Source organism: Helianthus annuus, chromosome 15 (assembly GCF_002127325.2).
Source record: "Helianthus annuus cultivar XRQ/B chromosome 15, HanXRQr2.0-SUNRISE, whole genome shotgun sequence".
NCBI lineage: Eukaryota > Viridiplantae > Streptophyta > Magnoliopsida > Asterales > Asteraceae > Helianthus > Helianthus annuus.
Genome location: NC_035447.2, coordinates 53,560,679 through 53,632,767, shown reverse-complemented (window position 1 = coordinate 53,632,767; position 72,089 = coordinate 53,560,679). Strand labels below are relative to the sequence as shown.

Here is a 72,089-nt window from a genome sequence, read left to right as displayed (position 1 = left end):
ATAAACTTTGAATATTCAAGGACAAAACTTGAAGATATGAAGGAGAACTTGAAGAACTGCTATAAAAGTTTGAAGATTTGAAGAACTAGATGAAGATGATTAGAGAGAAAAAGGTGGAAAGAGTATAAGATGAGTAAGCCCTCCTTACCTCGTCGAATATATATACCCATCGCATTTAATGCGATGGGTAAACGTGCCGCATTTGCCGTTCACGTGGCCAACAAGAGGGTGCAACGTAATGCGTAAAACCCGGGGTGACGGTTACCACGCGCGCGTGGCCCTCACTCTCCTGACGGAAAGTGGAACCGTCAGAGCCAGCATGATGACATCCGTGCCAGGAGTCAACTCAAACGTCAAAATCAGAGACGATCTCACCAAACCGTCATAATTCAAATTTCGAGGAATTTCCCGCCCAAATTCCCTAACACTTAACAAGGAAGTTACCGAGGGGCACGCAGTATACCTGGTACCCCAAGGAATTCGCGCGCTATCAGCTCTAAAAGGCAAAACGCGCGCACCTACAAATAAAAAAGCGAGCGACCTATGCAACTTTTTTTTTCTAAGTCCAGAACTCCAACCACTTGCCTTGCGCATGGTGCAGCACTGGACTGGGGGGACTTGAAGGGGTATGGCCCCAAAAAAGCCGCGCAAACCTTCATCAAGGCTGCGCGCAGGGCCATACTCCTTATTCAACAACTCTCTTAGTAGCAACCTCGCGCGAGCTACAGCGCATTTCACTAACAAGGCGCGAGGTCCAGCCAGAAGAGAACTACAATTTCGACACTTAGCAATCTGATAAGAATCTTCACTACCAGTAAAGCCGCGCAACCTGGTTTCATGCCCAGCAAGAATCACATGAAGGTTGCAGCGCAAGACCAGAGTAGGAAGGTAAAAAAGGTACATGTGGCAGGAAAAAGGAGCCAATGGACATCCTGCAGCTCTGTTCAATCGTGCGCCACGATCGTTTGACGTGCAGAAGACGAAAAGTACATAAGGACGCCTACGTGGCACCAATCAGAGGACAGAGACATCTGTCCCACGATCTCCACTTGTCTGCTGATGGCAGAAAGACAACAAGGCTGACAACGGCGACACGTGACTCCAATCAGGGCGCGCCAGCGCCGGAGAACTTCTAGAAGCCACTAACGGTCGACACCAGTGAGACAAGGAGCATATCCGCTATGTTGTCGCTTTCCGGCCCAAGGCCCATCAGTCCACATCCTCTTACACCACTCCGGCTATAAATAGAGACCTCACTTCACAGGTTAAACATTCCATTCTCTCGATTCTCACCCTTTACTTAATTATCTTCCCCAAAGCGGTCACTTATTCTCACGCCGGAGCCCGGTTAAGAGGGAAACCCTCATATTCCCCTCTTAACGAGTAACGGTGTTCTGTTTTGTAGGATTAGAACGTTCAAGACGAAGCTTAGATAATCATTAAAAGATTAACCATCATGATAGAAACATAAACCCAACTGATTAGCCTCATAATTAGTTCTGTGTTTCTTCAAACTTATTTAGCTCTCATTCTCTGGTCTTTGTAAGAATTTTGTGCATTTTAGAAATCATATAGTAAAATAGTTTAGACATTCCTATGTGGCTATGTATTAAAATCATAAGAAAGAGAAGAAATTTCAAAAAAGGATCCCGGTTTAGAATTCGTTTGACCAAAAAAGTTGAGGTGACTATTTAATTTTATTATCCACATATTTTAAAAAATGTACATTTGAAATTATTTATCATGCGTACTTGTTCACTATATCAACTGCTTCATTTGGAGGCTGCTACAAAACAGTGTTCTGGTTGCTTCAAATCTACTTACACGAGGGATTGTGGTGAATTCCAGGTGTTGTGTAGACTGTTAGGGAGTTGTTGAATCAATGGAGCATGCTTTTCTTGACTGTCCATCTACCAAAGACATATGGAGAAAGGTTTCTATGTAGGCCGGGTGGGATTTCACAGGTTTTACGAGCCTAGCCCAAATGTTACATCAGATTTTAGAAGAGGATGGCGTCATCAGAATAATGATTTTGATGTCTATTATGTATACAACAAGTTGGATGTTGTGGAAAGAGAGGAATTACAAAATTTTTCGAAGACGCAAAAACTCGGCTGATAAGGTGCCTGATGAGATAGTCTCGCTGTTTTGTTAGATCAAACACAGATCTAAACATTCAGATTGGTGCTGGTCTCGTTGGAGGGCGAACCCACTTAGTTGCAGCTAATCTTCTTTGTGTTATGTTCCCGTTGTTTTTTCTTTTTTATGTTTTTTTTTTTGAAATGTAACTTTTATTAAAACACAGGGACCGAACCAACAGGCCGACCCACTACAACAAAACTACAACATGTACAAAGGGAAATTACACCATTCAACCCAATTTAATCCTTTATGAATCGATCTATTCCTCAACCATAAAAAACCGAATGACTTTAAATCTCCCACTATGTCTTCGAACCTGCCTCTACCGTTAGAAAAACTTTTTTCGCTTCTCGCCTTCCAAATGCACCAACACCCAACCATAACCAAACCTTTAATCACCTTCCTCTTCTCCTTATCGAGATTGCGAGACAAATGGAATTCAGTGACGTCTTTGAACTCAAACGCAAATAAAGGTGGAAGCCGCACCCATTCGCTTAAGGTCTGCCAAACTCTAATCGCCACCGAGCAGCCCGTGAAAATATGATCCGTAGTCTCCTCGTAATCGCCACAAAAACAGCAGCTCGAGATAGCAACAGGAATGTTACGGTGAATCAAAGCCATCCTAGTCGGGATTTTATTTTGAAGAGCTCTCCAAAAAAATATACCACACTTCGCCGGTACCCAAGACACCCACTCCGAAATGTTGCCGAACCTGGGATCATTATCTTCAACTAAAATCTTTCTAACTGCAGCCGCTGAGAAGAGAGCCTCCTGATTCCCTGTCCACTTCCATTTGTCGGGGCGGTCCGTAATGCAAACATCCCTAATCAGATGTTCCAACTCGACGAGATCCGAACGGTCCCTATCGGTGGACAACTGAACTGACCAGCCCCACACACACTCTAGACGCTGCTCCACCATCTTCAGCCGATCCGCAATGAGACAGAATTTATCGCTTTCCTTATCATATAAATTTGGCCACACATTCATTAACGGTCTATCTCCAATCCAGCAATCCGACCAAAAACGAGTGTGCTTCCCATTTCCCGGACTGCTATTAATAAAGGATGATAATCTGCTCCCTTTGAATACAGTTACCTCTTCCAGTTTCACAATGTTCCTCCAAACACTAAAAATGGCGGCGTTCAACGGCAATGAAGCCCACTTCTTGCCCGGTCCGTGAATAGCCTTAACCACTAATTTCCACAGGCTGTCTTCTTCGGTTTTGAACCTCCAAATCCATTTCACCAAAAGAGAAAAATTAATATGCTTAAGTTTACATAACCCTAACACCCCAAGCTTTTTCGGTAACGCCACCCGGTCCCAAGACACCCAATGCATTTTCTTGACATTGTCATTGCCAGCCCAAAGGAATCTTCTCATAAGCGATTCAAGTTTCTCCATCACTTTAACCGGGATCTTAAACAAGGACATGTAGTATATAGGCAAACTCTCCAGCACCGCTTTAATCAAAGTGACTCTACCTCCAATAGAAAGAGAAGTAGCCTTCCAAGAAGAAAGTCTCTTTTGAAAAGTCTCCACAACCGGGTACCAATTGTTTATCCGATTCATATTAGCTCCAACCGAAATACCAAGATATTTGAAAGGGAACGAACCTGTCATACATCCCAAGATAGAAGCCATCTCTTCCGTATCTGCTTCATTGACCCCGAGCCCAAACAAATTAGACTTATGGAAATTAATTTTCAATCCAGAACAGATATGAAAAATCCTTAAAATTCTAGCAACTGTTTGAATATTCTCCTTGCTCCACTCCCCCAGAATGAGAGCATCATCCGCATAAAGAAAGTGCGAGACCACCGGGCCTCCATTGGGGGTGTTAACCCCTTTGAAAAACCCGAGGTTGCTAGCGTTGGTAATAAGGCGTGAAAGAATTTCCATGAGAATCAGGAAGAGAAAAGGGGAAATAGGATCTCCTTGTCTCAAAACTTTTTGGCATTTAAATTCAAAAGTGGGAGAGCCGTTGACCAACACCGCTGATCTAGCAGACCAAAGAATCCCCTCCATCCACAACCTCCATCTAGCCGGGAACCCCATCTGACCCAAGATATCAATAAGGAACTTCCAATTTACGTTATCATAGGCCTTCTCGAAGTCGATTTTAAAAAGAAAAGCTTTCTTCTTTCGTTGATTAAGCCAAGCCATAACCTCGTTGAGCATAAACGGACTATCAAGAATGTACCTGTCTCTAACAAACGCCGACTGAGAGGTAGAAATAACTTTGCCGATAACCTTTTTAAGTCTGTTGGCAGTGACTTTGGAGATTGTTTTGCTGATAACTCCTATTAGATTAATAGGCCTGTAATTTTTGAGATTCGTAGGGTCCTTAACTTTAAGGATCAGAGAGATGAAAGACGACCCACTCCCTTGATTTATCTTCCCAAATTCGAAAAAGCTACTCATAATCTCCCTAAAATCTTGCTCAAAAAGACACCAAAATTTCTTAATGAATCTAAAATTCACACCATCCGGACCCGGAGCCCTGTCCGACCCACATTCAAAAACAGCCTCTTTAATTTCGTCCACCGAAAACTGCCGAGTTAATTCCCGAGCGTCATCCACCGAAATGCAATTTAAACCTAAACCTAAACCACTGACGAGAGGCCTATTAACCCTTTCCTCATTGAACAGCTTCCTGAAAAAAGAGAGGATTTCTTTTTTAATCTTTTTTGGATCTTGAATCCAAATACCTTCCACGGACAAGCCGTGAATTCGGTTCGAGGCCTTCCTTCTATTAATTGTACCGTGAAAAAAAGCTGTATTTTCATCTCCATCTATCGCCCAATGAATTCTAGATCTCTGTTTTAAATCTTTTGCTTTGTTATCACTTATCACCCCCAAACCTTTTTTGCATTCGGTCTTGATCCATTCTTCTTCATCGTTAAGATTCCTAGACTCCAAAATTTGATCCATTTTTTCCAACTCCTCCCTTAGAGTCGCCTCCTCTTTTGATTCCTTTGCTATCATTTCATCCCTCCATTCCTTTATTCTATTTCTCATAAATTTCAACTTTTTCATCAACCTAACATCAGGCAGGCTATCAGACATCTCAAAGTCTGCATTTGCTTTCAACACCACTTCTTCGAACCCATCTTTATCCAGCCATGAGTTGAATATTCTAAATGGTTTCCTCCCAAAGTTAGTATTGACAGTAGAAAGGAGAAGAGGATTATGGTCCGACAGTTCTCGCGGAAGAGCTCTAAGGCAAGCTTCAGGCCAGTCGTTGAAAAAGTTGTTGCAAACTAAGAACCTGTCAATTTTGCTGAGTTTCGATCCGTTTTCCCCCAAATAGGTGAACTTGCTACCTTTCATGCTATATTCCGATAAGCCTATCTCTTCAATAAAATCATTAAAATCTCTAGAGCTAACCGCATTGAACTTAGAGTTTTTTCTTTCTTCTGGGCCCCTAACAGCATTGAAATCCCCCATCATTATCCATTGACCCGAAGAACTAGAAACAGTTTCCCCTATATCTCTCCAGAGAGCCCTTTTATCAACAGTTTTATGTAATGTTCGAGTGTTTCGCTGGCTCCTTTTCTTAATTATAAAAGTGCCGTTCTAAAAAAAATGTAGGAGTCACATAGGCGGGAATGGTTTCCCTCTCGTTAAAGTGTAGGTCATGTAAATGTGAGCTTGTCTTTTCTAATGTATTTTACTAGGTTATCGCCCGTGAATACTCACGGGTTGGATATTTAAATTTTATTAATCACAAATTTTTATATAACATCTCAAGTGACCTCCATGCTACCATTTTTTTTTAATTTTGCATCTTCCATCACATGTGAAAAGTTTGACCCTTTATAAATAAATGAGTCGATATATAACATGTCAAATTGGTAAAACTAAATATTACCTATTACCAATGAAGTCTGGTCTCTCAATTAGCATACTACCTATTACCATGTAACTTCAACTCTCCCACTTAAAAACACATTGAAAATCTATAAACCACATATTTATATAAAGATATCAATGAAAATCTATAAACCACCATGTTAGTTTTATGCTTAAACATATAATTATTTCAAGACTATTATATTGTTTTAAATTTTCACTAAAGTTTGGTGCAACTATTTTCAATGTCATGTCACCACACAACTTCCACATCGACAAAAAACTAACTGGGTTAGGGTTTAGTTAGTTCGGAAGTGCTTTCGGCCAATATATTGAAAGTTGATAGTGGCGTGATACAAATCGAAAGTTGGGAGTACTATCAGTCAGTTGGTGAAAGTTAGGTTTATTTAAATCTAATATCCTTTTTTAATAATGTACAATGCATGATGATCAAGATATATTAATTAAAGTAACATATATTAATTATTATCATATTACATTTTGTTTATTTTAACAATAAAATTTAAGAAAATAGTGTTTTAAAGGATTAAGTTAGGTACTTTTAAGGTGTTTATACTATATCTTTTATCAATGATAACACAACATTATTCCATATAAAGTAAATATATATGACAGTATAACTAAAATAAATAAAAGAGCGACATTACAATTACACAAATATACGATATGTCACAAAGTAAATATATGATTAGCTATGTTTACAAAATGCGGCACCTGTTTACCTGATTTTTTCTATAACTTATTTTATAGAGTTTGGAATTTTGGTTTCTTTGATTGGTCTAGATTTTGATTCGTGAACAAAATACAAAAGATTAGTTCATAAAAAAGGCAACACCATAATGGACATTGAGTAAGTAAAACCATTGTATTGTCATAAAAAGGCAACATCATAATGGGCATTGAGTAACGAACTATTAAATAATGGTATGTCTACTATGAAAAGGAACTGTTGAATTTAGGATATACTATATAGTTAGTAGTCATAGGCATAGTTAAAGCCAACTTAGAGTATTAGAATCAAATAGGCCGAACAAACAACGTCGTATTTATTTTTCTTTATAATAGATAAGTTATCACCAATGAATACTCACGGATTCAGATATTTAAAATTTGTTAAACACAACTGTATATATAATTTAAAAGACGAATAACGTTTGAAAAAAATCAAAAAAATGTGTGAATTTTATTTACCTCAAAAAAGATGAATCGTCAATCAACGTTGACCGCCTTCCAAACCGCAATCCATTATGTCAATATCGTTATCCGTCATCTTAGCAATGACCGCCAATCAACATTATCAACCCTCCAAACCACCATCCATTACGTCGGTACCATGATCCGTAATCTCAGCATCTCTGTTGAGGCTCAGAAAAGGTCAAAGGCAAAATTTGTTCAAATTGAGTGAAGTCAACGTATAGTGGTGTTTCAATGCACATTAGTACTAACCTTAGCCAATTAGACTGAACCGTTCTTCATAGTGGTTGTATGGCCACACCTTAGTGGTGATAATGTTCATGAAACCGCAAAGTCAATTAACTCCAAGAACACTGTCTATATGCATAAATATTATCTTAATGTCTTCATATAAATATACAAATCATATTAGTAATAGTAACTAAATACAAAAAGATAAGATTTTAAAGGCAAAATCTTTGTTTATTAACCATTTAGGTATTATTAATAGTATTATGTAACTAAATACACATGTTTTTCTTTATTGAAACAATCAACACAAAAGCCAAACCATAAAAAAACAAATCACAGGTAACTTATATTCCACACCAGATGTGGAGGGACACAACATCACTTCCTGTTTTATTGGCATCAAACCACACTCAAAACAGAAGATCAAAGCATTTACAACTGAAGCTTCAAGCTTAACGTGGTTGCACACCTGCTCCAGCCAGGACTCCAAGTGTGGGCGCCAGTAGGTACACCCATATCGTTGTGTAATTCCCTGTTGCAACTGCTGGACCAGTGTGTGCACTATGTTCATGGAACCAGCGCTTGACGACCTGCCATATAGATTAACCAATCATCATTACCATTTTAGCTACTAATCCAACTTAAGGGTGTTCATGACTACTTACCCTTCAACAACCATGTTGTGCATAATAGTAGCTCCATCTTCAGTACCAGCCCATTATCCCACCTAAATATAGACATATATATACCAATGAGCATAACATTTTATAAAAATTAAAAAAATAATAATAAAAAACTAAAATATGTTATGTTTATTACAATGCGAGTATTAGTACCAACTACTATGACGCCAAAGAGGAGATCAAGTTAGAAACTTGAGTTACACGGGTTGAATCCATTCATGACTATTCACAAAAACGAAGAAGATAAAAAAACACATTCATGATTAGTCATTCAGCTATTAACGAATAAAAAGTAAACGAATGAAAAATGTATTGCATATAATTAGAAAATCGTGGTATGATGCATATTTTCCTTTTATAATTTCAAATCTACCCAATTTGACCAACTAAAAAAACATGTTATGTTTAATCACTAACGGGTCAAATGGGTGGAGTTATAATATTTAACCAAAAAAAGAAAACTGGTTAAAGGCATGCATAAATTGTGTTAAAACCGTTTATTAAAAATGTTGGATAATAATAATAACAGTGATACTAATGCGAATTAGTTAATGCAAGTCAAGAAAATGGATAAAATGGCGTCTGAAGAATGGCTTTATCCAACGCGTTTGGACCAGCACTAAAATTACCCATTTTGACACAAACCACTTTCCAAAACAATAATTTGCGACCTCAAACGCATATTATTAGGTACAGCAAAAAAAAAAAAAAAATTTACAACACAACTTAATTAAAACAACTTTTACTATATAACTTTCAGATTTAGCGTTAAGATGTGTGTTAAGTCAGCTCAGCCTAGGTATGAGCTCGGTATCGGTATGAGTGTTAAAGCATATACAAATCTTTTCTTTTAATTATAACAATTTTCTTTAAATATGTTACCATCAAAGAGCCCATCTTCGAGTTCATCACCAACACTGGCGGAATATAGAGGCTTAAAATACTCCTTCTCAACCCTAGAATTAAAATAAGATATTCTGGCTGCCATTCCCTTTTCCCGTTTTCTCTTGTTTCTTCACAAACAGAGAAGTAAGCAATTATTAGCTAAAAAAACATTATGGTGGTCAAAATAAAAACCAAAGTCAAAGAGACCTACCGAATTGATTTCCAGTAGCATTAATTTTTTTTAAATAAAATCACATGCTTACTTTATGATATCGGATCCAATGATCTCGTACAAATGTGCATACGCCAGTTAAAAAGGAAGTTGGAGGCATATAATACTCAATGTAATAATCGCATCGTTTCTGAATCGTAGCATGTGACTGAACCATTCCTCTCGTTGGAACTTCTCTTTCTCGGTTTTATCAGCCCCAAACTTTATTGATCAAAAGAACCTACCCAAAAAACGAACAACGAACATAAACTGGTATTTTTATTTAGAAAAGTTGATAAATTTTTGAACCCAGCTGAATGTTGGAAGATTCAGTCCTCAAGCTCACCGGCATTCACACCAACTTGCAACTGAAATAGAAAGTCAAAGTCAAAGACCTATTATCAAACGACAATACTCATAATTACAAAAAATGGCCAGTAGTTAAAAATCACCAACAGTCGGGTGATGAAACATCGTTGAATTTCTTGCCGGGTTGAACTTGATCCGTCGCTCATGTTCAACTGACTCCAATAACTCTTGAATGCAAATGTTATGTGGAACAGTTGGCTGATGAATCACATGGTATGTGATCTATAGTCGAAAGCGTGGAGATGCATATAACCACCTACCTTAACGTTATCACCTACATTAACTATTAACTATATGTTAACATAGTATTAACAATATATTAGTATAGTTAATCAGAGAGAATTAAAAAGAATATGAAGTTTGGTTCTGACCTTGTAAATCAAACTATTGGCCCTATATTCAGAGCTCTCATTTTTTTCACGCTTTATTAACTTCACCGACACCTTCCCCCCAATTTGTGTGAAATATTGAATGGCAAATAGGTAAATTGCCGTTAACCCAAACCTGAAATAAAATCTTAAATCTTAACCAAATAGATTTCCAGTAGCATTAAATTTTTTTTACATAAAATCACATGCTTACCTTATGATATCGGATCCAATGATCTCGTACAAATGTGCATACGCCAGTTCAAAAGGAAGCTGGAGGCATATAATACTGAATATAATAATCGCATCGTTTCTGAATCGTAGCATGTGACCGAACCATTCCTCTCGCTGGAACTTCTCTTTCTCGGTTTATCAGCCCCGAACTTTATTGATCAAAAGAACCTACCCAAAAAACGAACAACGAACATAAGCTGGTATTTATATTTAGAAAGTTGATAGACTTTTGAACCCAACTGAATGTTCGAAGATTCAGTCCTCAAGCTCACCGGCATTGACACCAGCTTGCAACTGAAACGGAAAGTAAAGTCAAAGACATATTATCAAACGACAATACTCATAATTACAAAAATGGCGAGTAGTTAAAATCACCAACAATCGGGAGATGAAACATCGTTGAATTTCTTGTCGGGTTGAACTTGACCCGTCTCTCATGTTCAACTAACTCCAATAACTCTTGAATGCAAATATTATGTGGAACAATTGGCTGATGAATCACATGGTATGTGATCTATCGTCGAAAGAGTGGAGATGCATACAACCACCTACATTAACGTTATCACCTACATTAACTATTAACTATGTATTAATATTGTATTAACTATATATTAATATAGTTAATCAGAGAGAATTAAAAAGAATACAAAGTTTGGTTCTGACCTTGTAAATCAAAGTGTTAGCCCTATATTCAGAGCTCTCGTTTTTTTCACGCTTTATTAACTTCACTAACACCTTCCCCTCAATTTGTGTGAAGTATTGAATGGCAAATAGGTAAATTGCCATTAACCCAAACCTTAAATAAAATCTTAAATCTTAACCAAATTGATTTCCAGTAGCATTAAAGTTTTTTTTACATAAAATCACATGCTTACTTTATCATATCGGATCCAATGATCTCATACCAATGTGCATACGCCAATTCAAAAGGAAGCTGGAGGCATATAATACTCAATATAATAATCGCATCGTTTCTGAATCGTAGCATGTGACCGAACCATTCCTCTCGTTGGAACTTCTCTTTCTCGGTTTTATCAGCCCCGAACTTTATTGATCAAAAGAACCTACTCAAAAACGAAAAACGAACATAAGCTGGTATTTTTATTTAGAAAAGTTGATAGACTTTGAACCCAGCTGAATGTTGGAAGATTCGGTCCTCAAGCTCACTTGCATTCACACCAACTTGCAACTGAAACGGAAAGTCAAAGTCAAAGACCTATTATCAAACGACAATACTCATAATTACAAAAAATCGCCAGTAGTTAAAAATCACCAACAGTCGGTTTATGAAATATCGTTGAATTTCTTGTCGGGTTGAACTTGAGCCGTCTCTCATGTTCATCTGACTCCAATAACTCTTGAATGCAAATGTTATATGGTACAGTTGTCTGATGAATCACATGGTATGTGATCTATAGTCGAAAGCGTGGACAGGCATACCACCACCTAAGCAATTGGTTACTCATTGCTTTCACGACACCTACACTAAGTATCGTTAGCATCACTTGATTCTAAGTGCCCAATATCTTCATACTGTCAAGCTGCAAAAAAAATCACTCTTAACAACTCGTTGTATCTTTTTCCGAATATAATGAGTTTGATTTGATTTTTACGTCCAATTCAGTTCTTAATGTTTCTTTATGCAACTTGGTACTTCAATTCTAGTCTCTATGGGTCCTATTTACATGAAGAGTTTCTCAGAACAAATTATATGTTTAAAAAAAGAGCCATAATATGTGGAATGTAAAAATTAAAAGAAACCAATACATATCAATATTTAGTTTAAAAAATATAATATCATATCATATTGAGATAATTTTATGCATACCACCACAAATAAACTAAGATTAACCAAGTTGTACAGATAAAAATGATAAAAAAAAATGCAAAATGCATGATTAACGAAGCTGTACAGATAAAAATGATTAAAAAATATGCAAAATGCATGATATTTACGGCAGTCGCAGAGTTGGTTGATGTATAAAAAATTACCTAAGTGTTTCCCATATCTTTGAATGAGCTTCTGGTGTCTGCAAAATGAAAAGAAAACAGTTAGAGAAGCCATTAAGTAAATACTTGAATTAACTTGGATCAAATGCAGGTCTAATAACAGGATCTTCAGCCACTTGCAAAACTCTTTTATACGTGATCACATCCTCCGCTCTCTCCACGTTAACATCCAACGCATATCTGTCACCTACAACCACACATACTCTTCAAAAATCACTCACATCACATAAACAATAAATTAAACACATTCCGTACGCCACATCATTTAACAGTACCAATTCGCAAAACCTAATATCGCTTACATATTGCATTGAAACAGATTGATTGATAACCAGAAGCTCTCAAAAATCAGTCAACTCAGAGAAACATAAAACTAATAACATTCCGTATGCCACATCATTAAACAACACCAATTCGCAAAACCTAAAAGCAAAGAACAAAAGGGGAATTATAAATTCCATTGTTCACATCTTTAGATCTGATTATTTTATAATTAAATCAACAACAAAATGTGAAAAAGAAAACCTAAAACCCTAAAAACGAATTGTTCTATAATGAAATCAATAATAAATGAAGATTTTTTTAGATTCCAGATGGTCTTTGAGATTTGAAATCATGATTGAGAAATTAGTTAAAACCCTAAATTGATTCTTTGAAACATTGATGTTGTTCACATACCTGCTTGTTGTAAATGATGTAGAAACAAAGATGATCAGAAGAATGAAGAAGGCGATCATAGATCCAAGTTTGAATTTGAAGACGATGTAGAGTGATACCAGAGAGAGAGAAACTGAAAGAATGAATTAGGGTTTCCAAGGTTTAAGAGAAGAAGCGTGTTTAATATGCGACCCAAATCCAGTTTCAGACCCGATTCAGAAACGGATCCCGCGTCCAAATTAACTTTTTGGTTTGTGTATTGTCAAATGTCGTTTGTGTATAGAGAATTAGACAATTTCCCTCCCAAAATCAAGGTTCACTAAACCAATGGATGCCACATCAGCAAAATGGCTCCACCATTGACACATAGCCCAAATCATCTCATTTATTAATATATATAGATATAGATTAATTATTTTTAAACAATTATTTATCCTTGATTCAAATACGTGTCAAAACTGCTTACGACACTAAAAAATACCTTTTTATCAAAAAACACTTTGTACTCATAACAATATGTAATAAAATGTTTGTAAAAAGAGAAAAATTGTATAATTCGTTTTTTAACTGACGAATATATATATCAACTCTCAGTAACTATTAGGTGAAATATTATAGTAAAAATTTTAAAAGAATAAATTAACGTGTGTGTAAGCATGTGATTGACACACCCCATTTCATTTTCTTAACTAAGTGGATTTCTCTCACCCTTTCTAGCGGAGCACTGACGCTAGAGGTGCAAACGAGCCGAGCTACTCGCGAGCTACTCGAGCTCGGCTCGAAAAAAAGCTCAAACGAGCCGAGCTTAAACGAGCTCAAGCCCGAGCCTAAAAACAAGCTCGTTTACTAAACGAGCCCGAGCCCGAGCTTTATTTATCGAGCTCGAGCCGGCTCGCGAGCCTAATAGAGCTTTCTGTTTATATATTTTTTATTAATATATTAAACATATATTTATATAATAACAATTACCATTTATATAAATATAAAAAAATAACTAAATTATATGTATAATAATGGTTATAATTAATATAAATTTTAATTAATAAATACTAAACGAGTCGAGCCCGAGCCAAGCTCGAGCTTGAAAAATTACTTTCGCGCCGAGCTCGACCTTCAGAAATAATGCTTGAATCGAGCCGAGCTCGAACTCGAGCTTTCATATGTTAAACGAGCTCTGGTCGAGCTCGGGCTCGACTCGGCTCGTTTGCACCCCTAACTGGCGCGTTACCGCTGTGTTCCTAAGTTTCATTTAACGAAAGAAAAAAAAAGGATTTTAATGTATGTTAAAAAAAAGTTGTGTTTCAGAGTTTTTTTAAGAAAGAAATAGAGAGAAAGTAAGAGAAATGAAAGGAAAACTTATGTTTATTTCCTTTATTTTATATCCTTCCAAATTAAAGAAATTTGAAAGAAAAAAAAATTTAACAAGATAAAATCTTTACTTTTCGTTTCATTTCCTTCGAACTCGATAGTTAACTAGTTTAATACCCGTCCGTTGGACGGGTTACGCTAACAACGTAACAAACAAATATAATGTATATTGAGAGTGTTTGAGATTGCTTCTCCTTTTCTTCTTTTCCATCTCTTTTTTGAAAAAGTTATAACTATCTAACTTTTCTTTTTCTTCTTTTCAAACAAAAAAAAAAAAAAACTCATTCTCAACACATTACCCAAACACTATAAAAAATGACTTATTAACTTTTAAGAAGTCAAAAACTTAAAAGAAGCTCAAAATAAGCAATCCCAAACACCCACATTAAATGGACACAAATCTAAACAATATTATAAACGAAAGCACGACACGACAATAACCACATTTATAAAACTATTGTAAAAAAAATACATATTGCATAGCATACACGTAGTACTCGTGTACCACAATTAAGTGTTAATGTTTCATTTTGGCCGTATTCATGCGAAAATTGTGCTTTAAAGATTTTAAAATAGTACTGAACAAATATCACCTAGAAACAAAAAAAAAAAAAACAAATTTAAATTATGTATAAGCCTGATTAATAGCAATTTTCTTTTAAAAATAAAAGTATTTCCAATATTTACTTTTAAAATGTTTATGTAGAGTAAAATATGAGTTAAGGTGTTGTAAACCGAACTTTTGTATTTTACTCACAAATAATTTCCCTTAATAATTATTTACAGTTTCTGAAGTAACATTACCTTTCTATTGAATCCAGCTTTTTTATTTAAAAGTTGTTATTAAATATAAAATGTTAGGATGGTTACGTTTATATGGGTGCAACTTTTTTGAGTTAAAAACTGTTATTGTCATTAAATATGAAATGTTAGGATGGTATAATAAGAAGGGCTATTTATGAGTAACTTGAAAAGTTAGTGGTAGCATAGGAAAACAAATGTTATATTGGTGTGTACTCCAACACATCACTTCTTCATTATTTACATTGCACCCTCTCACTCGCTCTTGTTTCATTCCCAAAAAACTTAGGGTTTTTTCTTTTTTACCGATTTTTATACAATATCCTCCATCGACCTTCATTCTGTATAGTTTCGTAGATCTGCTGTCGTTCTAGCTGAAAATCTTACTAGAGTTGCATTATTACATCTCATCCAACCCCCTCTCTCTTGCTCGTAGCTTTATACCCGAAAAAGTATGTTTTTGCCTATTTTGTGTACGATATTCCTCGATTAGCTTTAAATCCATATAGCTTTTTCTGCCTTCGTCAAAGTTGCCGCTTCTGAACTCGATTGAGGGGTGGTGGCAAGGTACGTGTTCTATTGTTCCATATAATAGGTTATTGATGTACGATTTGGTATGTTATGTTCATTTGCAGATTTCAGCCAGTCTAATTGTTTCGCATTCTTTTAGGGTTTTCGTTGAATCATTTTGGGAATATCGCTAACTTGATAACGACACACGAATTCAAAAAAGTATTTCATCGCAGTTTGAAAAGGAAAGCGCTTTCAGAATGTTGAAAAGGGGAAAAAGAAAATTAGGTCAGTTCCCTTAATAATTATTCTTTCTAGTTTTTACTTAATAATAATTGTTCATTTATTGTATCCCTTTGTTGTATTTTCAGTTAAGGTGTTAACATATCAAAGGTTTTTGTAAATATTCCAATAAGAGAATTCAAAATGGCTATGATGGTTTACTAATCTATAATGGAGGTGTTAACATATGAGAGGTTTTTGTAGAAGAATTCAAAACGGTTATGATTGTGTTCTTTAAAGACAAGATTAACATATGAGAGGTTTTTGTAAACACTTTGCTCAGTTTTAAAATGTTTTAAAGAGATATAGGAAGGTATACTAAATTACTAATAGGTATTTTGTCATAATAATCATATTAATAGTTAACTTTTTATACATATAATTGTTTTATTTTTTATTAACAAATAGATAGGTATATGTTTTTATAATTATAATAACAATAATACATTCATATAATAATAGCAACAACAACAAAAATAATAATACATTTACTACATAAAAACATTTTAGAATAATGATTTATATAATATAATTACTGAATCAAACATTGAGGTACTTATTCTAATGTATTGTATAGGAATTATTTTATGTTTAGTTTTCTATTGTATAAACTAAGCTTCTAGTGGGCTAAACAGATGGAATTGCGCACTTGATAGCGGAGTGGGCTAGTGGCCTGTATAATATGATGACTGTAGTTGGCCTTGTAAGGAGATTGAGCTAGTGCAAGTTCACGCCAAACAATGAGTTAAGTCACAACAGGGTTAGTTACTTAGTCTTAAATTTGTGTTATTTTACATTATTTCTTTTGTTTTTATTTTTATTTTTATTGTTTTACAGGTGTATCAACTTGTGTTGTTGATAAGGGATTGGGCTAGTGGACTGGATAATATTTGATGGACTGAAGTTGGGCTAGTGCAACTTCAGTATACTTCTATATTAGTGTAAGTCTTTTAATTCTTGCTATATTTTAATTATTCTACATATGTGTTTATGTTGACATGTGCTATTATATATCTTAAAAAAGCTAATAATCTCTAGTAAATACCATTATTTTTTTTTCAGGTTTTTTAAAATTTCGTTATGTTATATGGTATAAAGTTATTTCTTATACATATAAGTATTTAATTTTTTATTAGATTAAGAAAACATGTATATAAAATTTGTGTGTGTTTTTTTTTTTTAAAATAAGATTTTTACAAAAGGTGGTACCTTTTCTTATTACCAGTTTACTATATTATATTATATAGTTATATATATAAATGTTTCAATGATTAGGTAACGTGTTAAGTATCTAAGTTTTTCTGAGTTGTTGTGTTGGTGTGTTTACGCATGCGTGTTAAGATTAATAATATCACTGTGTAACAGCCCTCGTACAACAAATAAAACGCAAAAGCTTAAATACTTGCCGATGAAGAATGACTAAGATTAATAATATCACTGTGTTGTAGCCCTCGTACAACTTAATTAATATTTGTATCTAAATTAAACAAAATAAAGTGTTAATTAGATTATTGATTAACTATTTACTTATTGTTTTTTTTAACTATATGTTTATACCTTGTAAACTATTTAAATATAAAAAACCTTTTTCATTATCATATCTATATCGATTAACAGTTAATAACCACCACTCCTTTGTGTACTAACCCACACCCCACGTTCAATAAAATAAAAATAGGTTCAACTGTTTATAAAAACTGCCATATATATATGTTTATATAGAATACTTGTTCAATATAAAAAATTGATACATGAATGAAAGCTACTTGAATTTAAGTTTATAAATCTGTTAACAAAGGTGTGCATTTTTATTAGTATTGTTGGAAACTGAGAATATTTGACTGCTTATTGTAGTAGCATAAAGATTAGTATAACATAATATTTATTTGTAACTTTTGAAAAATGTTAAGCTTGCGGTGAGCATTCTAATGAAAAAACTTGAGCTTTTTTAACAAAAAATAAAACTTTTTTTAACATACAAATGCTATAAATGGAACATTAACCTTTAAGACACACATTAACTTTTAAGACACACATATTTAAGTGTTTAGACTTTTTGTTTTATTTTTTATTGTTTTGGGTGTTAAGTTTAAAAGAGTAGGGCTGCTAGTACATTCTTTAGAATTATGTTTATATGAAGTAACCATTGAGTTTTCCAGATGTGTATTATAAAGAGGTTCTTTAAACACTTTCAAAATAAGCATTAAGATTATAAAAACATAAAAGAACCTAAGCAAGAACTAAAATATCTATGTATCTAAAAACATAATAATAATATCTATGTATCTAAAACACATTATGATAAAAAGAGAAGTGTTACCTGTAGTTAAAGAAAATCTAGAAATCTTTATATACCTGTAATGATTACGGTCAACATTAGAAATGACAATGTTTGTAAAACACATAAACAATAAAAAGAGAAGCCTTGCTAACCGTGTAGAATATACATTTTAATGGATCTAGGTGAACCCTAGGTTAACAGCGGAATAAATACAAACATGCTTAGCTCTTTTTCTCATAGGCGTAATATCCTTTTCCAGATCTTCGGTTTCACTATTAATGTGTATCACCTCATCCCACTTCCAATTCTTTAATGCATTTGTCCTTTTGTTGATTCTTTCAAACTTGCAAACCTAAAAAAACATTTCAGTCATGAGAACATCAGTATGATAATAGGATGTGTTTATGTAACACCTCGAATTTTTGTGTCCAATGATGTGTTAACACGTGTCATTTGTTTACACGTGGCATCTATAATTAATAAAGGACTAATTTTGACAAACCTTGAAAGTATATATAAATTCGAGGGTTATAAATGTCAACAAGGGTAAATATACTGTATAGTATCCCTAAATAATGCTTAAACCTTCAAACGAATAAATTATAGATCGTACAAAAATAAAACGCGGAAGAAAGTGAGAGATTACAAACTACAGGGGTTAACTGTGTCAACATGTTTAATAATACCTCTGAGTGACCCTTTAACGTTCCCAAGACTTTGTAACGGTATTATACCCTCACTAAAATAATATATATAAATTTCGCGAAGTTTCGATATGAAACAAGAAAGATACGATCGAATTCGTAGAAAAAGGGTTAAAAGCGTCAACAGTGAAAGTTAAGGCTTTCCAAAATAATTAATAAATAAACCGGGGACTTAATAGCGCGGGTAATTAACACGAGGCCCCTATCGGTAAATAACCGAGGGCCAAACCGCAAAGTTACCCCTTCAAATCCGAAAGGTCAGGCAAATCATTACGAAAGATTTCGTTATTAATGGCCCGATTCTGATAATCATGACAAAAGATTTAAAAATCCTGAAATATTAACCTTAGGCGACCCGCGTGAAGTTTCAACATAAGTTGAGGCGGGCCGCGAGCCTCCTCTAATTCGCGTCTGCTATTTGAACTTTAGGCGACCCGCGTTAAAAAGCATGGAAAGTCCCATGCGGGCCGCGTAAAGTGCCCAGATGCAGAAAAATGGTAACTACTTGGCTTTTGGAACTTGTGAACGATTATGCATGTAATTATGGGGCATGGGCACCCTACAAATGACCCATACATTTAGGGGACAACTACCCATCAGCTCTTGACTGATAGTAGGACTTGCAATGATCATAAGTGGCCTTCTTTGGCTATAAATAGCCACTTCTTGTGCATTACCAATCACATAACTCAAAAACACTTATAACTGATCATTCAAGAGCTCTCTAGCTTTCCCTTCTGTTCTCTCATCAAGAGTTAACTTCTGTAAGTCGTTCATAACCATTTTGGTTTCACATTTCCATAGTTATAGCCTAAAAACGCAACCGTCGTAACTAACGGTTGTCATTGCAATATCTTGCAAACGATTCAGTCTTATGACGAATCAAAAATGGTTATGAGTTGGTATTTATGTGGGTATTAAACCTCTAAAATGGTTCCCCCTGATCACCACTCTAACTATGTCAATTATCGAGTCAAACGTGCGGTTAAAAAGTCAACAGAAAACTATTTTAGCGATTTATGCATAATCTGTAATGTATATGTTATGGAACCTGTTTTGACAATCATAAAACATGATAATAAGTATATAAACCTGTTTGCGCTCGTTTGAATCGATCATTTACTATATAGAACCGGTTCGGAGCCGAAAGTCGCAAAAGTTTGACTTTTGCTTTGACTTCAGTTCTGACCCGTTTTAGTGAGGTATAAATATACCTTAGGACTCTCTTAGGACCAGGTCACATGTTGGTATAAGCCTCTGTGGTCGGTTCATGAGTTATCCGAGTCTTTAGCGCATTTCCGTCATTCGCCTAAAAGTTGACCGTAACGGCCTTTTAAAATTTAAACGAGTATTTCGGACACGTGAACGGACCAAAACCTTACTTATTAAATTATAAGCATGTCCCTAAAGTTTCACGTCAATCCGAGGTCTAGAATGAGAGTTATGCTAAAAGGCGCACTTTTAAGAAAGTTTTGTAATTAACGGCGCAATTAGCATAACGCCCATCTAACCCAAGTTTTCGTCACCAAAACTTTTACCCACTGTGGTAAAATAATATTTTGGGAATTTTAAAGATTTTTAATAATTTTTACCTTGCTCATAACCTGCGGTTATGGCTACGGTTCGGTAAATACCGAATATGCCCTTTTTGGCCAAAACGGGAGTTCTACAAGGTCTTTTGACCCGATTCCAGTTGCTACTAATTTTAAATAATAAATAAAGTATTTTAAGCTTTATAAGCTGTTCGGGAAACTCAGATTTCCTGTAGAACTCGAAAATCTTTTCTTTAAAGTCTTTAAAATGACCGAAAAGCCCCTACGGGGCATAATATAAACTTAAACTCGTTACGGGCATTACGGAAGGTATCCTACTGATACCAAAATACTTTTAAGGCATATTGACTTAGGAAATAAGCGTACGACTCTTATGGTTAACCGTTTCGCCTATTTGCGCACACGGTACGGCCCACGGAACTAGTTTTCGTGCAATAGCCGATATGGGTCAAAGTATACTATTTGAACCCCAAAATCCAGAGTATGAACTATAAACCCATATAAAACAAGTCTCTGAACTTGTGAGGTCCAAATCATACTCCATTCTCGGTTTTCGCCTTTTCGTGCGAATTAACCATATCTATATATCGGAATCAACCGGTTTAAGCTACGGCTAATACAAGGACCGTTAGGATTCTAAGAGGTTAATTAAAACCTTCGTTCCAGATTAGGAGCCCCAGTAAAAGCTATCGGTGACTTGATCTTAATTAAGGATTTATACTTGCAAAGGTAAATACTTTTGACTTATTTCCCCTATATGGGCTTGGGTTACGGTATATTAATACCGCTTGATTGAGCACTATATTCGTCCACCGCTTAGGTGGATAACTAAATAATATGATTGGCTCATTTAAACAGTTTTGTTGCTTATAAGCCTTTGGGGGGTTTAATGACCGTTGTCCCGGATATCCTCGGCATCATTTTACGAAATGGCCACGACCATCGACATCCCGGTGTAGGCGTACACCCGGTATAAAGTGTCGACATTAAAACTAAAAGACGTAGCCGTTGGTTTCTGTACTACGGTTTTACGCAAACGTGGTGTGTCTATAAATCTTTAACCCGGCACGACCCGGGCTACTGAACGCATAAAAGAACATGTAAAACGTTCACAAGATCATTATGAATTTTCCCAAGTTATAAAAGAGTTTGTGCCTTGTGCATTCAAATCAATTTTAATAAACATTTTCAAATGTGTCAGTTGAATGTATTTACCAGTGTAAACTGACGTATTTTCCCCAAAAAGATTAAGTGCAGGTACCTAAACGTAATTGGCTGGTATTAGCTCCCTAGCGTCGGGATAAGCCTCGCAAGCTTGATTGCAGTATCTAATGGAACAATATTTTATCTTTATTTTCGATCCGCTGTGGATATTCAACTCTGTAATACATTATGATATTACATTCAGGGGTTGAAATTTATATATTTATCTTATGCTTCCGCTGTGCATTATATAATTGTGTGGTTTGACTATATTGTTGCCAACATCGTCACGGTAATCCCCCACCGGGCCCACCGGTGAGACACGTGGAAATCGGGGTGTGACAGGTTGGTATCAGAGCCAACATTGAGTGAATTAAACACTATCCTATTGTGTTTAATCTCAGTGACACAATTGCACATACTTGAGTCTAGACAAGAACTTAGGACAAATTCGGATTAATACTCCTTTTTGTCTTTATTTTCGATTTGATTTTTAATAAGTTTTGGAGCAGGAAAATGCCACCTGTTATATTCCGAGGAAGAGGAAGGGGACGAAGAGGCCGAGGAGAAATCGTGACCCATCACGATCAAGAAGCTGGACCATCTGGTACAAGACATCCTTCGATGACAAGGAGCGAAGAGCCACAACGACGAAGAGATCTTTACGAACCAGCGAGGCATTCCACTTCGCACAGCTCGACGCCATCCTACCGGCACTCCTTTGGGCCAGATTCGGAAAATAATCCCAACAATCCACAACCTTCCTTCATACCTCTACAACGTTCGGTTTCACACCGGAATTATGACGACCCTAGTCCATACTATGTAGCTCAGTTTAATCCGGCTGACTACATACAGGAACCTTCAGGATTTGTTCCGCTTGGTCCACAAGACCACTTTTCTGAAGATCCCATGGAGGAAGATGAGGATCCAACTGAACCAGCTCGTGGTACGCCCACGCATCCGATAGAAGTATCTGATGGATCTTCATATCATGGTCCGCAGTATCAAGGCCCAGACAGCTTTATGGCCTTGTTTGACCGACATGAGTGGTACAACACACCATCTCATCAGACATCGCAACCAAGACATCCACAGGATCCATCTGAGGATTCACGCTTTGAGGCAGTTACGCCACCACCTCCGCCACCGGCACAACCAGTTATACCTGATCCGCCGAGGCGTAGGAGGACCAATGCTCGTATGTCTACACGAGGAGGAGGGGGTAACCACTTCAGCACTCCTCGACATTCTAGTAGTAGCCACTATCCGCCACTACATGAAGAAGGACCTTCAAGTCCTATACAGGAAGCGAACTCCGCACCTACTGCACGAAATTCGCCACCATTTGGGTATGACCAATCCATACCAGCTTACACAGGTCCAACGGCCTACAACCCGTTTGAACCGTCACAAGCACAATACAACTACGGCTATGAGCGCGACCCATATGTGGTGTCGGCAAGATATAATGCGCGCTACCCTGACGGAGCACATGGAAACATGGGACCACCGGACTACTCAGCTCATGGGTATCCAATACCTCCCAGACCTCCAGTTCCGCATCAAGCGCCGCAACCACGTTTTTCTCCTCCTGAACAGGAAGAAATACTCCATCGACTAGATCGTGTGGAGAGAGAGTTCGAGGAAGAAAAGAAAAGCCACCGAGGATTTCTCAAGGGCTTGGCGAACCTACTAAAGGGCAAAAAGAAGAAACGTGACCATTAGCCTTAATAGTAGTACTACTGTAATTTCTACTTTGAAATAAGTCCCTGCGTGGACAACTTATCGTATTTCAGTCCCTACGTGGACTTATATTTAGTCCTTGCATGGACACCTACCTTGTTTTAGTCCCTGCGCGGACTTGTCACTTATTTTAAAACCTCTATGGAGGTATGTATTATTTGAAAGACCCGTTTAGGGCAATATGTAATTGTATTTGAGATTTTGGAATGTATGTTATGAGTTTTGTTTTAATAGATATAAAAATAAATCAAAACCATTCCTTTTATATTGATCTGCCTAAATAAAGAATCTTAAGGGGGTGAAACCTAGCTTGGGGTCTTTTAAGATCAGTCAAGATGGTACGACCTAGCTGAAAAGATTCTGAATCCTTGTTAACCTCTGTACTCATGTTAACATCCATGGCTGATGTGATTCGTTATAATCACGCACGTCATTCTTATACGATAATCCTTTGAGGATTTCAAAACCCAACTAAATGATATATAGATCGTGGGTTAAATCACCAATGAAGGTGATCAATATTACAAAGACATCCATTTAGCGATGCAATGCCTACGGGCCAATATTATAAAGACATCCATTTAGCGATGCAATGCCTACGGGCCAATATTACAAAGACATCCATTTAGCGATGCAATGCCTACGGGCCAATATTATAAAGACATCCATTTAGCGATGCAATGCCTACGGGCCAATATTATAAAGACATCCATTAGTGGTGCAGTGCCTACGGGCCAGTATTATTAAAACATCCATTAGTGGTGCAGTGCCTACGGGCCAGTATTATTAAAACATCCATTAGTGATGTAGTGCCTACGGGCCAATATTATTAAAACATCCATTAGTGATGTAGTGCCTACGGGCCAACCATATTAAGACATCCATTAGAGGTGTAGTGCCTATGGGCCATAATAATTGTCTTATAAAGACAAAAGGCAGTAGCAGTCTATGACTCTCTGTCAGAAAGAGATAAAAGAACTACGGTTCAACTCTCTATGCCTTTGATTCTCTGAAATCTCGGCTAATATTATAAAACATCATCATGATTAGGCTTTATGCCGCCAATACTATCTATATAGTTGAAATAGGAGATATTCAGATCCTAATATATAATGAAATAATAAGTTAACCAGATATGGTCTCTATACCATGGTTGACAAATTGTCATAAAAGACAATTTTATAATAATCTCCTAAATTAAAATTTTGTTATTTTCTGTAACAGATTCAAGTTACAATGGCGGATCCCGATGGAGAGAACAGCCACACAAATGAAGATGACTATGACAATGCGTCAGTACATTTGACAGGCGCACAGCTAAAGGCTCTGATCAACAATGCTGTCCAGGCAGCTATTGATCGTCAACATACTGAGTCTCAAGGCAGAACTGTGTCAAAACCACCCTCTAAACCAAAGACACACTCCAAACCACCCTCTGAACCCAAGAAAGATGACGACAAGCATTCGTCTACTGAGCACAGCGTTCATCGCGAGAGAGAATATACTGATGCGTCCAGTGCTAAGGGTTGCACCTACAAATACTTTGTATCATGCAAGCCCCGTGAATTTACAGGGGAGAAAGGTGCGGTTGACTGTATAACCTGGCTGGACGAGATGGACACGATTGTGGACATCAGCGGGTGCGCTGAGAGGGACGTGGTTAAGTTTGTGTCCCAGTCATTCAAGGGCGAGGCCCTGGCGTGGTGGAGAGCTCTGGTGCAGGCTTCAGGTAAGTCTGCCTTGTACAAAATGTCATAGGGGGAGTTTATTACCCTCATAAAAGAAAACTACTGCCCTCAGCACGAGGTTGAGAAGATTGAGGCTGATTTTGTCTCACTAGTGATGACAAACCTGGATTGTCAAGCTTATCTGACAAGCTTTAACACTATGTCACGCCTGGTGCCATATCTTGTGACACCAGAACCTCGAAGGATTGCCCGATTCATTGGGGGCTTAGAACCGGCGATTAAGGCCAGTGTGAAGGCCTCTAGGCCGACGACCTTCAGGTCAGTTACTGACCTCTCCTTGTCTCTTACACTTGATGCTGTCCGTCTGAGGGCACAAAGGAGCAAGGAGGCTGAGAAGCGAAAGCGTGAGGATGATACCTCACGAAAGTCCGGTAAAAAGCACCGTGGAAACGGTGAGGGCAAGAAAGGGTCGGAGGCAAGACAAGCTGATGGAAGACCTTACTGCAAGGTCTGCAAGAAACCTCACTCCGGGAAGTGTAGGTTTGCGTCTGGTTCACAGTCGCAACAAAAGACTCCATCCTGTGGGCTATGCAAGTCCAAGGATCATAAGACAGTGGAGTGCAAAAAGATAAAGGACGCAACCTGCTTTAATTGCAATGAAAAGGGGCACATAAAGAGTAATTGCCCGACGTATGCCAAGAAGGCGGAAGAGACGAAGAAATCAAATGCGAGAATTTTTCGCTTGGATGCAAAGGAAGCAGTTAAGGACGACAATGTGCTTACAGGTACTTTTCTCGTAAATAATATATTTGCAAGAGTACTATTCGATTCTGGCGCTGACAAATCCTTTGTAGACCAGGAATTTTGCCAACTACTAAATATGCCAATCAAAACCCTAGACATGAAATACGAAGTAGAGTTAGCAGACGGAACGATAGAAACCGTCTCTACCGTTCTAGAAGGATGTGAAATATCCATTAGGAACCATTCTTTTCCTTTATCTCTACTTCCCTTCAAATTGGCGGGTTTTGATATCGTGCTAGGCATGGACTGGTTATCCCATAACCAGGCCCAAATCATTTGCGGCAAGCGGCAAATAGTTTTAAAGACTCCGAGTGGTGAATCTCTTACCATTCGAGGGGATACGCATTACGGATTGCCCGAAGACGTATCTATGCTGAAAGCTTCAAGGTGTTTGAACAGAGGCTGTGTAATTTACATGGCTCAAGTGATAATTGAAGAACCAAAGCCGAAGATCGAGGATCTTCCCGTCATTTCTGAATACCCTGAGGTTTTTCCTGAAGAACTACCTGGTTTGCCACCAGATAGACAAGTGGAGTTCAGAATTGACATCATTCCTGGAGCAGCTCCGATAGCCAGAGCACCTTACAGATTAGCGCCAACGGAAATGAAAGAACTGAGGACCCAGTTGGATGAACTGCTGGCGAAAGGTTTTATCAAACCTAGTTCATCTCCCTGGGGAGCTCCTGTCCTATTTGTAAAGAAGAAGGACGGGTCGATGCGGTTGTGCATCGACTATAGAGAGCTGAATAAAGTTACCATAAAGAACAGATATCCTTTACCAAGGATCGATGATCTGTTCGACCAGCTGCAAGGAGCAAGCTACTTCTCCAAAATCGACTTAAGGTCGGGTTATCATCAACTAAGGGTCAGAGATGAAGATGTACACAAGACTGCATTTAGGACTCGCTATGGTCACTACGAGTTCCTAGTGATGCCTTTTGGGCTCACAAATGCACCGGCTGCGTTCATGGATCTCATGAATCGCGTTTGCAAGCCGTATCTAGATAAATTCGTCATAGTCTTCATCGACGATATCCTTATTTATTCCAAGAATCAAGCTGACCACGAGAAGCACCTCCGTTGTATTCTCGAATTACTACAGCGTGAGAAACTCTACGCCAAATTCTCGAAATGTGAATTCTGGCTACGAGAAGTTCAGTTTTTAGGACACATTGTGAGTGAGCGTGGTATCCAAGTGGATCCCGCTAAGGTAGAGGCAGTCATGAACTGGCAAGAGCCAAAGACGCCTACCGAAATTCGTAGCTTCCTGGGATTAGCAGGATACTACCGAAGATTTATTGAAAATTTTTCAAGGATTGCTGCGCCCTTGACTTCCTTGACCAAGAAGAAAGAAAAGTACATTTGGGGCCCGAAGCAGCAAGAGTCCTTTGAAATATTGAAGCAGAAGCTAAGCAACGCACCTGTGTTGACATTACCGGAAGGTACAGATGAATTCGTAGTTTACTGCGATGCATCACACACAGGCATGGGGTGTGTTCTTATGCAGAAGGGCAAGGTGATTGCCTATGCTTCAAGACAATTAAAGGTGCATGAAAAGAATTACACCACCCATGATTTGGAGTTGGGTGCCGTTGTGTTTGCACTTAAGTTATGGAGGCATTACCTTTATGGCATTAAATTTGTGATTTATTCTGATCACAAAAGCCTCCAGCACCTGTTCAACCAGAAAGAGTTGAACATGAGACAGCGTCGTTGGATGGAAACCCTGAATGATTATGATTGTGAAATCAGGTACCATCCCGGCAAGGCGAATGTAGTCGCCGATGCCTTGAGCAGGAAAGAAAGGGTAAAACCCATTCGAATCAATGCCAAGAGCATTGAGGTTAAAAATAATTTGATTGAAAGGATTTTGGCTGCACAGCGAGAGGCTGTGTTGGAAGCTAATTATCCTAATGAAAAGCTGGGAGTAACTGAGGAGCAGTTGACTCTTAGCAAGGATGGAATCCTAAGACTGAATGGACGTATATGGGTTCCAGTTTACGGAGGACTACGTGATGTTGTTCTCCAGGAAGCCCATAGTTCCAAATACTCGGTCCATCCTGGTGCTGATAAAATGTACCAAGACTTAAAGGCAAATTATTGGTGGATAGGCTTGAAAAAGTCTGTAGCCACCCATGTAGCAAAGTGCTTGACTTGTGCTCAAGTCAAAGCCGAACACCAAAAGCCGTCCGGCTTGCTACAACAGCCTGAACTTCCCGAGTGGAAGTGGGAATGCGTAACTATGGATTTCATAACCAAGTTACCCAAGACCAGGAAAGGAAACGATACAATATGGGTCATAGTCGATAGGCTGACTAAATCAGCTCATTTTCTACCCATCAAGGAGACGTATAGCTCCGATATGCTAGCCCAACTATATGTTGATAAGATTGTAGCCTTACACGGCATACCTGTGTCTATTATCTCCGACAGGGATACTAGATACACGTCACACTTCTGGAAAAGTTTCCAGCAATCTTTGGGCACGCGTTTAAACTTTAGTACGGCTTACCATCCACAGACGGACGGCCAAAGTGAGCGTACTATTCAAACGCTAGAAGACATGCTTCGTGCATGTGCGAACGATTTAGGTGGTAACTGGGATAAAAACCTACCCCTGATCGAATTCTCCTACAATAATAGCTACCACGCCAGCATAAAGGCTGCGCCTTTTGAGGCATTATATGGTAGGAAATGCAGATCGCCTGTTTGTTGGGCGGAAGTAGGAGAGGTCCAATTATCGGGACCAGAGATTGTTTTCCAGACGACGGACAAGATTGTCCAGATCCGGGAACGTCTCAAGGCTGCCCGCGATAGGCAGAAGAGCTACGCTGATCCAAAGCGTAAGGATTTCCACTTCGAAGTAGGTGAAAAGGTATTACTTAAGGTGTCACCCTGGAAGGGGGTGATGCGTTTCGGCAAGAAGGGCAAGCTGAGTCCGAGATACATAGGGCCTTTTGAGGTCATTGAACGAGTCGGATCAGTTGCCTATAAACTAAACTTGCCGGAAGAGCTCAATGGAATTCACAATGTGTTCCACATCTGCAATCTCAAAAAGTGCTTCGCCGACGAGTCGTTGGTGATTCCACACACAGATGTGCATATAGATGAGAGCTTAAAGTTTATAGAAAAACCCTTGTCGATTGAAGATCGACAGGTAAAGAAGCTTCGCAGAAAGCACGTACCGATTGTAAAAGTCAAATGGGATGCTCGTAGAGGTCCTGAATATACGTGGGAAGTCGAAGCTACAATGAAAGAAAAATACCCCTACTTATTTGAGTAAATCTCGGGTCGAGATTTATTTTAAGGGGGTGAGGATGTAACACCTCGAATTTTTGTGTCCAATGATGTGTTAACACGTGTCATTTGTTTACACGTGGCATCTATAATTAATAAAGGACTAATTTTGACAAACCTTGAAAAGTATATATAAATTCGAGGGTTATAAATGTCAACAAGGGTAAATATACTGTATAGTATCCCTAAATAATGCTTAAACCTTCAAACGAATAAATTATAGATCGTACAAAAATAAAACGCGGAAGAAAGTGAGAGATTACAAACTACAGGGGTTAACTGTGTCAACATGTTTAATAATACCTCTGAGTGACCCTTTAACGTTCCAAGACTTTGTAACGGTATTATACCCTCACTAAAATAATATATATAAATTTCGCGAAGTTTCGATATGAAACAAGAAAGATACGATCGAATTCGTAGAAAAAGGGTTAAAAGCGTCAACAGTGAAAGTTAAGGCTTCCAAAAATAAACGATAGAAACCGTCTCTACCGTTCTAGAAGGATGTGAAATATCCATTAGGAACCATTCTTTTCCTTTATCTCTACTTCCCTTCAAATTGGCGGGTTTTGATATCGTGCTAGGCATGGACTGGTTATCCATAACCAGGCCCAAATCATTTGCGGCAAGCGGCAAATAGTTTTAAAGACTCCGAGTGGTGAATCTCTTTACCATTCGAGGGATACGCATTACGGATTGCCCGAAGACGTATCTATGCTGAAAGCTTCAAGGTGTTTGAACAGAGGCTGTGTAATTTACATGGCTCAAGTGATAATTGAAGAACCAAAGCCGAAGATCGAGGATCTTCCCGTCATTTCTGAATACCCTGAGGTTTTTCCTGAAGAACTACCTGGTTTGCCACCAGATAGACAAGTGGAGTTCAGAATTGACATCATTCCTGGAGCAGCTCGATAGCCAGAGCACCTTACAGATTAGCGCCAACGGAAATGAAAGAACTGAGGACCCAGTTGGATGAACTGCTGGCGAAAGGTTTTATCAAACCTAGTTCATCTCCCTGGGGAGCTCCTGTCCTATTTGTAAAGAAGAAGGACGGGTCGATGCGGTTGTGCATCGACTATAGAGAGCTGAATAAAGTTACCATAAGAACAGATATCCTTTACCAAGGATCGATGATCTGTTCGACCAGCTGCAAGGAGCAAGCTACTTCTCCAAAATCGACTTAAGGTCGGGTTATCATCAACTAAGGGTCAGAGATGAAGATGTACACAAGACTGCATTTAGGACTCGCTATGGTCACTACGAGTTCCTAGTGATGCCTTTTGGGCTCACAAATGCACCGGCTGCGTTCATGGATCTCATGAATCGCGTTTGCAAGCCGTATCTAGATAAATTCGTCATAGTCTTCATCGACGATATCCTTATTTATTCCAAGAATCAAGCTGACCACGAGAAGCACCTCCGTTGTATTCTCGAATTACTACAGCGTGAGAAACTCTACGCCAAATTCTCGAAATGTGAATTCTGGCTACGAGAAGTTCAGTTTTTAGGACACATTGTGAGTGAGCGTGGTATCCAAGTGGATCCCGCTAAGGTAGAGGCAGTCATGAACTGGCAAGAGCCAAAGACGCCTACCGAAATTCGTAGCTTCCTGGGATTAGCAGGATACTACCGAAGATTTATTGAAAATTTTTCAAGGATTGCTGCGCCCTTGACTTCCTTGACCAAGAAGAAAGAAAAGTACATTTGGGGCCCGAAGCAGCAAGAGTCCTTTGAAATATTGAAGCAGAAGCTAAGCAACGCACCTGTGTTGACATTACCGGAAGGTACAGATGAATTCGTAGTTTACTGCGATGCATCACACACAGGCATGGGGTGTGTTCTTATGCAGAAGGGCAAGGTGATTGCCTATGCTTCAAGACAATTAAAGGTGCATGAAAAGAATTACACCACCCATGATTTGGAGTTGGGTGCCGTTGTGTTTGCACTTAAGTTATGGAGGCATTACCTTTATGGCATTAAATTTGTGATTTATTCTGATCACAAAAGCCTCCAGCACCTGTTCAACCAGAAAGAGTTGAACATGAGACAGCGTCGTTGGATGGAAACCCTGAATGATTATGATTGTGAAATCAGGTACCATCCCGGCAAGGCGAATGTAGTCGCCGATGCCTTGAGCAGGAAAGAAAGGGTAAAACCCATTCGAATCAATGCCAAGAGCATTGAGGTTAAAAATAATTTGATTGAAAGGATTTTGGCTGCACAGCGAGAGGCTGTGTTGGAAGCTAATTATCCTAATGAAAAGCTGGGAGTAACTGAGGAGCAGTTGACTCTTAGCAAGGATGGAATCCTAAGACTGAATGGACGTATATGGGTTCCAGTTTACGGAGGACTACGTGATGTTGTTCTCCAGGAAGCCCATAGTTCCAAATACTCGGTCCATCCTGGTGCTGATAAAATGTACCAAGACTTAAAGGCAAATTATTGGTGGATAGGCTTGAAAAAGTCTGTAGCCACCCATGTAGCAAAGTGCTTGACTTGTGCTCAAGTCAAAGCCGAACACCAAAAGCCGTCCGGCTTGCTACAACAGCCTGAACTTCCCGAGTGGAAGTGGGAATGCGTAACTATGGATTTCATAACCAAGTTACCCAAGACCAGGAAAGGAAACGATACAATATGGGTCATAGTCGATAGGCTGACTAAATCAGCTCATTTTCTACCCATCAAGGAGACGTATAGCTCCGATATGCTAGCCCAACTATATGTTGATAAGATTGTAGCCTTACACGGCATACCTGTGTCTATTATCTCCGACAGGGATACTAGATACACGTCACACTTCTGGAAAAGTTTCCAGCAATCTTTGGGCACGCGTTTAAACTTTAGTACGGCTTACCATCCACAGACGGACGGCCAAAGTGAGCGTACTATTCAAACGCTAGAAGACATGCTTCGTGCATGTGCGAACGATTTAGGTGGTAACTGGGATAAAAACCTACCCCTGATCGAATTCTCCTACAATAATAGCTACCACGCCAGCATAAAGGCTGCGCCTTTTGAGGCATTATATGGTAGGAAATGCAGATCGCCTGTTTGTTGGGCGGAAGTAGGAGAGGTCCAATTATCGGGACCAGAGATTGTTTTCCAGACGACGGACAAGATTGTCCAGATCCGGGAACGTCTCAAGGCTGCCCGCGATAGGCAGAAGAGCTACGCTGATCCAAAGCGTAAGGATTTCCACTTCGAAGTAGGTGAAAAGGTATTACTTAAGGTGTCACCCTGGAAGGGGGTGATGCGTTTCGGCAAGAAGGGCAAGCTGAGTCCGAGATACATAGGGCCTTTTGAGGTCATTGAACGAGTCGGATCAGTTGCCTATAAACTAAACTTGCCGGAAGAGCTCAATGGAATTCACAATGTGTTCCACATCTGCAATCTCAAAAAGTGCTTCGCCGACGAGTCGTTGGTGATTCCACACACAGATGTGCATATAGATGAGAGCTTAAAGTTTATAGAAAAACCCTTGTCGATTGAAGATCGACAGGTAAAGAAGCTTCGCAGAAAGCACGTACCGATTGTAAAAGTCAAATGGGATGCTCGTAGAGGTCCTGAATATACGTGGGAAGTCGAAGCTACAATGAAAGAAAAATACCCCTACTTATTTGAGTAAATCTCGGGTCGAGATTTATTTTAAGGGGGTGAGGATGTAACACCTCGAATTTTTGTGTCCAATGATGTGTTAACACGTGTCATTTGTTTACACGTGGCATCTATAATTAATAAAGGACTAATTTTGACAAACCTTGAAAGTATATATAAATTCGAGGGTTATAAATGTCAACAAGGGTAAATATACTGTATAGTATCCCTAAATAATGCTTAAACCTTCAAACGAATAAATTATAGATCGTACAAAAATAAAACGCGGAAGAAAGTGAGAGATTACAAACTACAGGGGTTAACTGTGTCAACATGTTTAATAATACCTCTGAGTGACCCTTTAACGTTCCCAAGACTTTGTAACGGTATTATACCCTCACTAAAATAATATATATAAATTTCGCGAAGTTTCGATATGAAACAAGAAAGATACGATCGAATTCGTAGAAAAAGGGTTAAAAGCGTCAACAGTGAAAGTTAAGGCTTTCCAAAATAATTAATAAATAAACCGGGGACTTAATAGCGCGGGTAATTAACACGAGGCCCCTATCGGTAAATAACCGAGGGCCAAACCGCAAAGTTACCCCTTCAAATCCGAAAGGTCAGGCAAATCATTACGAAAGATTTCGTTATTAATGGCCCGATTCTGATAATCATGACAAAAGATTTAAAAATCCTGAAATATTAACCTTAGGCGACCCGCGTGAAGTTTCAACATAAGTTGAGGCGGGCCGCGAGCCTCCTCTAATTCGCGTCTGCTATTTGAACTTTAGGCGACCCGCGTTAAAAAGCATGGAAAGTCCCATGCGGGCCGCGTAAAGTGCCCAGATGCAGAAAAATGGTAACTACTTGGCTTTTGGAACTTGTGAACGATTATGCATGTAATTATGGGGCATGGGCACCCTACAAATGACCCATACATTTAGGGGACAACTACCCATCAGCTCTTGACTGATAGTAGGACTTGCAATGATCATAAGTGGCCTTCTTTGGCTATAAATAGCCACTTCTTGTGCATTACCAATCACATAACTCAAAAACACTTATAACTGATCATTCAAGAGCTCTCTAGCTTTCCCTTCTGTTCTCTCATCAAGAGTTAACTTCTGTAAGTCGTTCATAACCATTTTGGTTTCACATTTCCATAGTTATAGCCTAAAAACGCAACCGTCGTAACTAACGGTTGTCATTGCAATATCTTGCAAACGATTCAGTCTTATGACGAATCAAAAATGGTTATGAGTTGGTATTTATGTGGGTATTAAACCTCTAAAATGGTTCCCCCTGATCACCACTCTAACTATGTCAATTATCGAGTCAAACGTGCGGTTAAAAAGTCAACAGAAAGCTATTTTAGCGATTTATGCATAATCTGTAATGTATATGTTATGGAACCTGTTTTGACAATCATAAAACATGATAATAAGTATATAAACCTGTTTGCGCTCGTTTGAATCGATCATTTACTATATAGAACCGGTTCGGAGCCGAAAGTCGCAAAAGTTTGACTTTTGCTTTGACTTCAGTTCTGACCCGTTTTAGTGAGGTATAAATATACCTTAGGACTCTCTTAGGACCAGGTCACATGTTGGTATAAGCCTCTGTGGTCGGTTCATGAGTTATCCGAGTCTTTAGCGCATTTCCGTCATTCGCCTAAAAGTTGACCGTAACGGCCTTTTAAAATTTAAACGAGTATTTCGGACACGTGAACGGACCAAAACCTTACTTATTAAATTATAAGCATGTCCCTAAAGTTTCACGTCAATCCGAGGTCTAGAATGAGAGTTATGCTAAAAGGCGCACTTTTAAGAAAGTTTTGTAATTAACGGCGCAATTAGCATAACGCCCATCTAACCCAAGTTTTCGTCACCAAAACTTTTACCCACTGTGGTAAAATAATATTTTGGGAATTTTAAAGATTTTTAATAATTTTTACCTTGCTCATAACCTGCGGTTATGGCTACGGTTCGGTAAATACCGAATATGCCCTTTTTGGCCAAAACGGGAGTTCTACAAGGTCTTTTGACCCGATTCCAGTTGCTACTAATTTTAAATAATAAATAAAGTATTTTAAGCTTTATAAGCTGTTCGGGAAACTCAGATTTCCTGTAGAACTCGAAAATCTTTTCTTTAAAGTCTTTAAAATGACCGAAAAGCCCCTACGGGGCATAATATAAACTTAAACTCGTTACGGGCATTACGGAAGGTATCCTACTGATACCAAAATACTTTTAAGGCATATTGACTTAGGAAATAAGCGTACGACTCTTATGGTTAACCGTTTCGCCTATTTGCGCACACGGTACGGCCCACGGAACTAGTTTTCGTGCAATAGCCGATATGGGTCAAAGTATACTATTTGAACCCCAAAATCCAGAGTATGAACTATAAACCCATATAAAACAAGTCTCTGAACTTGTGAGGTCCAAATCATACTCCATTCTCGGTTTTCGCCTTTTCGTGCGAATTAACCATATCTATATATCGGAATCAACCGGTTTAAGCTACGGCTAATACAAGGACCGTTAGGATTCTAAGAGGTTAATTAAAACCTTCGTTCCAGATTAGGAGCCCCAGTAAAAGCTATCGGTGACTTGATCTTAATTAAGGATTTATACTTGCAAAGGTAAATACTTTTGACTTATTTCCCCTATATGGGCTTGGGTTACGGTATATTAATACCGCTTGATTGAGCACTATATTCGTCCACCGCTTAGGTGGATAACTAAATAATATGATTGGCTCATTTAAACAGTTTTGTTGCTTATAAGCCTTTGGGGGGTTTAATGACCGTTGTCCCGGATATCCTCGGCATCATTTTACGAAATGGCCACGACCATCGACATCCCGGTGTAGGCGTACACCCGGTATAAAGTGTCGACATTAAAACTAAAAGACGTAGCCGTTGGTTTCTGTACTACGGTTTTACGCAAACGTGGTGTGTCTATAAATCTTTAACCCGGCACGACCCGGGCTACTGAACGCATAAAAGAACATGTAAAACGTTCACAAGATCATTATGAATTTTCCCAAGTTATAAAAGAGTTTGTGCCTTGTGCATTCAAATCAATTTTAATAAACATTTTCAAATGTGTCAGTTGAATGTATTTACCAGTGTAAACTGACGTATTTTCCCCAAAAAGATTAAGTGCAGGTACCTAAACGTAATTGGCTGGTATTAGCTCCCTAGCGTCGGGATAAGCCTCGCAAGCTTGATTGCAGTATCTAATGGAACAATATTTTATCTTTATTTTCGATCCGCTGTGGATATTCAACTCTGTAATACATTATGATATTACATTCAGGGGTTGAAATTTATATATTTATCTTATGCTTCCGCTGTGCATTATATAATTGTGTGGTTTGACTATATTGTTGCCAACATCGTCACGGTAATCCCCCACCGGGCCCACCGGTGAGACACGTGGAAATCGGGGTGTGACAGTTTACTTTTGCCGATTCATAGAAAGGTTTATACATGATTGGTTGTTGGGTATCCACAATACTCGATGGAATACTTATGTCATTGTGAGAACCATCCAATGCCTCAAACTCCATGTCATCAATTTCCTGTTTTTTACAAAATAATATATGAGAACGGGACAAATAATAACAATAATATCATAGGTATAAAAAATATAATCTAAAGTTGACTATAAAATTGTACTTAACTTAGCCGATTCATATGTAGGTTTACACATGATTGGGTGAACGAAGATATTGTCCATGGATGCAACCTCAAAGAAGAAAAAAAGAAATAAGAAAGGTGGAGTTGACAAAAAGTCGCAATTGCAAAAATAACATATGTTAACAATAAACTACAAATAACTAATGTAAAATAAGATTTAACCTTGACTTGCAGGTCTGACGTTCCATCATATAGTGCCTTTTCGACTACAACTGGTGACTACACAAAGAAATATGAATTAGAAAGTAAGGTATGTATATAATTGCAGATTAAAATGGATTACAAAGTACCTTGTCTTATCTGAATTGGTCGTTGTTGATTATTTCAGCACTGTATTGAAGCTTCTGCGGTTTACATAAATTTAGTATTTACAAAAAAAAAAAAGGCCAATTGAAATAACTATGTTAACCTGCTTCATTTGCATGCCACAGTTTCTAGCAGGCTGTACATCATTCATAACTGAAGGCTTTGGTGGTGACTGGTTCATGCTTGCTGTTTTCAGAAAAGAAAAACACTAAATGATTTTGTAAGTCTCCTCGTTATATAAAAAGAAAAAAATAAACTGCAGGTTCAACTACCCATTTTTTAGGAATTGGGTTGGTTAAACCCTAAAATAAGGAATAACCACCAGAGAATATTAATAATAACAATAAGCTACAAATAATTATTGTAAAATAATGAATTTAACTTTTACTTGCAGGTCAGGTGCTTTGTCATAATGTGCCTCTTCGACTACAACTGGTGACTACATAAAGAAGTATATGAATTAAGAAGTATGGTATGTGTTAATTGCAGATTAAAATGGAATACAAAGTACCTTGTCTGATCTCAGCTGGTCGTTGTTGATTATTTCAACACTGTTTTGAAGCTTCTGCAATTTACATAAATTTAGTTTTTACAAAAAAAAAAAATAAAGGCAGGTTGAAATAACTGTGTTAACCTGCTTCATTTGCATGTTACAGTTTCCTGCAGGCTGATCTTCATGCATAACTGATGGCTTTGGTGATGACTGGTCCATGCTTGAGTATTTCAGACAAAAATGAGAAATGATTAAGCCGGCTTCTCGGTTATATAGAAGAAAAGTAAACTGTAGGTACCACTACCCTTTATTTTAGGAATTGGGTGGTTAAACCCATAACTTCATATTAATCGTGGTTGTTTGGTTTTTTGAAAAAACAATTGTAATCTTGTAGGTAAACTGCATAATAGTGGGTGCTAAAGTTTTGCTAAAAGCCTGAAAAATTGGCATAAATGTAGGAATTTTGGAAAGAAGGGCTGAACTTCGATCAACTGCCCAATTTAGAATGTTCAACCGAAAACCCCACTACCCATGGTTATAGGATGCTAAAATTGTGGAGATCATGGGCAAGAGTTGTGGAGATCATGGCAGCAAAGGTGGAGCTACCAAAACTGTCAGAAAACTTCCATCAACCGCCACAAGAGCGGTTATTTTTTGGAGTTTAAACGGCTGAGATTTCATCTCAGCATGATCTGACGGTGGATATCGATTTAGAAAGTAGTTAGACTTAATGGGTTTAATGTATATATATAATTATTTCTTTTCATTCTACCCATTTTCTTTCATCTCCTTAACTAATTTTCTCTTCTTTTATATTTATTAAACTTGACAACAGTTAATTAATTTTTTTTTCTTTTATTTCGTTTATTAAACTTGAGAATAGAGTGTACCTGCATGAATGTGTGATGATGGGACCATCGTCTCTATCTCGAGCTCACAGACCATTACACGTGGTATGATTTCTACCCTGGACACATGTATTTAACTTATACAAAGTTGGTTTTAAGAAAATCTTATACAAATAACTTTCAAAGCACAAAGTATACCATTAATAATCTCATGCGCCAAATTTGTATTGGTTCTAAAATTGTTCTTTAACGTAATTTAATCGTCCGAACAAGCGATTCTCCGCCCGGCAATATTTAGTCTTATTAATTTGTTCTTCATATAACACATCTTCTTGATAATTTTCTATATTATAATGATTTATTCCGTTAAAAATCGGTTAGCTGTTATTTATATTACTAATACTAGAAGGGTGCCTACGCAATGCGATGGGAAACAAAAACACTGTCAAGGTGTGCATTCTTCGGTTGGTTTGGTTATTATACTCAATCGAAACTGAAGTCATTAGTTAGTCTATTTATCAATTAATCGGTTTTCGGTTAGTTAGTTCGATTTATTCAGTTACATTGACGGTTTTTAGTTTGATTCGTTTAATCTCCAAAACCAAATATGCGCTAAAACCTTTGCTTTGAAATACATTATATATGAAATTATGGTATAAATGCATGAAATATATGTATAAATACATATAAATTGGAAGTATAAATTATGAAATAAATGAACTAAAAGTATAAAAGTAAGAAATATATGAAAATATAAATGGTTCGGTTCAGTTCGGTTAATTTTGGTTAACAAGGGTACAAAAAAAATCAATAACCGGTTTTGGTTAATTCGGGTTTCGCTTAATTGGTTTCAGTTAATATGGTTTTTGGTTAATTTCGATTCCATTTCGTCTGTTTTTTGTTTGTTTCGGTTAACGATTCATTTATCGATCACCCTTAGAAACTGTTATTCACGAAACATATCATTTTTTTAATTAAAAAACTATATCAATATTACACTCAAATTAAAGAAAATAAAATACTCGTTTTTATGGTGTAACAAAAATAATAATTAACGTACAAAAAAGTTTTGATTGTTTAAAAATCGTAAGGGTAATTAGTTTTTTTTATAAAAGGATAAAATGTAATCACTAACTAATTATCTATAATTCTGTTTAAGACAAGAGAATTAAGGTATAATTAAAATAAAATGATTAAAGTGTAATTCATTTTTAAAAGACTAAGTTACCTTCATTTTAGCTTGTTCCCTATACATTAAAAAAACAAAAAATAATTTCTTAACGTGTTTTTTTTTTTTTTTTTTTTTTTTTTTTCCAGAGAAAACTTAAGAACATTTATTAAAAACTTTTTTAATATCATTCCACATGAAAAAAGGGCAATTACAAAGCAATGGCAGGTAGTCGGGCAACAAGTTGCGCCGCCACCCCCTTTTGAATAGAAAAACCAATTCTACTAAATACAAAGTTTGAAACTTTTAGCGACGAAGAATTACTATTAACGACTTTTTGAACCCGATTCAAGAGTCGTACAGCGTCAGGAGCGAGACCACCAAAGGTATCAAACGCAAACGGGACAAACACATGTTGATTCTCCCGGCAAGCTTTGTCATGTTTTGCCACTTTGCTCGCCTCTGCCTTGAGCACCGCTTGCCCTACGACAAAGCCCTTGTCCTTGAGTCCGACAAGGGGGGAGACTCCAGTTAGATCTACACAAGCGTGTTTCCCCCTTCCCATCCAAACGTTTAGGTATCACATTTCCTAATGGTAAAGTTATACAAAAATTCTCCTAAAAGGAAGAAGGGTACAAAGACTTAATAGATAAAAAAACAAAAAATAATTTCTTAACGTTTAGGTATCACATTTCCTAATGGTAAAGTTATACAAAATTCTCCTAAAAGGAAGAAGGGTACAAAGACTTAATATATCGCAAAGTATAACACAATGTCGAATAAAATATAACACAAAAATGTTGAGAGAAAAAGACACAATTCGTCGCAAAAAAAAAAAAAAAAAACACACACACACACACACAATGACGCAAATATAGAAAAGACACAATGCTAAATAAAAAGACACAATGCTCTAAAAAAAATTTAAAATCCACAAGCTAATTATCCAAAAGTAAAAACCTAAAAATCTCATATCATAAAGTTGGATATGACGGTTTTAATGCAAATGAGTTTAATCAAATTTTTATTCTCCTTTAAATTAGATTTAGTTAAATTATTTTTTAATACTATTATTATTTAATATATAATAGGATACATATATAAGAAAATTATATTAAATCACAAACCTCATGTATCTCTCTGATTTATATACTATTTATTTTATTTTTTCTGTTTATTAATATTCATTTAATATTTCACTGGTTATTTCACATGTAATACACATTTTTCTAATCTAATAATAAATAAATAAAAACAAATTAAAATTTTAATGAGTAAATAGTACAATGAATTTATCATTTAAATACATATCTTGACAACCGTATGTGTTAACCGATTAAATTATATTTATTTAATTTGTAGAATATACGAAATATTTTAAAGATATAACTATATTGCTTATTATATAAAATTAAATTTATCCAACATGAGGCTTGTTATTAGATATTACAATATCTTTGATATAAAATTATATAGTTATCTCACAAAGAATTGAGACACATAGAAGGTGACAAGTTCCATAGCATTGTTCGTTAGTCTTATTCTTTTGGAAAAACGTACAAGACGGATTCGTCCAAAGCTTTTGGACGATTTTTTTTCTCTCTCTCTATATATAGCATATGTGTGAAATTTAATGAAAAACGTTAAAAGAGTGAGGAACCGAGAAGAGTGCATTTAACATGTTAAATATATTTTAAAAATTAAAATTTAACATGTTAAAAATCATTTTTTAAAATATTTTGGCGCTTTTTCTTATAAAAATGTATATAAGCTATTCTAGTAAAAAAAACATTTTTTGCAAAAAAAATTATATCCTGTTCTTAACTGTTTTTTAAACATTTATTTTATGTTTTTACTTTTTGAATTTTTTATTAAAAAATACTTCTACATGAATTTACAAGGAAAAGCACTGATTTTTTTTTTAAATTGATTTTTAACATATTAAGTTGAATTTTTAAAATATATTTAACATGTTAAATGAAGTATTCCTTGGTTCTCCATTTTAATATTCCCCAATGAACCTTCCCATATATAATATTGTTTATAATTAGTCTTATATTTTTGTTATATAGAAATGAAAATTAAGCTAGGAGCCTTGTCTTAATGTATGGTTTTATGATAACCTAGAATAATTTCTTAAAAAAACTATCAACATTTGGATGAAACAAACGCTATTATGCAAAGGAGTATTTCCAATGAAACATATCCTTCGGTAATTACAAAGCAATTTCTGAAAAAAAAGTTGAACAAAAAAAAAAATCAAAATGTACATTAAATAAAGAGTAAACTGCAATTTTACCTTCTGGGGTTTAGGGCAATTGGCATGTCTATCCCCCCTAAGTAAATAAATGCAATTTTACCCACTACTGTTTGGGGTTATGTCGCAACTTTACCCCCGGACCATCTTTCCGTCACATATCACCGTTTTCTTTTAATGGTCAAAGGGCAAATATGTAAATCACCATTGTCTTCAGCTATTACCCTTCGCTTCAGCTAACCTCAGAAAATTCCCATTCCATCACTTTGAAACCCTCAACATAACATACCTCTAAATTCAAGAGCTGCTCATTGGCGATCTTCAAGAATTACAGTGGATTAGAACTCTGTTACGAGCATGGATCTTCGATTGTGGAAGCTACGAGCTGAAGAGCAGTATTTCGAACCGGATGAAATGTACCGTAAGTGACATGCAAGCTCACAGGGTCTGAATTAGGTAAAATTTGAACCTTTTTCTGTGTTAATTTGTTATTGTTGTTTGTTTACAGGTCAACCCCAATCTCAATTTACCATAAAATTTCACAATGGAGGTAATTTTGTAGAAAACCCAAATAGGAATTAATTTGGTGGGAAGATGAACTACATTGTTCATGTAGATTTTCGAGTGTTGAATACTGATGTTTTAGAGGAGATGGTTAAGAAATTAGGATACAATGATGGTCTGTTTTTCTGCATCCATTATAAGGAACCGTATTGTTCGTTGGATTTTGGTCTTAGGACATTAAAATGTGATGTTGACTTAGAGGCTAGAGCCTATCTTTGATCATGTGCGTCAAGGAGTCCACATTATAGACATGTATGTTGAACACCGGAGGTCAACAATCTTGATTGGGTCAAGTGAAGTTCCTGTTGATAGAACATGTAAAGCAATTGTTCTAGCATCATTTACAATAAATAATCAGAATCATAGTATGAATGAAGATGAGGAAGAAATTGAAGATCATGATGAAGAGAGTGAAGGAAGTGATCAAGGAAATGATCCTGATTATGAGTATATTGAGGAAGATAATTTGGTTTATGAAATAGAGGTGGATATGCAGAGGTTCAGGGCTAATGTTGAATTTACTAGGGAAGAACTGGATGGTTCAACTGATGGGGATCATGATGATGAGAGAAGCGAAGAAGGTCATCTGCCTGTAGACCTGGAGGACTTTGAAAGTGTGTCTGATGACAATTCAAGCTTTAGAGATAAGGTTGCCAGGAATATAAGGAGGAGAAACAAGGGTGTTTTAAAAGGTCCAAATGAATAGCCATTCTTTGTTGGTCAGCTTATTGATGACAAGAAAAAAATGAATCAAATGGTGAAAGATTATGCTCTTAAGGCAAGGAGGGATGTGTTTATTCTAAAAAAACGAATTGTTAAGGCATAGGGTAGTATGTTTTGGAAGTAATCCACCACTACTTGGTCCTGTAAAAAAGAAGGGGGATGAAGGGCAAAATAGTAAATGCACCAAAGTAGGGCAAAAATACAAACACCTTAAAAGGCATACCAAGCCCACCTGTCCTTGGGCAGTTCACATCTCAAGAAATTCAGACAAGGATAAGTGGTGTGTGAAGACCATTCATAATCAACATAATTGTTTAACAACAAAGGTCGTTTCTTTATACACAATGAGTTCGATTGCCAAAGAGATCCAACCTATGATTGAAAGTAATCCAGACATGCTAATTCATGCAATCCAAAGTCAACTGCTTCGGAAGCATCAACTAGAAATGTCACTACATAAGGTCTTCAGAGCCAATAGGATAGCAGCTACGAGGATTTATGGTGATTACCAAGAACAGTATGGTCTGCTAAGGTCATACTGTGATGAACTTCTAAAAGCCAACCCAGGTAGTACAATTAAAATTGATGTGGAGCCATGTGGGAACTCAGGTAGTCCTACAAGCCAGTTTCGAAGGGTTTATGTTTGTTTTGCCTCTATGATGAGAGGATTTAAGATGATTGGAAGACCATTGCTGGGTGTGGATGGTTTTTTCATGAAAGGTCCATTTCCTGGACAGATCTTGAGTGTTGTTAGTATAGATGGGAATAATAGCATATATCCAGTTTGTTATGCCCTTGTTGAGGCAGAAACAACCCAAAGCTGGAAATGGTTTTTGCAACTGTTGAGAGATGACCTAGGGTGTACGGCTGAGTCTTGTTTCACCTTCATCAGTGACAGACAAAAGGTAATGACTTCTTAAGTGTTAATTAATAACTTGCAAATAACTTTGGTTGCAAAATATTAGGATTAATTGCATTTTGTATCATAGGGTCTGATTCCAGTTATGCTAGCTGTTTTTCCTAATGGTGAGCACAGATTTTGTTTGAGGCACATCCATGAGAACATGAAATCCAAGTGGCGTGGAGATCTTTACAAGAATTTGCTTTGGTCAGCCGGAAGGAAGACATATATTCCATATTTTAACAAAGCTATGGAAGAAATTAAGACAACAGAACGAGCTATGTATGACTGGCTGAATGAGATCCCATACACAGATTGGTCAAGAGCATATTTTTCTGGAAGAGCTAATTGTGATATGTTGCTAAACAACATATGTGAGGTTTTTAACAGACAAATCAAAGGAGCAAGGGACAAGCTGATTATCACATGCCTAGAATTCATTAGGGAGTACATGACCAAGAGGATAGTGAATGTCAAGAAATTGCAAGCAAAGTGTATGGGGCCACTAACACCTCATGCCACTGAGGTCTTCGATGAGATCAAGAAACAGGCTGCTGAAATGTCTGTTTTAATGGTTGATTCAAACAAGTATCAAGTAACAGGTCCAAGAACATAGTGTGTTGTGAATGTTAAACATAAAACTTGTGCATGCAGGATGCATTGATGCTGGCATACCAGAAGAGTGGGTTTCAGAAGAGTGGGATGCCTTGCAAACATGCAGTTGCAACCATATGGGATATGTCAAGGAATAGCATTGATGCTGGCATACCAGAAGAGTGGGTTTCTGATGTGTATTGGTTGTCAACATGGAAGAAAGTTTATGAAAATGTGATAGAGCCAATCAACGGGCCGGACATGTGGACTCCTTCAAAGTGTCCAACAACACTCATCCCACCAAAGCATCATACACAAGTTGGAAGGCCAAAGAAGAAACGAAGGAAGGCATTTGGTGAAAAAGAGCTTGAGCAAGAGTTCGACAAAGGAGGTAAATGACCAGAAAGGGAACCAGCATCAAGTGGTAAATGTGGGAACATGGGTCACAATGTCAGGAGCTGCAAAGGACAAGGGGGTGAACAATCCACTGCTTCACAGGAATCACACACTGCCACTCAAGGTGCACCAGTTTACAATCTTAAGACTATGTTTGTTTGTTTGTCAAGTTTGTTCAATACAATGTTAGGTTTGTAACTTTAGAGTATGTTTGTTTGTTTGTTCAAGACAATGTTTGGTTTGTCAAGTTTGTTCAAGACAATGTTTGGTTTGGAATCTTTATGAGTGACGGATGGTTATGTTGTCATGGCTGCTTTATGTCTGGTTTGTATATGGCTTGTATTTTGGTTTACAATGTTTGGTTTATAGCTGGTTGGTTTACATATGGCTGCTTTATTTTGGTTTACAATGTTTGGTTTGTATATGGCTGCTTTAGTACAAATAATGTGTTCAAACAGAATTTTGGCGGAAAGTAATTCGATTACATTGCAACATTTAGTACAAATAAGAGGTCCAAAATACAAACATACAACCAAACAAATCTAGCCTATTCCCAGTGACAATCATCCAAACAAGACCAATCCGAATCAGAACCATGCTCCCCTTCATATGGGTCAAAGTACCAATCATCCTCTTCATCCCAATATGTGTAATCCCATGCATGTTCCAGCACTTCAGGGTCATAATCCTTTGTCAGATCTCCGAATATCTTTTCATAATCAGTTTCTTGCTCCATGTAAGGTCTGAGTATCTCAGAGTCTTGATCCTCAAAGTACACATAACTGTCTGATTCTTCGGCTGCAACGACGTCTTCATCCTTAGCAATATATTTCTCATTCTCAACTATATCATTCTCTTTGTCAGCAATACCTACACAATTACAAGCAGGCTACCAAAACAAACATATAAGAACTTGAAAAGGACCATTGCATAAACTTGAAAACTCATAACTAAAATACAGTTAGAGTCAAAATACACAACTAATCCAATTTCTCCACATTTAACTACTTAAGCAAAAAAAGTAGAACAATCAAGACCCAAGTAATCCCTAAGTACATCTTCGGTTTGAACACATCGCCATTCTTGTACCAAGCCAACTTGTCTTTGCACTTAGCCAACCCATCCTTATCTTTAATGCTTTGAAATAAAGCATGCATTACCTCTCGACAAATCGGACATCCCTGTTCTTCACCAACATCAGCCCATCTGAGGAATCCACATCCTCTAACCTATTATCGGGCATCATAAGCAAGAGTTACAAACAAACATGAGTTTCAATAAGCATAAAATAGAAGAAAGTTACACATCGAAGATTCCATCGACCAGGATTAGCTTTGGATTCTGATTGTTTCACCATTGTTTTCCCACCACAAGGATAGATGATGTCTGAATCTTGAGTTTTTCCCTTGAATCGAAGCACAGAGGAAGAAGATGAAGACATGTTCAGGGCAGTGATTTGAGGGCAGTGAATTGAGGGATTCAAGCTTGAATTGGGGATCGATTGAAGAAGAACAGCGTTTAGGGCAGTCAATTGAGGGTTCAAGCTTTTAATGGGGAAGATGAAGGGTACTTTGGACATTTCAATACAGGCTAATGGTAATGTTAACGTTGAAATGGTCCAGGGGTTAAAGTTGCGACATAACCCCAAACAGTGGGGGGTAAAATTGCATTTATTTCCTTAGGGGGGGGGGGTAGACATGCCAATTGCCCTAAACTCCAGGGGGTAAAATTGTAGTTTACTCTTAAATAAATGTTCGGTAAAGCAGCTAATCACTAACCAACTACCAACAGAACCTCTATTCGTTGTTAAATGGACGATTACTAACATATTACGTTGGACAGAAGTGTATAGTTTCGTTGTTTTTGGAGGGAATTAACAGTACCAGGTTGTATGTCGTTGGTTGGTGTGGGCCCGCTGTTGACATACCATCAATCTGTCATTCGTTGCAATTTTTTAGGATAATATATTTGGTTGGAAACCCGCTCAGGTTTTTTAGTCGTTTTCGATGTATGTCCTTACCAACGAACAACCCGTTGGTGAAACTTTTTATAAACATGAACACAGTCTTGGTAGTAATTGTCGGGTATTTCAATCCTAAAATTGGTAACTCCCTACACTACGAATATGACATATAGTTGTTTGGGCCTGGTTTGTAGGAAAAGTTAAATATTAAGAAGTTGGATTGGAATTTTATTAAAGTCTATTGCAAAAAGAGCCCAAGAAAGAAAAGGAATGATTAAATGAAAAAGGGCTACTATCCAGGCTAGGCCCAATGGAGTCTTCATCTATTTTGGTATCTTGGGCTAAACAAAACACATGTTAAGTGTAGCACCCCGACTAATGACAGAAACATCGGAGCTTACAAATTGTTCAATGGCTCACGATCAACTAAAAATTTAAATAATTCATTAACCAAATTCAAATTATCCAACATAGAAAGGAAATAACAAATTGTTCACAAATAAAGAAAAAATAAGTTCAAATTAAATTAATCTAAGTCCAAAGCTCCTAAGTGTAGCAAGTCTTGGAAATAACATTAAATATTGTTACCTCAAACATGCGTAAAATAAAGGGTCAACTTCGAAAAGTTGGTGAGCAAACATAGAGTATATACATATGTATTACTGAAACAAATCCCATGGCAATGAAATCATTCAATAGCAAATTGTTAATCAAGAAAGGGCAACCAAGTGTACAATTCAATCCTATTGATGACTTAGGGGCTGTTTGGTAGCCTCTGAATAGTCATTAAGAGGCTACCTCTTAATGGAACCATTAAGAATTTTACCAATGAGAAGGTAGAAGAATGTGACATGTGATATTTACCATTCAGAGGTTAGCTCTTAACCATTCAGACTTGAGGTTACCTCTTATTCATTCAGAGGTTTTAAACCATTAAGAGGTAGCATCTGAATGGTCATTTAGAAGCAACCAAATAGCCCCTTAAAAGGAACCCAAATGGTTAACCTTTGTAATTTTCGGTTTCAATCATCCTCACTCCCCTTAAAAAACCATGGAGCGGGGTAGGTTATCAGTCCGATAGATCTATCATTTTACTCTCGTTCGACATGATCATGGTTAATGAATGTACTTAGTGTATGTGTGGTTAACCAAACAAGTTCAAACAAATTGCAAACAGATATCATCCAAAACCATAGAACGTAATTGTAGATGTAACAAGAGTTTGTATTTTGTATAGTGGCACATGTTCCACTCCAAAAAGTAAAGGCAAAAAGAAGGTATGCAAACTCACCTTAGCTAACAATTGAACACACAAGCTGTTTGTAGTGAAGATGTTGGGTGAATCCCAAAGAATCTATCTATTACATCTAATAAAAGCCATACCTAGGGGACACATGTTCCCCATCTAGGGCCTCTAAACCTCATTTTCCTGCCATTTTTGCAATTCCTTCAATCCCCCCATGTGAAACCCGACGCGGGATCCGTTTACATCCATTCGGGTCGACTTTATTACATACCATATATAAACAATCTTCATCATCTCTGTAGGATAGGTGAATCGATCAAAACGAGTCGATCAGAAGAGTTCTAGACCAAATCAGAGGCGGAATTCATTGATTTGATCTTCATTCAGCTTGATATGCACTTAGAAGTAGATTAACTGTCGATTGTATTGATATAACAACGTTTTACAGGCTGGAGACACTTCGGCAGAGCTTCGCTACCGGAATCAAAAAGTTTCTAATGACAACCCAAGACCCTCTATTTATAGAGAACCCAGTCCGCATGAACTAGTCTCTCCAGGTCGCACGAACTGGTTAAGCCAGTTTGCACGGACTGGCCAGTTCGTACGAACTGGTCAGTTCTGACCTGTTTCCCGTTTTTCTCGTACTACGCGTCCTGGTCTATCTATCCTATTACATGACTCGATACAAGACGAAGTCGACAGACATATGCACCAACAAACTCCCCCTTGGATGTTGACGAGTCTTCAGTGTGTCGAGTCTTCAGTCTTTACCAGTCTTCACGCTCATTTCAAAGTATCTTTCTCTGTAAGCATCCTCATCAATCTCTATCTTCCTCTCTCAGAATCGCAACCTGACTCTATTCTCTTGAACAGATCTCTTGATTCCTTAAGTTTGATATCATCAGCAGTTTCTATCTCGAGTTTTGTTCCAAGATTTGAATATGCCTTCAGACTCCCCCTTTCGACAAGCTTCCCCTTAAGTTGTTTTGGGATCATATCCTGGCTCAAACTCTGCTCAGGCTTAGACACGGGAATCTCTCTTTGCAGCTTTCACAGGTTGAGAAACATTTCCTGGCTCTCCGTAGCAACAGGATCAGAAACCTGGCTCTAATCTGCATCTCTTCAGGAGTCGAAACTTAGCTCGTTCAAACCTATTTACCTGCATAAACTCTACCCAAAAGTAAATTTCACAAAAATTTAACAATTTTAGAAACCACTTGTAGATATCTTGAAACATTCTCAAATAAACCACTTGTATTCATAACACACAAATTTGGTTTCAAATTAATGAACCATTTAATCATTTCAAAATTCATTTCTCATTTCAAACAAACTCTCCCTACCCTGTTGTTCATCATGTTTAGCACTTGGAATTTTTGAAAAATCAGCTTTTCAACATCAGTTGTCGAAAATAAGATGAAATAAAATATTTTTGATTTTTCAAAATTTTATGCTAAAACACTTTCTTTTTGGGTTTTTGTTTAATGAAAAGCCGTAAAGAAATATTTACAAACAATATTTTTGTGAGTTTGTGTAAGAGGATCGTATCAGTTTTTGAGACAAATCACTAACACCGTTGACCTTTTTTAGACTTTAAGTTTTAAACAAATTCACTTAGATTGTCAGTATTGTTGTCCACTTAAACCTCTACACAAGTTTCAATTGATTCGAGATACAAATTAGTGGTTTTAGGACTTAAACTTATTCGCGTGTCCCACCTCAGAATATACTCCCGTATCAAAATTCCCTAGATTCAGTCTTACAGGTGAGTATACCAATCTGATATCTATATCTGGGATAGTGCGAGACCTTGAGAGCTCAGGTGTGAACTTCTGTTCAGTCAAAGAGATGAAGGCTCGACTTTAGGTGTGTTCCCTTTAGAGAATCTTTTCTTCAACTGCAATTGATTCATATCTTTCGATATTTTTCAATTTCTATGCAGAGGGTAAGCTTTCAAAGCGCATAAAGTATTATACGAAGTCTAGGTCATTGCTCCCGCAATATCAGAAAACTATGTATAATACCCCAGATATCAAACAGTATAAAGACCTAGTATCTCAGAATCAGGCAATCTCTCAAACAAGATTTTGGGGGTTACCCATATATCCGAGAGATGTTTCCCACGAGTTAAGTAAGTATTTGATATATAGGTTTATATCTCAAATTCAATCTACTATTCGTGTGAAGTCTACTGGCACATCATCAGTGAGACTTGTTTAAAAACATTTTGACTTTCCATTTCTTTAGCATTTTGTGATAGTCCACTGATGTACTATCATTTCCTCTTTTTCACAACAAAACTCATTTTGATTTTTTTATGTTTTTGGCTTTTTAGATTTTATCATGTTTTTGGATTTTTCAAATTTTCAAAATTTCTAAATTTTTTACTCCCCTAAAAACAAAAATATGTTTCAATTTTTGATTTTCTGGGAAAATTTGAAACTAAACGCAATAAACTGTACAAGTAAATTGACAAACTGAGGTGAATTGCTTCAATTCGCCATCCACTTGACATAAAACAATCAGAACTCCCCCTGACAACAAACTATTTTCCCATTATGATTTCAAAACACTTAAGTTTGTTTTAATCAAAATGGTTTTTCCGGAAAATTAGTTTTGTTGATTTCACACATCATGGGGTTTCATTACATTGCTTTTTCAACCACTTGTAAGTTCATTTTTCCTTTTCTTTAACTACTTGAATGAAAGTTAGATCAAGTTCAACTTAATGACCTTGATTAACCACTTGTAAAAACAATCACTTTTCCCTTTCTTTTAATCACTTGTAAAAATCTAACACTTGTAGGTTTTTCACACAAACATTTTTCAAGAATATGACAATTTTAGGTTCTTATCAACAATACCACTTGTAAGTCGAAATATCACTGTCGTGAAGTTCTCAAGAAAGATGACGATTCCTACTCCCCAATTACCAACCTGAGAGTTCCGGCAAGTCAGGATTTTTAGTTAAAGAGATTCACCCAAACCTGACGGTCCTTGGGTGATTCCGATTCATCATCGGATTCCGAGTCATCACCACTTGGTTTCTTGCCTTTCTTGTTCTTTTCATAAAATTCCTTTACCCCTTTGACCTTCCCGTCAACCATTTTTCCAAAAATATTTTGAACTGTAGGGTTAAAGGCTTTTTCAACATCAAATTCTTTCTTTTCAGAAAAGAATTTATTTGAAATCTCAACTTTGCCAACTTTTTGTTTTAATTTTTCAGTCCGCAATGGTGGAAAATTTGCATCGTCCATTGTCGGAAGTGAATTTTCTCTTTTTAGCTCAACTTGTGGCTCTTCTGACTTTGACGAGTCAGATTCGTCGCCAGATTTATCACCTGATTTCTTAACAATCCACTTGTGATTGTTAAGATTCACTCTTCTTTTGTAAAAGTGTTTTGAACTCTCACCAACTTTAAATTTTGAATTTTTGAACACTTAAAACTGTTCGGTTGGTGGTTCATTATCAACCAGCTTTTCTTTCAATTTTTCAGAGACTCCCTGTTTTGTGTTGGTTGCCTTTGGACAATTCAAGGCGATGTGACCAACTTTGTTACATTGGTAACAGGTTCTTGTCTCTTTTTTCTGAGCAACATCATTCTTCCTTTCTTCTTGCTTCTTCGCAAGGAATTCTTTGTTGGTCTGCTTTCTGAACAAATTTTCTTTTTCTTCTTCTGACGATGTTCCAGTATTCTTTACTTCTGGTTTCTTCTCTTCAAACACTTCCATGCCTTCTACTGTAGGATAAATCCTGTCAATCACATAGGAAGCACATGAGTAACTTTTCAATAACCTGTTTACCCTCTCAGTTTCTATCCTCTGAGTTTCCAATTTTTGTTCAAGTTCAACACATTTCTCAATGTACTGATTGATGATTTTCTGCTTTATCAGGAACGCTCCATTGAGTGTCTTCATAGCTATTTCTTGTTCATTTCTTGACTTGTTATATTGATTCATAGCTTTGTCTAACACATCATAAGATTCTTTTAGTCTGTTCATGTTATGAATCAATTTGTTGTTGTGCCTTTTCACAGTATCACAGTTTTCACACTTCTCAGCTATCTTTCCAGTATCTGCTTCCTTCTCAACCTTGATAGCTGGAATTTCTTTAACCTGCTTCTGTATCACTCGAACATTTTCCTCATGTTTGATCTTTTCTTCAACAGTTGCTGCCTTATGATTCTTCTTTTTCGTAGCTTGTCTTTCTTTGATCTCTTCCATTTTACCTGCAAAATACAAATTATACCTGTCAGGTGAAAATTCTCTTTTATAAAATTCAAGTTTCCGAATTTCTTCACTCTCGTCATCACTCTCTTCATCTGATGAGTGATCAAAGATAGGTGCTTTTTCTGAAACTTCTTCTTTTGAAACTGGTTCTTCTTCTTTCTTTTTCGGACTGTATTGCTGAGATTCGTAATAAGCATACGCTAATTCCTCTTCAGCAGTTGAATCTTCGAAAATTTGAGCAACAAATGCTTTAGATCCTGAAGTTCTGTTAGGATCATAATCATCCCAATTAAAACCTTCTGGAATCCTTTCATCATCTTGATCTATCAGACCATAACAAGCTCTTTTTGATGGTTCTTCGATCAGATGCTTCCTAACATGTGCAGTTTGTGACAATTGTTGTTGATGCGGAGCAATTTGATGATAAATTGCCTTTCGATGATAATCATTGTTGCCGAATGGATTTTGAACTCCACTTGCTTCACGATTTGTGCATTCTCGCTTAAAGTGTCCCTTCTCCCTGCAACGAAAACAAGTAACTTTAGATTTATCAAAGCCTAAAGGTGAAGTTCCAGCATCACGGAAATCATCTCTTCCAGTGATTTGTTTAAACTTCTCAGCTCTTCTCAACACACTAGCCATACACCACTTTATATCCATTAGTTCCATCTCCTCAACATCAATCCGATCGTAATCCTCTTTGGTTAGTATAGGATTTCCAATCTTTCCTGCAACCAAACTTTCATAAGATTCTAATACAGTCACCAATAAAGACATATGACCTTTGGCAACCTCTTCCGAGAAGTTTTAACCATTTGAAGATGTAATGTGATGTTGCAGTTTAGTACTTGGCCATTATTGGTTGCTGAAAAATTTGGATCAAATGATGGATATGAAGAAAATATATTATTGTTGTTTGATCCTTGAGATGACCCTCCAGAAGAACTATTTGCGTTAAATGCAGTTTCGATCTTTGGTGCAATGTTAGTCTTATCAACCGTACTTCCTTTGTAGTACAGACCAATGTCCTGATCACCATTATAATTCTTCATTTTCTCCATCTTGCGTTGTTCCATCTCTTAAACTTCGAGTTTTTCAATAAACTTGCTCAGCGATAGATTCGAAAATTCACCATTATTCTTCAAAACCATAAGATACGTACCCCAAACATATTGTGGCAATGCATCGGCCAACTTTTCAACCCATTCTTCTCTATCTTTCTTGATATCCAATCGCTTCATGTTAGCCACCAAATTACAATATCTTTCTATGATCATTTTACTGTTTTCAGTTTTCAATCCACGAAATAGATCAAATTCTTTCATCAAAAGCGATTTTTTGTTCTTGATCATGTCTTGACTTCCAACAAACTTTGTTTTTATTGTTTTCCACATTGAGTGTGCACTTCTGTTGTGTTGTAATAAAATCAAGATGTCTTCCTTAATAGCTTGTTGCAAAATACTGATCATCATCTTTTCACTTTTGTATTTCTTTTTCTCTTGATCATCTAAATCCTTAATAGCAACAATCTCTCCGTATTCATCAATCGGTCTAACATATCGTACTTCAACACAATCCCACGCCTCTAAGTGATCCGCTTGAACCCAATTTTCGAAACGTTCCACCCATCCACTATACTCCTCGATATTCATGAGCTTAAGCGGTTTTTGCATGGTGCCCATTTCATTTTCTAAGTTCACATTCTGAGCCATAGTGATCGGGGTAGCAAATGCGTTGCAAAATTTGTTTTCCATGTTTCGATTTTAAAAATTCACAAAGTTCAAACGATCTGAGTATTTCGTGCGAACTGATAACCTTCAAACGATCTGGAAAAATTTCAAACCAAGCGACCTGGATCTGATGCGACCTGGATCTGGCGCGATCTGAACAATTTCAAGCGATCTGGATCAGTTCAAACGATCTGCACTACTTTTAAACAATCCGTACGACCTGAACTGGTACGATCCGACCTTGGTACGACCTGACAAAAAACTCGTGCGAACTGAGATGATTTCACACGATCTGGTGATTTTTTCACCATTTCGCACGACCCGAATAATAAACTCAAACGATATGACACACTTCGTGCGACTTGAATGATCAGCTCGTGCAATCTGAGACGATTCTCGAACGAACTGAACAGATTTTCATGCTGCTTGGTCCATTTTATCAAGTTTTAGGTTGATTTTAGGTCTGATTTTTTCAAGGATTGATTAAAATAGTGTTTTACATATTATATGTGAAAATCAGATCATTTTGACCGTAAAAACATTGAAATTTTGAAGAAAATGTGTAGAAAATGAGTAGAAGTGAGTAGAAATCAGATTTTATCCTTGAAAACAAGCTGAAATGGTAAGAACTCTTCTTCCTGAGCTCTGATACCACTTGTAGGATCGGTGAATCGATCAAAACGAGTCGATCAGAAGAGTTCTAGACCAAATCAGAGGCGGAATTCATTGATTTGATCTTCATTCAGCTTGATATGCACTTAGAAGTAGATTAACTGTCGATTGTATTGATATAACAACGTTTTACAGGCTGGAGACACTTCGGCAGAGCTTCACTACCGGAATCAGAAAGTTACAAATGACAATCCAAGACCCTCTATTTATAGAGAACCCAGTCCGCATGAACTAGTCTCTCCAGGTCGCACGAACTGGTTAAGCCAGTTCGCACGGACTAGCCAGTTCGTACGAACTTGCCATTTCTGACCTTTTTCCCGTTTTTCTCCTACTATGCGTCCTGGTCTATCTGTTCTATTACATGACTCGATACAAGACGAAGTCGACAGACATATGCACCAACAATCTCTCATATGGCAACAAGGTCGATTAGGGTTTTTGATCAGCTGCTCGCTCTCCCCTCGGTTCCGTTTCTACCTTTGTTCAATCTAGAATTTTGATAATTCACACACCCACCAGCAGCAGCATTATCTGAGTGTCATCATCAATCACGGGTGTTGAATTGGTGGAGACTCTTTCAGAAGCCATAACCGCATACACCAGACTCTCTCCCAACACTATTCACCGTAGTCGCCACCACCATTGCCATCTATTACATCTTCTTCTAACCTTACAGTCACAATGGTTGTTTTCGTAGCATACATCGTTTCTTTACATGGGAAGATTGTTAGAAGGATTTGGCGTTGGAATTATATCTTATACGGTAACTTTATCTATTCAAAGTTTGTTTGAATAAAGGTTTTGTTGGCGAAAAGCATCGTAATAAAAATTATGTTTCCTGATCGATTACAAAGGTTCCTGTCTATATATGCGAGGGGGCTCGGTTCTGTCAATCAGGTATTTTTGTTTAGAAATTCAGTATGTGAATTTGTTGTGCTCCGAGTCAAGATCTGTACAATCCTCCAAACAGGATTGTGATGAATTTCTTTCAAAAAGGTATTAATTACTAAGCATCTTTGAATTTTTCAGTTCGTTTGTTTAGAAATTAGGTTTGCCTCATTTTTATTTAAAAGGAGCCATGTCTTGTGTGGTTTGGTAGTCAAAGTATTACTCGGTATATACGCATTTTCTTTTAAGTATAGAAACATGATCTGCAAACCATTTTATTTATCATTTCCCTATTATTTATATGACACTATATTAACTAAAATAGAAAAGATTCCTTAAATAAGGTCAATTGAGCATACTGGACACTGAACATTACATTTTTGCAGGCCTTGAAATGTTGGCAGCCGGTTTTTTCAGTCCAGCACCGAAAAATGCTGGTCTTCTTCGCTAATCAAACGGTTTGATGTTTTTACACATCATTCGATTTGGTTTTTGTAATCTATTTTACCTAAAATTCATAATAGTTATATGAATTTATCCAAAAACACAAAGTCATGGTGATATTTTGACAGTGGAAATCGTGTAGGTTCTGAGCCGAATTGGGATACTTCTGTTCATGAACAAGGTGTGTCGTCTAGCGTAATTATTCGGATTCAGTGCACTTATCCAAGCAGGTAGTATGATTCTAGCTTTATTTGATTGTATGATATATTGGTTTTGATTTTGTACTGATTTTCTTTTAGATCTGACTAACATGCTTGAATTATCATGAAATGGAGAACACCCGATCGTTTTAACTTTTAATGGTGTTATATTTGTGACTTGAAACTTAAATACGATTAGTGGAAAGTTGTTATTCATGTATCAGTAGGGCAACAATATTGTCGGCGTTTGCTTAGACATTGCAGTAGTCCAGAGGATTTGGGTCTGAGTCTTGCTTCTCTAAAGCAACATCCAGGGCAGCAGCTGGTGCTGGTGGGTTTGACCCGTTTGCTGCTTCAGCTGGTTGAGCTTATGATGATGATAATGATGATGATGATGATGATGATGATGATGATGATGATGATGATGATGACGTTACACAACTAGATCAATGTAAATCACTGTTGCAAAGTTCTTTCAGCTGCCTTTTAACTTCATTAACCAGGGTTGGGTTTATGTTTCTAACTTAATCATGTTATTCTGTTGATGTGATCATCATAAACCTACAAATATTTATGCATATTTTTTTTCTAGAATTGTTGTTATTTTAAGTTTAATGCCTCTTTTGTTAATTTTCACTTAAGTTTCCATTTTTTTACTGATTTCATAATTTATAATGTTTTCTACTGTTTTCTGCTCAATTCACTCTCTCTTTGAGGCTTTTGAATTGGAGAGTCGGGGTAAAACAATTGCTCTCATTCAGCAATCTAATGGTAAAATTGAATCCCGAGCTCAATTTCTTTCAATTAAGGTGTTCCCTATTTTTCATCTCTTTTGGTTATACATTAATTTCAGATTTCAAATTCAAATCCATCTGGAATTCATATAGTAAATAATGTGGTGATGTTATCTTTATAATTTGCAAATGAGTTACATTAACCAAAAGGAACTATTACAAGATTTTGGCATTCCCAATACAGTTGCATCCTCATATATCTACTCACAGGTAGCTAAATTTTTAATGTTACCCTTTGAAGGATTATAAAGTTCATCACTGAATCAGTTAGCCACAATCTAAAAATTCATATTATATTAGCAGATAAGTCAGTAATAGATATTTCATAGGTATAGCATTAGTTGCCCACCAAGTGTTTGAGGAAAAATTACCCATGAATTTGGATTTGGGCGATAACATAAAATGCATGAAAAGTCCCCCATGCATAGTGTTTTTGATGTTGTAGTCATGTATGTTATCATGTTTTATATGCTCATTTTTCCCCAATTTAATATGTTGCAGTTAACTTGATAATCTCATGATGTTGATATCAATACATTTTTTAAAAATAAACGATGTGATGTTGAAAAAAGTTCAATAGCCAGAGACTCCAGAAGAAATTAAATTAGGTGCTTTTTTCTTTCGTATGTTAGCTTCAACCTTTAAGCTTGAAAACATCTATACTTTCTATAAAAGGAGAAATCCAAGTGACATAAGAAAAGCTGATGTGTCAGCTAGAGAGCATGTCCAACAAGGCTTTTCTTATGTCATTATTACATCATAAAGCCTAATATATAAAGCCTTAAAATTCAAAGTTGGCAGACATTCATATTCCAAAGGCCTGCCATCAAACCACTGCCTTAAACCTTTGACGATTCAAATTTGAAAATCCTGGCTCCATATTGAAACATTTGTTCCTAGTTCAAAATTTTGGCTCCACACTTTCACCTCTCCCTCAAATCTAGTTCCCTCAACATCTGTCCTCAACATTTTATAATCAAACATCTGTTCCCAATTCAAAATTCTGGCTCCACATTCATAATTCAAAATTCAAAATTCAAACCATATTTTCTAATTCTATAAATAAGACATAATTATCTGGCTCCACATTCAAATCTCTCTCGCTGATATCTGCGAGCGTCTCTCTTTCTTCCTCTCTCTCAAATGCATCTTTCTCGTGATTCAGCCGCTATTCTCCGATTACACTTCTTTGTTCGAATGTTTGATGATTCTGTTTACATGTTATCGTACCGATATCATTGTTCCAACATCGTCGTTTCAATGAAGCTTCCCATCACACATCAACCTTTCAATATTGATGTTGCAGTATAATTGTTGCAACATCGTGAAAAGTTGCATGTGCTACCTTCTTTGATGGGAGAGTTGCAACTTGAACTGACGATATGTATCTTCTATCGTGAAAAGTCAGTTGTGCTACAACAGTTGAGAAGAGACCTTTGCATTTTAGGTTTGTTTCTTATTTTTGATTAACTGTTAAGATGCATGTTTATATTATTAAAATGAACTACTACATAGAAAAATAGGAATTTAATGAAATATTTATAAAGTATTACATGCTAGGGTTAACACTTGCTAAGATTTCGTAGACTCTAGCCTTTCTCCATGTGATTTCATGATCTCTTTTTAATTTCAGGTCTGTTAGCATGTTGCAGATTTTCTGATCCTGTTCTAGAAGTTGTGTTAGAAACTCTTCTGCATTCTTCTGGAACTCTGATGGAGGAGAGTGGAGGACTTCATCGACCAATGCTATGTTGCCAGGTTTTGTTGTAATTAGTGTTGTTGATTATGTCGACTTTCCTGTTTAGTTCTTGGTCTGTTCTTTGAGTGACCACATCGAGAATTGTGTTTTAATATCGCTGGTGTCTGACCAGTGGTAGAAACTGAAGTTTGCCATGTAGATTTTTTGTTGGTTTTCTGATTTGGAACTATTTTTGACAGAAAGTGATTTGTAGGACGAGTTGTTGATGTTTTGAATCAAAAGTAATCATCGGTCTTTTATAGAGTTTAAAAACGCGTCTACATGGTAAATGAAGAGTTTAATTGTAATTTTGATAATCTGCTTTTGTTATTTGAATTTTGATATTTTGTCCCTTGGGTTTCTTGGTATTTAATTTTACAGTTTTCCCATAAAAGTTGGGGTTTTGAAAAGGCTTTTGCATTAAAAGACTGCTATTTTGAAATATACATTAATATGTTTATATATTAAATCTACACGTTTTCATAATTACAAAGTTCAGTATATAAACTCATAGTCACTTCACCTGTTTTTCATCACGTTTTCCTACGAAGATATCATACTTCCAGGAAAGTCGAGTAATATAGTTTATTCAAATGGCGTCATTCACAAATGCAAAATCGGATGATTTCAAGCAGCGTTTTGTCAGGAAAATCGAGGAACAGGTTTATGAAGACAGGGCTACTCTTCAAGAGTTGAACATATGTTTTGATGGATTGCAAGTTGGCCTATCCACTAGAGAGCAGGTTTCCAGAGATCTTATGCGCATGCATTCAACTTCTGTTCGTGAGCTTTGTGTTGTCAGTAATACAGAGTGCGGTGACAGAGACGTGGAGTTCATGGCGATGCTGAAGGACATACATCGAGAGGTTCAGCAATCGATGGAGTTGAAGCTAAAGTTTCTTAATTCTTGTTGTTATTGTTAGATTTGAACTTTAATGATTTGAACTTTAATGTTGTTCAGTATGTGATGTAATTATTGGACTTTTAATCTCATGAATAAATGAATAAATTTTAAACTTATGAATCTATGTTGTGTTTAGTTTTACTTATTTAGTGTTTGAGTTTGATTTAGATTATGTTGATGTTGAATTTTGTCTGAACATCTATTTGGTAAGTCAACAGAAGTTTAAAAGTATGAAGGGTTGGTTTGATGGTGAACAGATAATGTTGATGTTGAATTGTGTCTGAACATCTGTTTGGTTAGTCAACAGAGGTTTAATAGTATCAACGGTTGGTTTGATGGTTAACAGATTATGTTGATGTTGAATTGTGTCTGAACATCTATTTGGTAAGTCAACAGAGGTTTAATAGCATTAGGGGTTGGTTTGATGGCGAACAGATGAGTGCAAAGATAAAACAAACGTTCAGAATTTGATCATTGATAGTGGTTTTTTGAACAGATGATGAAACAACTGTGTATGCTAACGACTGTTTGATTTACCACTGTTGACTAAATGACATAAATTTTAATAGTATTAATCTTTGTTGTCGCATCTTCATTTTAATTATTTCAGTCATTCCTAAAAGTGGTTGGGCTAATAGCAGATGTTAGACTTACCACTGTTGAGTTACACTGATTGAAAACAACTGTTTTTGAAACTTATGCTTGCCTAAAAACACATCCACTGCTAAATGGTACCATCTGTTGTCATAATTTCTATTTTTCCTAATGACTGTTCATTTACTATAGTGCTGACTGTCATGCATTATGACAACAGAGGTTCTGACGTGGACAGATGTTAGCTAAAAATAAAACAACCGCTGAAAGTTATCATCTGTTGTCATAACATCTGTTTATCTAACGACTGTTTGAGTTACACTGTTTCCAACGACCAACAGAGGTTTCCAAGCACATTTTGTTAGACATCTTTTAGACATCCTTTATTAAGTTTGTTAAATATGTTTTATATTTACTTATAAAACAACTGCTGAAAGCCTGAAAGTTATCATCTTTTAGACATCTTTTATTAAGTTTGTAAATGTAAATAACAAATTCAATAGGGGGTGTATGTGTAAATATTTTTCATTTGTTGAAAATATGGGATAACAAAAACACAACCGTCATTATTTCTTTAGCATCATTACACATCAAACATCTATCATCTGACTTCTTTCAAAAATCTCTTCTTCCCAGTCATTTTCTAGGGTTTCAACTTTCTTATTCTCCGTCTTCTACACTTGAATCACTGGAGGTTTTGTTGTTTTTTCTTCAACAACTGGTATGTAAATTCATATTGTAATACTTTATATTGTTTAACCGATTTTAATTCAAAAAAAAAAAAAACAAAAATTCAAATCCTATCTTGCTACAAATACGATTTTAAACGTTTATTGCTATACATTCAAGAAGGGTTTAGTTAGGTATTTGAATCATTTGTTGAGAACACATTAAAATAGTTATTATTTGCAGAAATTTTTTAACTCATACTCTGTTTCAATGATTAATTTCAGTAGATACTCTGTTAATACAAAAAGTTAATGTTCATCTTCGAAGAAAACTTTTTAATTTCAAAGTTTTAACATCTTTACTGATTCAGGTTTTGTTATGTATACTACATTTGTCAAGTTTCTTGATAACCCAGAATCTTTGAAACTGGTATGACATGTTTTTATATAAATAATTTATTTTATTGAGATATATATTTAATAGTTGTTATGGTTTATATTTTCTTACACTACTTAAAAATTATATACAGGATGTACCTATAGCCTTTGCTAATCAAAAATGGGGAGATTGTTGGCAAAAAAATAAGTTGCGAATCTATCATGAGTCTGGTAAAAAGTGGGTTGTGAGGGTCAGAATAGAAAATTCAACGCCAAAAATAACTGACGGTTGTGTGACAACTGTGTTCTATTAATCATTGTACAATGTAAAACAATGTTGATTATTAATAAAACAATGTGCTTTGGTGTTATTATATGTGTTTTGGTGTTGTTATGTGTCTATTTATGTTTGGTGATTTTTCAATTTAATTAGATTCCAATTTCAGGCTTTAAATCGCTTTCTGGAAGGTTATACGGGCACTGATGCGTAAATATAACCAGTTTAATGCAACAAACACTCCGGAATAGTGAAATAGGCTTAACATACCTTAAATAACCTCCACATAACTTAGAAATAAGTTTTGGATGGTTTGGTGTGTTGAAATCAAGTTTGTTCGATCGCATGGACTATTTGTGTCAAACTGCGAAACTATACCGATTTGTATAGTAACAAACATTCTGGAACTTGATCATAAGTTAAACATACCCTAAATAACCTATACATAGCTTAGAAATAGGCTTTGAGGGGTTCGGTATGCTAAAATAAACTTTATTGATCAATAGTGACTAAAAGCGTCAAAAAGTGCACAAGTTTGCATTTTCGCGCATATCTTACGTCCTGAATATATCCGGACATCCAAAAATTTATGTAAGCATTAAAATATTTTATTTTAATGTTTGGTATGATAAAATTCCATTTGTCGCTTAATTTGGATCGTTTTTGCGTTCATTACGACTTCCGTCGTAATTAAGCGAGTAACGCGACCGTATGACCAAACGAACCGACATCCGAAATATTTTTGAGCATATTTTAAGTTCCCTATATTTTAACTTTATTTTATGTAACACCTTGAAAATTTATGCCCAATAATGTATAAACACGTGTCACAAGCTCTTAACGTGAGAAAGAATACTTTGGAGGGACTAAAGTTGACAAACGGGGAAACTATGTGAATATAAGGGTCCAAAGTGTCAACAATGGATAAATATATTCTAAAATAGCCCTACATAATGTTTATACCTTCCAACGAATAAATCATGGATCATACGAAGTTAAATATGAAAGAAAGTGAGGAATTACAAACTACAGGGGCTAAAAGTGTCAACATGTGCAAAGTATACCTCCGATTGGCCTTTTGGCAGACCCGAAGCTTTGTAGCGATAAAATATACTCACTGGAGTATGTGGTTAAAATTTCATAAAGTTTCGTTATCGTATGAGAAAGTTATGATCGAATTCGTGTTCGAGGGGTTAAAAGCGTCAACAATGAATTCTAAGGCCTTATGAGTGGTTACATGGTTAGTCAAGGACTTAACCAAGTTAGTAAAAGTCCCAAGGCCCTAAAAAATCAAGTTAGAGGGCTGAAATAACAATTTAGAAGCTTAAAACCACGTTACAAAGGACCAGGGACTGAAAATGCAAAGTTTAAAACATGTTTGGCAGGTTATGCAGGTGAGGCGACCCGCGTAAGCTCCCCTTACAGGCTCACGCGGGCCGCATCAGGGTGCCAATATCAGAATTCATGGACAGATGCCTGTAAAAGCTGTGTAACCGACTTAAAAGGCTTGTTTTGCATACCATGGGCTGCCCCAACCAGTTTTCATGCATTAGGGACATGTGGAATGATCTTACAACAAGTGTAGACTTGTTTGGCATCATCTTGTAAGATCAATTTCACTATATAAGGGACTTGAGGTTGTAACCATTTGAACACTCATTTGCAAAGAGTTCACAAGTTCACTTCTGGAGTTCTCTGGACAGCAAGCAAGCTTCTTAGTGGTCCCTAAGCATAATTAGGACTCTTGTAAGTGTCCTTAACCATTCCTAATTCGTTTTAGCTTAGTTAATTAGCTAAAAGTCAAACCGTCATAATTAAGGTTTGACTTCATGATTAATTAAAATGTGCTCTGTCAAATCACGAATTAAAAATACCTATAAGTAGGTAATTATGTGGGGAACAAACCCTTAAAAGGGTATCTCCAGATTCCCACTTAAACTATGCTAATTGTCGAGTCAAAGCTTATTATAAAAAGTCAACAGAAAGGTTATTTGCAAATTAATGCATAAATGTAGGATACATGCAACCTGTTTGATCATTAAAATAACTTGGTAATTGATGTAAGAACATGTCTCAACATGTTCAACTCGACAATTTTCAGTTTAGGCTCGGTTTGGAACCGAAAGTCGCAAAGTTTGACTTCTGCTTTGACTATCAGTTCTGACCCGTTTAAGCCAAGTTTAGGATTGCCTTAGAGCTTCTTTTGGACCTATTTGCATGTTAGTATAACTCTCTGAGATTATACAACTTGGTTCATTAGATATCCTATTCACCTGCATGTTTCCGTTAATCGCTTATATGTAGACCATTATGCCCATTTGACCTTAAAATATGATTTTTTGAAAATGTAAAAGAGTAGACATCTTAGCTACTGAATTATAAACTTGCACCCAAAATTTGAGGTCAGTTTGAGGTCTAGATTAAGAGTTATGCTCAATAGCGTAATTAAGAGCTTCTTTACTAATTAAATGGCGTAAATTGCATATAGCCTATCAAAACCCAAATTTTTATACCAAACTTTTTACCCACTATTATAAAATAATATTTTGGGATTTTTGGAGATTTTTATTTATTTTTAGGCTGAGCATAACTTAGTGTTCTAAGATTAATTCGGTTTATGCCGGTTTTGCCCTTTTAAGCCATAAAATGAGTTTTACAAATCCTTTTGACCTCAAACCAATTTCTACTGATTTGTTATGATAAATAAATTATTTTGAGACTTCTGGAATATTAAAAATATCAGCTTTTTGCAGAAAACCCGGAAATGGCTCCAAATCGCCTTTTTAAGCGTTTTAACGCATAAGTGTGCACTAGAACCTTAATAAGCTTAAGGGATTGAACCTACTGATATAATCAGTGAATTTGTATATTTTAAACAGTAGGCAAATGTTTTGAACTCAGAATTCCAGAATTTACCTTTTAGGCACATGTGAAATTACCAAAATGCCCCTACGGTGCATAGCAAGGTTAAAGGTAATAAGTTTCACATAAATTTGATACCCTACTGTTATAACTTTGTAAATTAAGTATATTTACTAATTTAATCAGACCTGTAACTCAGGTTATTATTTTAACCCTTTTACACCTTATAAAATGACCAAAACGCCCTTATGAGGCATAGTTTTGGTTTAAAACCATTTGGGGCATAATGGAAGGTATCATTCTGATATCACAACATATTTTAGGCATATTAACTTCAGAAACTTGTATTTGACTCTTATGGTTACTCGTTACGCACTATACGCGTTCGGATCGGCTTATGTGACGAGTTTGGCCATTTTAGCCGAAACGGGTCAGACCATATCTTTTTGGTCTCAAAATCCAGAATGTGATTATGTTACCCATATTAAACAAGCATGCAAGCTTGTTGGGTCGAAACCACATTCTAAAACGGTCTTCGCCTTATTGTGCGTTTAAAACCGTAATCTTCCTTTATAACTAACCGGTATAAGCTTAAGACCCGTTAGAATTCTAATAGGTTATTAAAACCTTAATTTCCAGATCTAGGAGCCCAGTAAAAGCTACGTGCACTCGCTATATTTGGTTTATACTTTGCTCAGGTAAATACGTTTAACTTATTTTCCCTATACGGGCTTGGGGTACGGTATATAAAATACCGCTTGGTCGGGGAATTGACCTTAACCAGTTGATGGCTAAGTGTTGTCAAATTAACCCGTTTAAAAATGCTGTTTTGTTTGTTTAACGCCTTTGGGGGTTTAATGACCATGTCCCGGATATCCTTGGCATCATTCAAAGAATGGCCACGACCTTAGCACACGGGTGTAGGCGTACACCCGTAGTGCATTTCATTAAGTATAATCGTCGGTCGAGAGAAGTCTTACGGCGGAATTATATTAAGTGGTGTGTCTATTAATCTTTAACCCAGCACGACCCGGGCAACTGAACGCATAACAAACATGTAATTCTTTTACAAGATTATTAAGCAAATAATTATCCCAAGTTATAAAAAGTTTTATGCCTCGGGCATTTAAATCAATTTTAAACATTTTCAAAATGAGTCAGTTAAATTGTATTTACCAGTGTAAACTGACGTATTTTCCAAAAAGGCTAAGTGCAGGTACTACGCGTAATAGGCTGGTCACTCCTTAGCATCCATAGAAGTCTCGCAAGCTTAGGATGCATGAAATCTGTTGAAATGAAGTTTCCTTTTGTTTGGATCTGCATGTGGATCTATTTCGACTATTTTGTGATACTTGAATATTACAATATTTTAAAGTTGAAATAAATCTTTCTTTGCTTCCGCTGTGCATTTATATTTTCGTATGTTTGACTATGACGATATCAACTACGTCACGGAATCCCCCACCGGGCCCACCGGTGACACGTGGAAAATAGGGGTGTGACAGGTTGGTATCAGAGCCAACGCTGAGTGAATTAAACACTAGCCTTCTGTGTTTAATCTCAGTTAAATAAATGTACATTCCTCGAGTTCCGAGTCTAGACAAAGAACATAGGACAAACTCTGTTTTGTTTTATTTCATTTTGTTTTTATTTTTGTTTTATATATACGTGTTGTTGTATCATTTTGTTGACAGGTCTAAATTATGCCGCCACGAATGAGACGCGGACGAGGAAAGGCTCCTTTCACGAGCCACGACCATGAAGCCGGACCCTCACACCGGCGAACACCTTCCATTATGATGAGTACGAGCCCACAAGAGCCGTGGAGGCTCTATGTTGAACCCGGGAGGCAGTCAGTCTCCCTCAGCTCTTCACCTTCATACTTACATTCCTTTGGGCCCCAATCAGAGAATGAGCCCAATAATCAACCACCCTCTTTCATACCACTGCAAAGGTCCAATTCTCACCATTCGTTTGACGACCCAACCCCAGCCTTTCAAAGCCGGTTTAACCCGGCCAACATCTTTCCAGAACCCGTGGGATTCAACCCACTAGGACCTGAGGATCATTTCTTAGGAGACCATGCTGATGATATGGATGAAGACACGGACCCCGTGGAACCAGCATCCGGAACACCAAACCACCCCATCGAGATCTCGGATGGGTCTTCATTTCACGGATCGCCTTATCGCGGTCCGGACAGCTACGAGGAGAGGTTCCGAAACATTGACTGGTATTTTACCCCCTCTCACCACTCCTCTCCGTATCAGCAGCAGCAACAGCAATAGGATCCTTCTCAGGATTCTCGTTTCGTGGCAGTCACTCCGCCACCACCACCACCAGTGGAGCAACAACCGCCTCCGGAGCCACCAAGGCGGAGAAGGTCAAACGCACGGATGTCCGTGCGAGGGGGAGTCCGAATCAGCACTCCCCAACCATCGGGTGGCAGTCATTATCCGCCACTCCAGGAAGAAGAAGAAGAACCACAAATGGGGGGTCCATCAAACCCCATTCCTGAGGTCAACTCAGTGCGTATGGCACCTCCGTTGGGTTTTGACAACCCAATACCTGCCTACGCCGGCTCAGCGGCGTACAACCCTTTTGAGCAGCCGGCTCACACCCAGTTTGACTATGCCAACGTAGACCCATACCAAGAAGCGTGGGACTACAACGCACGTCACCCAGAGGGACCTTATGGTGGTCTTCGGACCACTGGTTACCCAACTTATGAGTACCAGCGTCCACCACCTCCTCAACCTTTGTACCAGCTGCCGCAGCCACAGCTTATCCCGCCGGAGCGTCAGCAGGAGGTTCTCGACCGGTTGAACCGAGTCGAGCAAGAGGTCCGTGAAGACCGCGAGAGCAACCGGGGCTTCTTCAAAGGCCTGTCAGACTTGCTCAAAGGGAAGTCTAAGAGGAGGGGTCATTAAAGACCTTGTTGTTTATTTTATTTAGTTGTAATCAGTCCCTGCGTGGACTTTATATTTCTGTACTCAGCTCCTGCGCAAGCTTGTCTTTTAGTATTCTGCCCCTGCGTGGGCATGTCTTTTAGTTAACCCCTGCGTGGGTTTGTTGTTTGTATTTCGCCCCTGCGTGGGCATGTTATTTTGTAGAGGTCCCGTTTAGGGCAAGTATTGTACTGTTAATCTTTATTAATGGAATGGTTGAATTTAAATTTTCATAATTGTTTATTATTTATATGCATAAACTTAAAATAAAAAGTAAAATGAAAAATAACATTCCTAATAAAGAAGATCTACCATTTTTATTAAATGGCAAAATCTAAAAAGGGACAAGACCTAGCCATATGTCATTTTAAGACAAGGCTAAGATGGTATCTCCATAATTAGATTTAGATCCATAATTAACGTCTCAACTTAGGATTGATCTGCGTTAAATTAAAAGAGAATCTTAGGGGTAAAACCTAGCCACGTGTCGTCGCAGACATGGCCAAGATGGTAGAACCTGTCTAAAAGATTCCAAATTCTGTTGACATCTGTAAGTATGTTGACATGATGGGCAAACTGTGACACAGTGAAAGTCACATAGGCCATCTTTGAAAATTGGGTTAATTTAAAATTCCCTGTAAGTAAATAACCATCCCTTGGGGATGAAGTGCCTGCGGGTAATATATATATATATATATATATATATATATATATATATATATATATATATATATATATATATATATATATATATATATATATATATATATATATAAATGTCCTAGGGACTAAGAGATAGTTGGAGTTTGTAACTCACTATCTAGAATAGGGTAATGAACTGTTATTCAAACCCTAATACCTTGATCCTGTAAGAATCCAGGTTATAGATTAACACTGTCTTCGTGACTAAGTTATATGTTAATTCTTAATTGTAATATAGGATTATAATAAAGGTCCTGCATAAATAATTAATTAACAAATTAACCAGCAATGGTTATTCAAAACCATGGTTAATAAAATATAAAATGTTGTGTTAGCTCCTAAATGAAACCTTGCCTATTATTGTATATATGTAGCAACTGAAGCTACATGGCGGGGTCGGACGAAGTAAACAGTCGTCCGGTAGAGAATCACGATAATGCGAAAATACAGTTAACTGGCGCAGAGCTGAAAGCGCTTGTAGATGATGCGGTTACAAAGGCTTTAGAAAGGCAGTACAGTGAGTACAGTGGGACCCATAGTAGGACCTTGTCTACACCGCATATCAAATCCAAGACTCATTCGGGAGGTCACAGCAAGCCACCACTTACTCCACCAAAGTCTAAGAAAAATGAGTCTAAGAAAGATGATGACAAACATTCCTCCAACGAAAACAGCATCCCATCCAAAAGGTTAGTATTGGATGACAAGCCTCATGTCAAAGGGTGCACATATAAATACTTCGTCTCATGCAAGCCTCGAGATTTTACTGGAGAGAAAGGGGCGGTGGATTGCATGACGTGGTTAGATGAAATGGACACGGTGGTAGATATAAGTGGTTGTGCTGAAAAAAGATATTGTGAAGTTTGTGTCACAATCTTTCAAGGGTGAAGCCCTAGCATGGTGGAAGTCGTTAATTCAAGCCACCGGAAAGGTACCTCTGTACAACATGTCTTGGAAACAATTTGTTGCCCTGATCAAGGAGAATTACTGCCCTCAGCACGAGGTTGAAAGGATAGAATCTGACTTTCTATCTCTGGTAATGAAGAACCTGGACTTCCAGGCCTATCTCACAAGTTTCAATACCTTGTCGAGGCTAGTTCCTTACCTTGTGACGCCTGAACCAAAGAGGATAGCCCGTTTTATTGGGGGTCTGGCCCCAGAAATAAAAGCATGCGTCAAGGCCTCTCGGCCCACAACATTCAGATCAGTAGCTGACATATCTCTGTCTCTAACGCTGGACGCAGTAAGACAGAGATCACTGAGAAATTCGGATGCCGAGAAGAGGAAACGCGAAGATGATGGTTCGCGACGCTCAGACAAGAAGCGTAAGGGAAACAAAGACCAGAAGAAAGGGTCGGAATCTAAGAAGGGTGATCATCAGTCGAGTGATAAACCCCGGTGCAAGGTTTGTAAGAAGCACCACTTTGGGAAATGCAGGCAAGAGTCAAGATCACAGTCCCAGCCAAAAGCGTGTGGAATCTGTAAGTCCCCAGATCACAAGGCAATAGACTGTAAGAAACTTAAGGATGCCACATACTTCAATTGTAATGAGAAGGGGCATATTAGGCCCAACTGCCCAAAACTTGCGAAGAAGACTGAAGAGGGAAAGAAGACCAATGCAAGGGTCTTCCGCATGGATGCGAAGGAAGCTATTCAGGATGACAATGTCATAACAGGTACTTTTCTCATTAATGATGTCTATGCAAGGATATTGTTTGATTCTGGGGCGGATAGATCCTTTGTAGATAATAAGTTCTGTGAATTATTGAAATTACCTGTTAAAACCCTAAGTATGAAATATGAAGTGGAATTAGCTGATGGATCAATAGAAACAGTTTCGACTGTATTAGACGAATATGTCCTATCCATTAGGAACCACTCTTTTCCTTTATCCTTGTTACCCTTTAAGCTAGCAGGCTTTGATATAGTAATAGGAATGGATTGGTTATCGCATAACCCAGCCCAGATCATGTGCAACAAGAAGCAGGTAGTAATCAAGGCTCCATCTGGTGAGCCACTCACTATTCAGGGAGATACTCAACATGGATTGCCTGAGCAAGTGACTATGCTTAAGGCATCCAGATGCCTGAGTAAGGGTTGTGTCATTTATATGGCACAAGTGACCATTGATGAGAAGAAGCCCAGGATCAAAGACATACCAGTCATTTCAGAATATCCCGAAGTTTTTCCGGAAGAACTACCTGGTTTGCCACCAGATAGGCAAGTGGAATTTAGGATTGACATCATCCCCGGAGCTGCACCAGTGGCCAGAGCACCATATAGATTAGCATCAACGGAGATGAAGGAATTAAGGACGCAGCTAGATGATTTACTAGCTAAAGGTTTCATTAGACCTAGTTCATCTCCGTGGGGAGCGCCGATTTTGTTCGTTAAGAAGAAGGATGGATCAATGCGTCTATGCATTGATTACCGTGAGCTAAACCAGGTTACTATCAAGAACATATATCCTTTGCCTAGGATCGACGATCTATTCGACCAGCTTCAGGGAGCAAGTTACTTAAGATAGATCTCAGGTCAAGCTATCATCAACTGAAGGTGAAGGAGGACGATGTACATAAGACCACGTTTAGGACTCGTTATGGTCATTACGAGTTCCTAGTGATGCCTTTTGGGCTCATCAATGCACCTGCCGCATTCATGGATCTCATGAATCGCGTATGCAAGCCTTATCTGGATAAATTTTTCATCGTCTTCATCGATGACATCCTCATCTACTCGAAGAACCAAGCTGACCATGAGAAGCATCTTCGATGCATTCTTAAGCTGCTCCATCAAGAGAAGCTCTATGCCAAGTTTTCAAAGTGTGAATTTTGGCTTCGCGAAGTCCAGTTCCTTAGACATGTTGTGAGTGAACGTGGAATTCAAGTGGATCCCGCAAAGATAGAAGCTATTATGAACTGGCAAGAACCAAAGACGCCTTCAGAGATTCGTAGCTTCCTAGGTTTGGCTGGATACTATTGGCGTTTTATTGCAAATTTCTCAAGGATTGCTGCGCCCTTAACTTCGTTAACACGTAAGAATATTAAGTTTAATTGGGGGCCTAAGCAGCAAGAATCTTTTGATATCTTGAACAGAAATTGAGTAACGCTCTAGTACTGACTCTACCTGAAGGTATTGAAGAATTTGTGGTGTATTGTGATGCATCACACACCGGAATGGGTTGTGTGTTAATGCAAAAGGGCAAGGTCATTGCCTACGCTTCACGTCAACTAAAGGTGCACGAGAAGAATTACACCACCCATGACTTGGAATTGGGTGTCGTTGTATTTGCACTTAAGCTTTGGAGGCATTACCTATATGGAACAAAGTGTGTGATCTATTCTGACCACAAGAGCCTTCAACACCTGTTCAATCAGAAGGATTTGAACATGAGGCAGCGACGATGGATGGAAACCTTGAACGATTATGATTGTGAAATAAGATACCATCCAGGCAAGGCCAATGTAGTCGCAGATGCCTTGAGCAGGAAGGAAAGAGTGAAGCCGATAAGGATCAATGCCAAGAGCATTGAAATTAAGAACAGTTTGAATGAAAGGTTGTTCCTCACAGAAGGAAGCTGTGTTGGAAGCTAACTATCCTGAGGAAAAATTAGGAGTAACTGAAGAACAGTTGTCCTACGACAAGGACGGAATGTTGAGAATAAATGGACGAATATGGGTTCCTGTATATGGAGGACTTCGAGATGTTATCCTCAAGGAAGCCCACAGTTCCAAGTATTCCGTTCATCCTGGGGCTGATAAGATGTACCAGGATTTAAAGGTAAATTATTGGTGGATAGGCTTGAAATAGCTGCTTATGTAGCTAAATGCTTGACGTGTGCTAAAGTCAAAGCTGAACATCAGAAGCCGTCAGGTTTGCTACAACAGCCTAAGATTCCCACTTGGAAATGGGAAATGGTGACGATGGATTTCATCACCAAATTGCCTAAGACGCCGAAGGGAAATGATACTATATGGGTTATAGTTGATAGACTGACTAAGTCAGCACATTTCCTGCCCATTAAAGAGAATTACAGCTCTGACATGTTAGCCCAACTATACGTGGATAAGATTGTGTCCTTACATGGCGTACCAATATCTATTATCTCAGATCGGGATACTAGATACACATCTCATTTCTGGAAGAGTTTCCAACAGTCTCTGGGCACTCAATTGAATTTCAGTACGGCTTACCATCCTCAA

The 72,089-nt window shown here is 37.3% G+C and overlaps 2 protein-coding genes and 2 long non-coding RNA genes across 12 annotated transcripts; 2 read left to right on the top strand and 2 right to left on the bottom strand.

The window, feature by feature from the left end:
- Nucleotides 1-7,582: 7,582 nt before the first annotated feature.
- On the bottom strand, nucleotides 7,583-10,741 carry LOC110942355. 4 transcript variants are annotated; one of them, XR_004882099.1, is made up of 10 exons: nucleotides 10,569-10,741; nucleotides 10,434-10,487; nucleotides 10,174-10,361; nucleotides 9,963-10,095; nucleotides 9,675-9,874; nucleotides 9,275-9,590; nucleotides 9,009-9,139; nucleotides 8,263-8,348; nucleotides 8,109-8,170; nucleotides 7,583-8,033 (listed from the first exon to the last, which is right to left on the bottom strand). It is a non-coding gene; the product is annotated as an uncharacterized LOC110942355 (long non-coding RNA). The 4 variants fall into 4 exon arrangements; XR_002594776.2 differs by having other exon boundaries at nucleotides 8,280-8,348; XR_004882098.1 differs by having other exon boundaries at nucleotides 8,280-8,348; nucleotides 9,679-9,874.
- A 4,527-nt stretch (nucleotides 10,742-15,268) lies between these two features.
- On the top strand, nucleotides 15,269-38,057 carry LOC110875948. Of its 6 annotated transcripts, none has more exons than XR_004882093.1 (10): nucleotides 15,269-15,596; nucleotides 15,700-15,827; nucleotides 16,457-16,565; nucleotides 16,659-16,762; nucleotides 36,404-36,478; nucleotides 36,575-36,650; nucleotides 36,832-36,926; nucleotides 37,101-37,178; nucleotides 37,363-37,489; nucleotides 37,594-38,057. It is a non-coding gene; the product is annotated as an uncharacterized LOC110875948 (long non-coding RNA). The 6 variants fall into 6 exon arrangements; XR_004882094.1 differs by having other exon boundaries at nucleotides 16,457-16,581; nucleotides 36,575-36,645; XR_004882097.1 differs by having other exon boundaries at nucleotides 16,457-16,581; nucleotides 37,101-37,173; nucleotides 37,373-37,489.
- Nucleotides 38,058-43,103: 5,046 nt separating this feature from the next.
- Nucleotides 43,104-44,653, top strand: LOC110930138. The gene is made up of 3 exons (XM_022173372.1): nucleotides 43,104-43,664; nucleotides 43,749-44,255; nucleotides 44,315-44,653. The coding sequence occupies exons 1-3, from the start codon at nucleotides 43,104-43,106 to the stop codon at nucleotides 44,651-44,653; spliced, it is 1,407 nt and encodes a 468-aa protein (XP_022029064.1).
- Nucleotides 44,654-45,197: 544 nt separating this feature from the next.
- On the bottom strand, nucleotides 45,198-53,164 carry LOC110930130. The gene is made up of 6 exons (XM_022173362.1): nucleotides 53,022-53,164; nucleotides 51,913-52,461; nucleotides 51,561-51,612; nucleotides 45,707-45,879; nucleotides 45,587-45,600; nucleotides 45,198-45,520 (listed from the first exon to the last, which is right to left on the bottom strand). The coding sequence occupies exons 1-6, from the start codon at nucleotides 53,162-53,164 to the stop codon at nucleotides 45,198-45,200; spliced, it is 1,254 nt and encodes a 417-aa protein (XP_022029054.1).
- Between the last annotated feature and the right edge of the window lie 18,925 nt (nucleotides 53,165-72,089).

What these genes read in the sequence shown, in the direction of transcription:
- LOC110930138 (XM_022173372.1), top strand. Translation starts at nt 43,104, where the DNA reads ATGAGTTCGATTGCCAAAGAGATCCAACCTATGATTGAAAGTAATCCA. An exon ending in TCATCAGTGACAGACAAAAG is followed by an intron (nt 43,665 to 43,748) that starts GTAATGACTTCT and finishes TTTGTATCATAG; the next exon opens with GGTCTGATTCCAGTTATGCT. An exon ending in TTGATTCAAACAAGTATCAA is followed by an intron (nt 44,256 to 44,314) that starts GTAACAGGTCCA and finishes TTGTGCATGCAG; the next exon opens with GATGCATTGATGCTGGCATA.
- LOC110930130 (XM_022173362.1), bottom strand. Translation starts at nt 53,164, where the DNA reads ATGGAACAACGCAAGATGGAGAAAATGAAGAATTATAATGGTGATCAG. An exon ending in GCAAATAGTTCTTCTGGAGG is followed by an intron (nt 52,462 to 53,021) that starts GTCATCTCAAGG and finishes TGCACATGTTAG; the next exon opens with GAAGCATCTGATCGAAGAAC. An exon ending in ACTGGAAAGATAGCTGAGAA is followed by an intron (nt 51,613 to 51,912) that starts GTGTGAAAACTG and finishes TGTGATTGACAG; the next exon opens with GATTTATCCTACAGTAGAAG.